General features: G+C 40.0%; 1 protein-coding gene and 1 long non-coding RNA gene across 5 annotated transcripts; one reads left to right on the top strand and one right to left on the bottom strand.

Annotated features, from left to right (window-relative positions):
- Nucleotides 1–1,652: 1,652 nt before the first annotated feature.
- On the bottom strand, nt 1,653–51,010 carry EHF (ETS homologous factor). 4 transcript variants are annotated; one of them, XM_010711229.4, is made up of 9 exons: nt 50,914–51,010; nt 16,993–17,092; nt 14,130–14,375; nt 13,755–13,814; nt 11,512–11,580; nt 11,352–11,420; nt 8,403–8,462; nt 6,159–6,354; nt 1,653–5,292 (listed from the first exon to the last, which is right to left on the bottom strand). In XM_010711229.4, exons 2-9 carry the CDS (start codon nt 17,087–17,089, stop codon nt 5,193–5,195), a joined length of 897 nt encoding a protein of 298 aa, XP_010709531.1. In that variant the 5' UTR covers nt 17,090–17,092; nt 50,914–51,010; the 3' UTR covers nt 1,653–5,192. The 4 variants fall into 4 exon arrangements, with proteins under 4 accessions (XP_010709531.1, XP_085080668.1, XP_085080669.1 ...); XM_085224542.1 differs by lacking the exon at nt 50,914–51,010 and adding an exon at nt 37,629–37,797; XM_085224543.1 differs by lacking the exon at nt 50,914–51,010 and adding an exon at nt 35,536–35,702.
- Nucleotides 36,589–47,408, top strand: LOC146544268 (uncharacterized). The gene is made up of 3 exons (XR_014883472.1): nt 36,589–40,916; nt 46,585–46,647; nt 47,018–47,408. It is a non-coding gene; the product is annotated as an uncharacterized LOC146544268 (long non-coding RNA).
- Nucleotides 51,011–53,693: the final 2,683 nt, after the last annotated feature.

The following is a 53,693-nucleotide window of genomic DNA, read 5'->3' as shown; positions in this document are numbered from 1 at the left end:
TCATGCATATAGGTATATTGTTCTCATTTCTTCTCCTTACAGTTGCAATTATACTTGTAAACACTAATTTGTATTTAATTTTTGCAACCAGCCTCTGGTGGGAAGAATATAAATAGACTGATTTGGATGTCATCAACTCTTTTTCTGCCTTTAGAATTCCACACAGAAGCACTCACTGCAGTAAGACATGGCCATGCACTAAGTCTCTTTCTCATGTTCTTGTTTTTGTTTTCCTGGCATTTTCTTGAATTTTCTCACATGTTTAAATAGTGTCTGGTGACTGAAAGAGCTAAATATCAAGGGAAAGGCAGTAAGAGTGCTCGCTGCAGGAGATTCCTGACTGGCACAGAGCTCAGCCGAGTTGTCTACATTTCAGGACTTGGGCTGCCTGTGCAAAACTCCATCAGCTTGGAAGAAAACGCTGCAAACCCCAATAGATTATCTGTCTTTTAAATTGATGTCGCTGCTTGGGAATCATTGGTATTGGTAACTTCTAACTGCTTATCTTTCTGCAGTACCAGATTTCACTTAACTGAACCAATTCTCACTCAGTCTTGTCACAGACAAGCATATGAATTTATATTGGGTTTAAATGAAGCCTGGAAGACTGTTTCCAGTACATGATTTACTTACTTTCAATTTCCATAGGATTTGCAAACAGAACATTTATTTCACATGGCCTTAGAGTGTGGCCGTAAACTGCAGTCTTGCTTTATTCTAAGTCATAAGCAGACAAGGTTACTTTTCAATATGCATTTATTTGCATGTTTCCAGACAATATTATTTGTCTTTGGCTCAAATATTGGCCTCAGCTTGCCAAAACAAAAGCCCAGCCATTTTATGGAAAACTAGCTGTATGCTTACTTAAAATTCAGCCTGAACCAGCATGATATCTGGTTTCTGTTCATCCTGAAGGCTGACGCAGGACTCATGACCCTTGAGGTCCCTTTCAACCCTGTGATTCTGTGACTCCCGAGCCCTCAGACTGCGACAGCCCTGTGGGGAAGCAGCCTGATTCTGCAGGCTGAACACAAGGGCTGTGCCTGCGTCTGAAAATCAAACTTTTTCTCTGATATAGCCACAGGGTGCAAATGCTGTGCAAGCCTATTCTGAATTTCTCTTAAGTATCAGGTTTTTCATTTTTTCCCTCAAACTGAAGACCAAATTAGGAGAAAGGTGTTCTCTTTGTTCATTGAGTGTTTTTGTAGCTATCTCTTGGGTGAAAAAATAGCACAAAGGGAAGGACTTTGCCACTTTAGCTGCTTTGATTCAGTGAAGGAAATGCTAAGTGCGAGTAATGCCAGCTGTAATCAGACAAGCCCTTGTGCGTGCTCCAAAATGCCTTGAAGTTAAATTTGCAGTGCTGAAGTAAGACTTTGTGAAGTTCAGCAGCCAAACAAGAAAGGCAGTCTGGCTCTGCTGACAGCACTGACAACAAGCCTTGTGGGACGTGCAAGACGCTTGCAAATCCAGTGGCTTCACCACAGAAGGCTATGCCACCAATCAGTTCAGCAGGCTACTAGATTATGTGGGAGTCACATCTTTTTTTTTCTCTAATATTGAAATATTCTGCAATATAAAAAAGAATTCATTGTAGCCATAATTCCAGTCTCAAGAGATAAAAAAAGCAAAGGTAAATGTTCACCAGAAAATTTCTTTCACGAGTCATTTATTTGAATTTATATAATGTCCACAAAAATAGAAACAGTCTTCAGAACCATTCTGTGATACATAGTCTCCAAGCTGAGATTTACAATGGCAATAGAGAAATATCTCATGTGGGTTTTTTTCCACATGCGTATGTTGAAGCTGTGAGAAGCAAGCAAGAATTATGCATTTTGCCATGGAAAGGAAGATAAAAATGTAACTAAACATGTTAATGTCTGTGTAGTTCACCAGCCTACATATAGTTTCTCAGGATGTTTTAAGAGTAAGTTGCTCTAACTTTGTGCAGAAAATAGACCTGGAGGGGTGCTCACGCTTACACCTCTGACATTCTGATTTGCATGTATCTATATAAATATAATATACTTTCCTATCTAGAGCTTTATACATATGAAAAATTATGGTACAGTAAAAATCTATACACATGGTGCTACCAGTTGAGCAGCTGCTAACTTAAAGGATACATCTAAAAATATGACTGCTCAGCTTCTGAAATACAAAATAAAAGAGCAATCAGAAATGCTTTTTGTTTAAATAGTAATTTACATAAACATTCACCTCTTCATTTTCTCCATTTGCTTAGGCCTTGTAAAAAGATTCCCTTTGGTTGGTTGCATCTGTCCTTGGCAAGAACTGCAGATTTAAACAGTCCTTTGTATTTGTCTTAGGCAAGGGTTAATATATTTGTGAAACAGAGTAAAAGTTGGCTGGCTTCTATTCCAGGTTTGTGCTATTGTAATGCTGAATGACAAGTACCTACTCTGAAAAGTTCTACAGAATGGGAACGTAAACTTGCACGATTTCCACTTGCTGAAAGACATGACAGTAAAAGACTGGCATTTGACCCAGCATAAATCACTATCTGGATTTATACAGTGGGCTTTAAGTGAAGCTACTTATTTTCAAAACCTTTACAAGCATGTTTAGCTGCTGCTCAGTAAAAAAGGGGTGAGACATCTATATTACAAGTTCAATCAATTTCCCAGTAAGTTGCTGAGAGATCTGGTAGAAAGCAGTTTTATGAAGGTATGATAATCAGTAAGACATGAGTTAACCTGAGATCTAGCACAACAGCATCGCTATGGCCATCAGCTATACCTTTTTGCTTCCAGAGCAAGAAAGGATGAAATTTGGGTGCCAGGGGATTTGTGATGGTGGCACTGATTTCAGGTTTTCACTCAAGGAGTGGATTGGAATGTGAAGGGGAATAAGCCTGGAGTACCGTGGTGATGGTTGGACTAGATGATCTTAGTGGTCTTTTCCAACCTTAATGATTCTATGATCCTATGAATGGACTGCAAATAACTGTGGGGTTGGGAGGAGGAAGGTGACGATCTTTGGAGCAAAGTGAAGGTTCTCTCCTCATCTGGTGGCATGGTTCTCGCTGTATGAACTACAAAATGATGGTAAATGGAGTGGAATGTAGCCAATCAGGCTGAAAAAAGAGGAAATTAGTGAGTTGCGCAAAAGCAAGCAAGGCTGGCACAGTCAGTCCACAAAAAAAAAAAAAAAAGAAAAAAAAAAGAGAGAGATACACTGAGAGAAAAAAAAAATGCTTTGAAGTACAGAGGCTTATAACTTGATTTGTAAATTAGATGAACCTCTCTCCACCCAGGTTATGAAAAGTAAAAATTGTCATGTACAAGTAATTGATGGTGACAGCTTTGGCACACACACTGTAGGAGGTGGTGCTATTGTTAGACATGCCCTACATATGTAGATAACAAGTTAAAGCTCTTATGTTTGCCTACAAATTGTTGCTAAGCACATTTGATGCCATTTATATTGATACTTCTGTTGTCTCTTGGTTTCATCTCCATTTCCTTTTAAGACAAACAAAAAATGGAATAGCTTACAACCTCCAGCTGCGCCCTGCTGAATTTCTGGCTAATTTGGATTTAAATCCAAGAGATGCCTGAGGAAATGGATATTGGATGGATTTAATATTCCTTTTTCTTTTCCCCTGGATTTTTCAGCCCTTGTAATTGCCATTGCTTTCCAAATTTCCAATCCTTGAAATAGTGAATAGGAATCGATCTTTGTTTCACCTCTGTTAACATCACCAAGAAAATCCTGTTTTTCAACTCCCACATCTCACGTACTCAGTGACCTGGTGAAGAACTGCCTCCTCTAGATTTATTTCCCCATGTTCTGCCTGTGCCTGGTGCCAGCAGGAAGCATTTGTGAGTTGGAGAAAGAAAAAGTTGCCAATGAATGTTCAGTCTCTGCATGGCACAGATAGAGACAAGCCCAAAATACAGACCCAGACCCAGATTCAAGTGTCCCCAATGTCTCAGTGTCTTTATGTTGGTGGGTTTTTCTGCAACAAAGAATTAAAAAAAAAAAAAAAGAAAAAAAGAAAGAAAAAAAGCAAACAAATACAAAGAGCTAGACTTGAGAAAAGCAAAGAGAACTGATATTTTACATGCAACTGAGTTTTACATTTCTCAGAGGTTATTTGAAAATAAATGTCCAAATGAGACTTGACCTGCCAGGAAGATCATATAACTTGAAGGAACTGGGGAGACTTCTCCCTTGTGCCATTGGATTAATAGATATTCTGCTTGCCCCTCTCCTCATTGCTTTATGTGTGGTGGATTTGAATACTTTAGTTAGGAATATAAGGTAGGGGAGAGTACTATCTCTACTGCAAAACTGGTGCCTTTTGGTAAGTTTGCCCAGTCAGAAAACAGTCATCTTCCTCTAATGGCTTTTGGTCCCTGAGATTGACTCTCTTCCTGCAGTCCACTTCAAATATAGTTAAAGTCAGTTATAAACAAATAGCCCGTTTCATGGTGTGAGCTGAATGCCCTTTCGAGGTTAGGGAGGAAACTCAGTACCAGGCAAGGTCCAGTCCTAAACTTCTGCCTACAAAAGAAGGTTCCAGTGATGGAGGTAGTATGGGTTCTCCAAGTAAATGCTCACACCCACCTTGCTGAGCTACTGCTCTTACGGCCGGGACAAGACAACTGAAGGGGAACCCACTGTCTGGATTAATAAAAGCAACTGGAAGCCAGCAAAGTGTTGAAACATTCAGAAATTGGAGGGAAGGAACAAGTGATATTGGCCAATGAAAGCTATAAACCAGCTGGTTATGGACGAAGACTACTTGGCTCAGAGATGCTTTACAGTTTCTCCATTTACAGCTGCCTTCCAAAGTGGATTATCATACTGCCTAAATGCCCTAGTATTTTGCTCCTTCCCTTTCTTTGCATGACTCGCAGCATTGTCATAAATCACATTATGCCTGTATGACTTAACAAAAAAAAAAAAAAAAGAAAAACTTCACAAGAAGGGAAAAATAATCATAATTCTATAATGTTATCTTATATCACAGAAAACTGTGTACATTTTTTCCCCATACAGGACATACTTCAAATAAAATAATTTTAACACCAACAATGATAATGTTCCTTCTTCCCGACAGAAGTAGAATTGTTTTTTCACCCCAGTTTGGTACATAAATATAAGAAAATAGTCTTTGAATATTTACATCCAGGTGTTTTAAGTGTTATTTCTTGACATCCTTAATTCTCATTTTCTCTCCAGCCACGGGCATTCTTTCCAAATTTATATACTAATCTGCGACCATCCACACGCTCCAGGATTTCTCTTTTATAATAGTATCTGTTAAAGGAAATACATAAAAAAGATTTAAACCAAATTCCTCTGCAGTCTCAGAAGACCACAGTCAAATTGGGAATCACGAAGCTATCTGAAATGTCTTTAGTTTGTTTCATTTTATGTTATTTTATTATATTTTATTACACCTAAGGTTAATCTAACTGAAAGACAAGGAAGAAAAAAAAATCATTGTGTCTCTTTTTTTTTAATTCACATTAGCCAACTTACGAATTTGAATCTCTCCATTTTTCGTATTCCAAAGTATTGCCCTATTCATTACATGCTCTGATTAAATTTCATCTTGTTTTGTTTTTTTGGTGGTGTTTTTTTTTTCCTAAATAAGCCTGCACCTGAAATCTGACCAGGAAAGAATCTAAAATTCCATTTTGAAATACAGTTTAAACTTCTATGGATTATGGGAAATTCTCAAAATGTTAAACCGAGGGACAAAGAAGGTCCTCACAGAGCCAGTTTTAAGATAAAGGCAGGGAAATGTTTATGTTCTGAACACTGGTGCAAAAAGCAAGTTCTCTGTAATCTAAAACTTCCCAGTTCAATAGCACGTGAACCTTCAGCTTGCTGTAACCATTTTTCCTTTCTACAATCAAATATTTTTATTGGTTGGCAGTGTGGACAGAAACAGAATCTATTATGCATAAAATATATTGTGTTATATAATATGCATATTATGATATACAGAAACAGGAGAAGTAAATTAAGACAAAACAGAATGCAACATTACAACCTCAAAATTAGTGGGAAAGACTTTGTTGTTGCAAAAAATAAAAAAAGGAACTGCTGCTTGCTTGCAGTTCATTTTTAAAAGTAACCAGATTCTCCGTTCAGGCAATTTCTTTATGTGCACTCACCTCATAGCCCGGCTGAGCTTCTCATAAGTCATGCTGCTGTTGTTCTTCTTCTTCCCCCAGAGCTGAGCCACAGCTTCGGATTTTAAAAATCTGAAGACACCTTCTGACCGGTCCTCCCACTTGATTAATCCTGGGTATTTCTCAGGGTTAAGAAGAATATCTCGAATAAATTCCCAGAGATGAGTTCCTCGAGGGTCTGAAAGAGAAAGGGTGCAGAAGGAAGGAGTTTAAGGAGCTCTCTGGGCTATGTTCTTTATTATGCAGTTTTCTTATGGCGTGTCATCTATAGGCAAGGACCACTCAGTGAGGATGGGCCATGCTTTGTGGACTGCAGAACCACCACCTCAGAGCTACACAGGTGAAAACATCAATGGCTTTTACACCAAGGCTAGGGCTGAGCATCAGCCTTCAGAAGGCTGAACCCTGAGGCAAAAGGATGGATAGGAGCCACAACAGCCAGGGGAGGTAAAGACTAAACCATCCCCTGCTGCCTGAACTGAACACCACTTTGGCACTGAACGTGTTTAAGTCTTCTCCTCGCCTCCCTTTTTCCTGATATTTTTCCTTATATTCTTCTACAGCATGGCAGCATGTAACCTGGTGTTGTTGTGCAACTCGTGAAACAGCCAGCAGTACTGTGCAGAGGGCACAGCGCCATGAATTTAAAACAGACAAACAGAAGGCAAATGAAATACAATGCTGTTCCACGTATGCAAGTGTTTGGTCTCAAGTGTTCTAGATAGACTTCAAGAAGAAGGTGTGTACTGGCTAGAGGGATAGTGATAAATATGGATAGCCAAAATTGTATAGGAAAATAGCAATAAAAGTTTGACTGCAATAGCAGAAAGGGCAAAAACAGATATCCAAGTTCAACATGGAGGCCCTATTTAAGCACAACTCTAATCCAGCTATTGTAGAGATGACACGAGAAAACCCAATACGGTCAAACAAGTGAGATGTAGTGGTATATGAATGAAGAATAACAGTGACAAGGTGGCCCAGAAAACAGTTTGGTCTGCTTTCAAATGCATATAAGGCTTTAGACAAAAGTAAGAAGGAAACAACCTCAACAAAGATGCAATGTTAAATAGAAACTGGTATACAGGTAACATCAGTATCTTTCAGTCAACTAATCCAGTATTTTTCTTTGCTATGATAATTGCTTTCTAGAAGCAACAAAACGTGGTGGATCTAGTCTATCTGGACATCAGCAACAGACTGTATAGATAATGGTACAACGACTACTGATGAAACTGGAAATGTAGGGGATTAGCCCAGCATGGCAAAGTAACCTTTACTTTATGCCAAGACTATGATGGGGTTCTTCTGAGGTTCGTCTTCAGACCACTCCTACTTAATCTCTTCATTAGCAATCTTGATACACACACACAACAACACAAAAAAAGTCTGTGCGCAGATAAAAGTTCTGGAGTTCTGAATGAGCAAAGTCACAGAGCAGGATAAGAAGAGAAGTCATGAAGGAAAACTAATCTGGAGACTACAGAAACAGGATTAAATTGAATACTGCAATGCACATCAGAGGACAAATATTAATATGCTCTACTATAAACACAGGATGAAAAAAAACATATGCAAGTTGTTTTCAGGTTTGAAATCCCAGTAAAATGCATTAAGAGAATGGTGTCTATGAATCACAGATATGGTAATCGGTCTTCGGACTCAGGTTGAATCAAAACCAGCAGAAAAAGAGGATGAGGGGAGCAGAAAGACTGCTGTATCAGAAGAAAAGGCAGCTGTAGGAGTAGGGGGCATGTATCTGCTCATGATGCCATGCATGAAAAGCTCTGGGAGGAGATGCAGAACTGCATCTCTGGCATTGCTGCACCTGGCAGGCATAGGCACAGAAGGGCCTGTGCACAGACCTTCCTTATTTAGTCCATCACCTCCTTTGTCATCCCTATATTCCAGATCACCAGCTCAGCTCAACGAAGGTGGAGGAAACTGAATTCTGGTCTGGTTTTCCTCTAAGCTCTCACTGATAAAAACAATTAGAAAAGTGCAAAACTACTGCATCAAAAATAATGTGAGAAACAGCACCAGAAATAGTCAGATTCTTGGAGAATTCTATCAGAATAACCATCTAACCAGTTCTGCTTTCAAAATGAACTCAGAATGCTCCCTTTTCCTTCCCAATGGGTATCTACTCTTAATATGTTTCTTTTCCTTCAATCAAACAACCATTATAAACCACGGATGTTACAATCATTATAACCACGGACTTACTGTGTTTCTTGGTGTGGGACTTTGGGGTATGATCTTGTGTTTTTTTCACATCTGAAGAATCTGTAGAGAGGAAAATGAAGCCTATTTGTAAATTTGATTAAAGGTTTTCCATTGACTAGCAGGTTGAAAGAAATAAAACCACAAAAAAGAACGAATATCTCTTTTAAAGATAATCACTTTTCAGAAGGCAATCTAAGGGAGGAGGAAGGGGGAGAGTTTTGTTTTCTGTACTGTATGGTAATCAGCACACTTCACAAAGAGACCATTGATGAATAAAGAATGAACGCAGAGGTAAACATTTGGCTTTTGAAACCTAAATTAGATTAACAAATACCTCACCCCATGCTATGTGTGAGAGAGAGAAAAATAAGAGAATCACGTCTATAAAAAGAAGACTGAATTGTCCCATTATGTCTCAGTCTTTGCAGAAGCATGTATCTTTGGGGGCTTATTTGTTTCCGAAGAGATGATCTAATGTGAAATATATGCGCTGGTACCGATGCACAGAACACCTACCTGACTAAAACATAATGAACTGGCACAGCGTGGTTGTTTGGGGGGCAGGGAGCGGGACTGCACTGGTAGGAGGTTTTGGCAGCTGGACGTGCATATATTGTTCCATGGCTCGGAGCCACAGAAACAAGCCATTTCTCATTGATGGTGCTTTATCACCTGCAGCCAGCCCCAGGAGGAATCGGATTTCTGGCACAAAAGTTTCTTCAGAAACGAAGAAAAAGAAAAGTTCTGTCTGTTCCTTGCCATCTCCCATCTGGCAGCCTGACTGCATCGCACTCTGCAGCTCCAATGTCACAAAATCTGCGGGACCGTCCCAAGAGGGAGGCCCTCCTCTTTTTGCTTTTCGGCCTGCTTCGTGCCTGAATGCCACAAAGCAAAGCTGAAGGTCCCACGCACGTTTTCCCAGCTTCTATGAATGCAAGATTATCATACTTTTCATGGAAACGGGACATTTGCATGTGCAAATGACTCACAGGAAATATTCATTTGCATAGAAACTTGTTGGATTTGCACAAGCAACTGCAATAACTGCATGTGAAAAGGTAGATGCAAAGCTATTCACACACTCACTTTATTCATACATAACTGGATATGTACCCCAAGCAGGGCAGAAAGGATAAGTCCAACCTCCCCTGCTCTGAGCTGACATAATTACTGTCCTTGACCCCCCGAGCAGCAAATGCGCTCTGAGTCATTTTGCCTTCCCACTCTCAAAGAGCAGGAACCAGCCTGAACCTTACTCAGCTTGGGGGGAAAAAGTAAAATGAGGCATATTTCACTGCCTTTCCTCAGATTACGATCCCCCGATGTTATTAAAAGCCTGTGGGAACTCCTGGTGAGGACAGCAGGACCAGGCCCTTTATTTGTCCTCTTATTTAAATCCTTTCCATTTTAAAATCCCACAATTTGCTCCCAAATGTTTGTTATGCTCTGTTTAGCTGGAGATTTATTCTTGGAGATTCAGTTCCCTTATGCCTGGCTGGTGATTTACTCTGGATTTCAGCTGTGTACACAGCCACTTGCTCTGCCTCCCTCTCATGGAGACCGGTTTCAAACACGTCGTGTTGGGAGGCTGGGGCCTGACAGATGAAAAGAGTTACAGTGCAGTTTCAACAAAGCTGTCTTGCAAAACTTGTGACAAAAGGTTGCAGGGTATTTGCATATGATTCAGGAATGAGCCATATTCTTTACGGGATATACAAATTTAGTTTTTACAGGAGGCTGTGCCCTTGGCGTGCCACCCTTGCTCTAGGCTCAAGCAGTAGGCAGGTAAACACACTGCGCCAGGAGCTTGACAGGTCCCCAGTCCCACCAGAGCGCTCTGAACTCCTGGCAGCCATCTTAGCAGAGTGGGTGGAGGCGGCGGCGAAAGCAAACATTGTTGGGGTTTTGGTGTTGGTTGGTTGTTTTTTTCTTTTTAAGGTTTGGTGGTTTTCTTTCCCAAGTTAGGTTTTCTCTCTCTTATTAAATCGATTGCCAAATGCATTCATTTAAGCCACATGTCCCCGTAGCAAGCCCAGTGGTGCTGGAAGGCAGGGGCGCAGTGGGCACAGGGGCAGTCACAGCTCTACAGCCCACAGTGCTCTGCAGAGACAGCGCCTGTGAGGCCACATCCCCCGCAGCACACCTCCCTCATTACCGCACAACTTCAACCTGTCTCCCTCAGGCCTATCTGCCTGAAAGCCTTCTAAGACGACCGTGCCTTTCCTTCCCCGTTTCTTGCTGCCTCATGACCTCAGATTCCCTTTTCCCTCCACCTTGCTCTTGCCTCCATCCCGCTGCCTGCAGCAGGACGTGCCCTGCAGAGCACCCCGACATGTGTGCCCTGCCCACAGTTTCAATGGGCGCTACATCAAATGGGTTTGCTCTTTTTCCTGCCCTTTAGGAGACAGATCATATCTCTCCTATGGCCTCGTGGAGCTCTGAGAAGGGGTGAAATGGTGTGCTGGGCTTGCCTGGGGACAGACTGGGCTGGGAGTAGGCAGGGGGCTCCGGGCCTGCCCTACAGTGCCCAGCGGCTGCCCCCAGCATGCCCCCAAACCTACTTGACATGAACGACCAGCTCAGCAGGGAACTGCAGCCACTTCTGGGGAGGAATATGACTACTACTTGCCCACACCTGGCTACCCCACAGAAAAGCAGATGCCTGAGCTGGAACATCTTGTCTCTCTGACACTAACATCTTCCCCTTTGACTAAGTCACTTTAAAAGATATGTGGAGGCAGCAGATTGTTTGATCTTCTTTGTCTTGACAGAGAGAAGAGAAAAGCTACGGTAATAATGATAGCTAAAAGAGTTGTCAGAATCAGTACTGCTTGGTATAAAATGACTGGAGGCTCAGATTCAATCCTACAACAGAAGACCACGGAGACTATTATATGTCAGTAACTTTGGGAGAAGCAACAATTAACAATATAATTACAAGTTCCTTACCAGGAGGCTGGTGACTCGGTGTCGTCATGGAGATCTGAGCACGACAGAACGTTTTGCTGTCCAATAGCTCTGGGAGTTAAAAAGAAAACATTTAAAGTAATGTCCTCTTACAACAATAGAGCTACTTCAGAAAAGCATGAAGTATGGTGAAGGTAGTTACCTACTGTGCTACCATAGCCACTGTCATACAGGTAATTGTCGTCTTTCCAGGACACCATTAACGATGGATCTGAAGGTGAAGGACAACGAGGAAAATTAGATCAACAAAAGGACATAAGGATGAGTATTGAGCACAGACAGACAAAGCAGTAAGAAATGTGCAAAAGGTACAATGAACTGAGAATTGAAGGGGCTAAGTGAAAAATTACTTTCTCTCAAATTGTGGATTAGGGTTTGCATACTCAGACAAACATACTTACACAAAGCACTGACTTACAAAATAATGTAGCTGCCTTTTCCTTTTCCTAAGACACCATTTATGCCTGCCCTTGAATGAATTTTCCTGTCAGAACAGCTCTAATTCTACCCTAATTCTCTAATTCTATGACAGTTCTTTGGTGCCTGAAAATGAATGTGCTGTCAAATATCTAGTAGAACAAGAGAATGCTTATAATTAGTATTTATTTCTATAATAGTGGAACTCGAAAGTCCCCTCCAAGACAGAACTTCATGTGTAAGCACATGGTGAGAAACATCAAAGCATAACCATTTTATTCTGGCACGTAAGTCCCCACCCTTAACCCAAAAGCTACTAGTAAGCTTAAAGAGTAATACGACTTAGTGACCTTCTGGTCAGGTGGATCAATACATACAAAAGCTGTACAGTGAGCAGGAAATTACTCTTTTTACAGTGCATTTTTGAGGTTAGAAGCTTTAAACACTTATTTTTCTTTTGAACTCAAGCTCAGAAAGGATGAGATCTGAAGTTCAAATCCATGTTTTACTTATTTTTTTTTTCATGTTCACATAAATGGGGGAAAAAAAGAGTTATAGCTAATCATTGGTTGGCTGAGTTACCACTTATGACATAGGAATTTAGCAGGCATGCTAAGTAATAGCTGCATGTTTGGGCACCCAGAGCTTGTGTTCTTACAATAGCACACACCCTTTGCTTGTTTGGACACCTGATCTGCCCAGTGTTGCCTCTGAAAACAGGCCTTAGCCAGCCGGAACGTGGGGAGACAGCTTGTCTTCACATTTCATCCTATTTCAGTGCCTACAAGGCAGGCTTTCCCCCCTAAACCACAGCCCATCCCTGCCAGCTCACAGAGTCCCAGTCTGCATCAGCCCACATCACCCTACCACCAGGCACAGTGAGTAGCCCTAGTCAGTGGTGGGCTTTGATCTCTCCAGGATGTGTGGCAGAGGTACTGTTCAGAGCCCTGTGTATCTGCACTTGAAGGAGAGACTAACATTATACCAGGATCTCATAAATCAGGACTTAAAGAATTACTGTGGTTTCTTATAAGGCAAGCATCGAGGCCACTGCATGCATGCCACCCATACCATGCGGGCACGGACAGGGAGCGGACTGCAATGCTTGCTTGCTGCAAGGAGAAGGTGAAGAGAGTCCCTGGCTGGGGAGGCTGTGCTCCTCCAGGTGCACTAAATGAATTGGCTGGCAGTATTTGTCAGAGACACCTCACACTACAAGTCTGTACTCCTGCTGTCAGGAAATACTAAAATGTGGCTAATGATACATCTACAGACAACGATGCTGGGACGAGTGTGATAGGCAGTGTTCAGATATAGACGGAGCTGTCCTGGCAAAAGGAACTGGCACAACAATTGTGCCCAGCGTGCACTGAGCAAAGCTGAAGTTCTTTCCCTGGAGAGACAAGGCCCTGGCAGGAAAAGCATCTAACTATGAATACAATGGAATAAGGGACTGCTGCAGGAAAAATGCAGACTTGGTCAATCCAAAATACTACCACGAATTTCAGTTTAATTGAAACGTGAAGAAACTGAAATGTAACATTTTTAATTTTTTACACAAATATGTTTGGTTTGGAAATTTCCTCACATTTCAAAGCACTAACAGCACTTCATCGCAAAATATTTTTTCTCTTAAGAAAAAAAACAACAACTTCAATTTCTGTGAATTGTTCTGTGAATGAAGCAAAGAATGATGTTCTCTATACAGCTGCACTCTCTGACCACTGCACACTATACTAACTCTGAACATCACTGTAGGCAGGTGGTGTTACAGTATTCTCCCAGCAAAAGTGGCCACATGAGAAGGTATTTTGGTGCTACCTGAAGCTTCAAAAAAATGATTGACTGATACCTGTGTTATCTCTTTAAATCTGCATGAAATGCCATTGCAATTAACGCTGTTGTGATCTCTCTCTCTCAGCTTCTCCTTTTCCCCATAAAAAGATCAGTTACCCAACAATTACTTACCTGTTTGCTCTGTCTTCACAATGACATTATGAGATTGGTACATGTCACTTCCACACTGACCTGCAAGAAAGCGTATGGCAGATAAGACATGCAACAAAAAGCAGAGAAGAATTAAAGATACAGTTCCAAGCACAAACCACTGCAGTTGAACCAGAGAGCTAATTTTGGAGTGGAGTACAAAGTTCTTTCCCTTGATCCTTCTGCCTTATACATGATATAAGCGATGATACAGTAATATACTCAGTAAAGTGTAAGCAATATAGCAAACAAAGCAAATGAGATATGCCAGGTAGTTTTCAGAAGGCTTCTGAAGATTCCAAAATTCAGACAATTGTACATGCATCTCTGTCGCTGTGTAGCTTACTGTCTATTTACCGTTCCATTTTAGGTGCTGAAGGTTGCTATAAAGCAACTGCCCTGCTGTCCCAGCTGCCTGAGTGAATTCCTGCAGACTCATGCTGCACAGATGTTCCCCGTTGATATCAAACTCCTGGAAGGGTATGCAGTTGGCATCCAGTTGGTTGGTATCAAGGAGATGCTGCAGCCACTCCCAGACCTGAAACTTTGTCCAGTACTGAGGATGTATTTCGTGCCACTGGGTTCCATAGAAACTGCTGGACACTGGAGAAGAAAATGAGTATTAACTGGCTCTGTTAACACCATGGGATTATGTTGAGGACAGAAAAGCTATATATATAAATTTCACGCCCTGGAAGCACAAACTTAGACTCTTTTCAGTCTTTAACACTAGCTCAGTAGCTACTGCTGGAGAAAAACACCTTTTTGTTGTTTTTTTACTCAGCTTTCCCAATTAAAAATGAAAGATATTACTTTACACCTTTCTTAAGAAGTTGAATGAGTAGAAATGAATTTAGTACTGTTGGCTAAATATACCAAAAATTCTTTGGAGCAAGATAAACTGCAGAAGTACTGTCACAAAGGAGTGTTGATCTGTGCGTGGGAAAAGTGTATTAGTGCATAAGAAAATGATGGAAAAGCCTTGCAAAATCCACATAATGAGCAGTGGAAATTTTGTTTGTATAAAGACTGAATATGAATTGTAGAATTCAGCCAACGAACACTAAAAACAAGGCACTCTTAAATTGCTCTAACATAAAAATCTATCAGTGCGGCCTACAATATCAGGGCAGAGCTGACCTAACAAATGCATGTTATCTTTGTAGTCTGGTAAGATGATTTCTGAATATAATTGTAAAACTCATTTTGAAATTAAGGGAATTACCTAATTTTCTTCTTAGGATGTCTGAATCTTTTGTTGGTCAGCCTTTCAAACCACTCTCAGTTGTATGTCACTGCATGACAATAATTTATGTGTACAAATGAAAGGAAACATATGCGGGGACAGGATAATTAAACAAGATAAGATAAGATGTAAGATATACAAAGGGAGGACTGCCTTGATCCAGCCTCTCAGAGAAGCCAGCAAAAGGAGTTCAGTGCAATTTATTCCTTGGGAAAGGAGGACAGTGGGGAAGGCCAGGCAGAGACATCGGCATGATAACATGTTCAGAAGAGCGAGAAGGTTCATCTAAGGATGAAAGAATTACAGACTGCAGAGGTGGTTAAATTATGGGAAAAGGAAAGACTGCCGTGGTCTAGCTCCAAGTTAGCTCCGCTCCAGCACATTGTTTCTCTCACTGGTACCAATCTGGTCCTTCACAGTCTTTCCCACACAGCTGTGAGAAATACAAGTAACAAGGGGTATGGCTAGAAGACTACAAGCAACAGAGCTAGCGCATTTTAGGAAATTGTTTCAGCTAGACCTCAGGTCTCTCCAGATGAGATGCAATGCACAGTGCGAGCTCATGGGTGAACACAAAATAAGCCCACAGTTACTTATGTTCCTTTATCAACGCTGGCCAGCAAAGTCTGCGTCGGTGCTTTAGGTAGATGTTGCTCATCCTGCTGTTGAAGGATTAGGAGAATGACTAAGACTTTGGTATGTTGGCAAGTGAAGGTTTAAAGGAACCAAGAAGCGCTCCCCAAAAAGGAGGCTGATATTTATTCCCATCATTTCAGAAGAGTCAAGAATTTTCAGAGACTCTCTAATATAAGCACAAGTCTTTAGTGAGAGGAAGGAGTTAGCATGGTAAATGGACGTGAGGAGGTAGGTAACTGTAGAGGCTGGTCTATGCTTTCGGTTTCCTGTAACTCCAAAAGACCTGTGAATACTTGAGGATCTCTCAGTGGGAAATCCAAATCCATATCTTTATGAGATCCTGTGCAAGATCAGTCAAGACTTTTTTTTTTCCATTATTTTGTTACAGGCAGGTTATAGGCAGCTTGGTACATTTACTCAAAGCTCACTTTTGTATTTCTTTGTATTTAGAAATTACACATTAAAAAAAAATAAGTCAAACACAAGAGTTTCACTGCATAGGAACTTTTGCTGTAAGTTTTTTGTACCACTCTGTAAATTAGAAGAACAACTGCAACACGTTTGCTTAGATTTTAAGGTTTACGCATTGATTCCAAAGCACTATTTTGGGTGAGGAAAATAAAATTAGATGAAACACTGCATGTCTATCTATGTATCTGTATCTACATTTTTATACAGAGAGAGAATGCGTATCTGTGCAGCTATATCATCAGAAGAATAGTATAATAAATTTCACCCTGTGTGACACCTTGTAAGTTAATTTAGGTGCAAAAGTCATCACTAGCTTTTAGGCATTAGAAGGCATATATGGAATTAAAGAGATGGTTCTGTGCATAACAAAGAAGTTCTCAGATCACAAGCTATCTAGTGCCCTAATGCCAGTCTAATTAGATAGCTATCTAGTAATTTGAGCTGAAAAAGCAAATACAGTGAAGGAGCAAAAAGACTACTCCCCTGCAAAGCCGGAGGGGTGATTAGTGCTGAAGAGTAATGTCGGTTCAGAGAGGGCATGAGGGGTAAATGTGACAGAGAAAGAATTCTGGACTGAGGAGAGGGGACATTTGACTCTTTTGCTATCTTGAAATTCATTTTAACAAAAAAGAGCAGTAACAAAACAAACTGGTCACTTTCAGAAATTTAAGTTTTGTGAGTCCAGCTTTTACAAAGAAAATACAAACGGAAATTTTCCAACATGAAGTGAAACTCCAGCAAACTAGTATCACTGAAAAGCAATGCTTGTGCATATGTAAGGGTTAAGTAGTCCCTTCCACCCCTGCCTATCCTCTCCCACCAAAAAAAATAAAAACACATAACTCAGAGCTGTTGAATTCCTCCTACCATTGCACGTGGAATATCCATCTGTCCAGGAAGGCTGCTGGTGGAGTAGGTTGCTGCTGGAATTGATACTCATTCTGCCAGCTCCTTCCAAAATCATGATCTGTAAGTGAATTGAACAGCTTGCTTAGTGAGCAGTGTCTAGTCCAAAAGGTAAATGGTAAAAAAAAAAATAAAAAATCCACTGAAGGTGAAGTGAGCAAGCCAATTCCATTTGTAGAAGATACAATTGAAATCAAGAACATCAAGAACATGTTGCCACAACCCCTTTTCAGCTGCCACAAAATCTCTTTATGATAAACATTACCATGCTTGATTTGCATATGCAAGAAGCAAGTTTCTACAGCTGCCCATCCATAAATGAATAATCCGTAATCAGAAATGAAGCCGAATGAAAAGACAAGGATCCTGACAGAGCAATACAGGAAAACTGCCAAGCTTTGAGAAGCGAAAAACAAAGTTGTTTGACATTTTTATTTTTTTTTTTAGATTTAAAGAGAAATGTGTTTAAAACAGGATTTTCTTTTCTTCTTCTTCTTTTTTTTTTTTTTTTTTTTTTTTAGGAGAAAGAAAAGATTTTTCAATAACTGCAAATTAAACTATACAAGAACTCATGGAAGAACTCATGTTGAGAAACTCCTTCACACAGAGGGACCCATGTGTAAATGCTACAGGGAGGTAACGTTATAGCAAATAATTTCTCAGCTTTCTCAGTTTCTTTCTGATCTGTGTCAAGAGTGTCCCTAACCTATTCTCAGCTGCAGATAGCACAGATCCTACATTTGGAACCACTGAAGAACTGGGCAGTCAAAGATCTCAAAAATGAGACAAATGACACAAATTTTCCTTTCTACTTATGTTAGCTCTAGCATCATGGGCAAAACTGCTCTTTTTTTTTTGGTTGGACATGTTTGAGCAAAATTACTTAGATGGTATTTTAGAAAAATGTCACATATTTATCACACATTAAATTATTTCAGTGAACATAGACAAAACTCCACAACTACAGGTACTCATGACTTTTTAATTATCTTTCAATGGTTTCAAGTTGCAAGCTTGTAAATACACATTATAACTGCACAGCATGAACATTCTTCAAGAGTTTAGAAAAGTAATTTTTAACTAATACAAAGGTTTCAGAACAGTGCTGTTATATAAGTACACACAGAACAAACTGTGTTGTTCAAAAACCTTCTAAATCAAAAGCCATGGAGACTGTAAGAATGAAACTTTTAGAGCTCAGGAGGGCACGTGAAAGTAGCTAGATATCACTTTGAAATTACAGAAAGGCTGAAATAAAAAAATGCACCTACGAAAGTTAAAAATGATGGTGTTGGCCTTTTCGCCACTGAGGAGGATGAGAAAACTTCCACTGAGTGCCCTGTCAGACCCCCACAAGTTCATACCAAGAACATTTTTGGTAGAAGCCATTAGGAACAGTTGCAGCCTTGAAAGAACTGCCTGAAAAAGAACTGGGCCGACACATTCCTCCATCATTTGCAATAAATGACGACATTCGTAAAAGTTACAAATGTGTGCACTTTAAGGAGAGTCTCTCTTCCTCTTTTCCCTGATTCCACATTTATGTACATTTATAAATGGAGAGAGGTTGTTGAAAATCACTTAAAAATCCAAAGCCTTAAGAAATGTGTCACAGGGAATAATCCTTTACAGTATACCCTATATATATATACTTCAGTGCCTTTTTTTTCCTGCTACATAGAATGACATAATGCTTTCCACTCTTAATTCTAACGAATCCGTGATTCAGTGACGACTGATAAATTTTTTTTCTTCACAGATATGTGACGTTACAAAGTGTCAGCAACTGAGTGATATCTATTGTCCCCCTATAGCTAAACTCCATGGCCAAATAAAAGATGACAGGGTATCAGTCAGTAAGTTTATGAAAGTTAGAAAAGAAGACGTTTTTAGCCCTGTGTTAAAGTCAAGTGACTTGGTATTCTGAGGTCAGGAAACATTTCATTTTCTTACACTGACTGTGTTCAGCATAAAACATGAATATCATTTACCTCACATACTCGAGATGGATGCTTTTCAGTGATAATGCATGTTTGAAAGTAAATACATACTCCTCTGAGCAGATACAGACTGAAAGATTTATCAAATTATTTATTTCACTGACTCGTTTTTTAATCATTTAAGACTCGGTTATGTTCTTAAGATTTTACACAAGTGAAGTATTCATGATACAAAACTTATTACATTATCAAATAAAGCTGAGGTAGAATACCAGGTATGCGGGAAAACCATAAAGCTTGAGGATTAACAGAACTCACGTAGGAACGTAGTTAGATAAGTTCTCTTCTTTTTAAAAAAGTACATTAGGCATTTAATATTGAATTTCAACTGATCTCAAGTCAAATTTTCAGAAGAGATCATCAAGGATTCACATGTGTTGTGTCATTTTAAACAGTTTCTACAGTTTATGGAAAATTCCACACAATTTTAATGCCTGATACTTGTTCAAATAAAAATGCGTCTGAAAAAGTGTATGCTTACAATCTGAAATGTTTTCTATGTTCAAGGCCCTGTGTACCTTTGCTCTGAAAACTCTACTCACGTAAATTCTTGTTTTATTTTCCTCCAAACTAATCAGATGAATTTCCAAACCAAAAGACACTATGACACTTTGGTACAGAGACTAAAACTATAGAAAGCTAAATAAACAAAAAATTAAGTCTTGCATAGTTTCCAGCATAAAGCAGAACACATCAAAGCACTAAGTAGAAGCACTCTGAAAGCCTTTTCCTTAGATTCTGATTCCTTACATGTTCCCTTGAAATCTTATTCCCCTGTCATAGTCTAGCACACAACTGTTCTTCACAGTATTCCTTACAACATTAATAGTATTTTCAGACAGTGTACGTGGAACTTACTTTGCAAATTAATCAATCAGTACATCCTCTTTCTGAAAGCTATACAAGTTATTTTAACCAAAATAACTTATCTTTCCACATCACTTGTGGGAACAGCTGTTCACGAGAAGAAGAAATCACCATACAACAGTAACCACTGGCACAGGACTAGATTCAGCTTTGACTCAAACTTTCCCAAAGTTTGGGTGCTATTCAAGGTACTGGGTTGGGTTTTTTTGTAACTTGAAAATTGCCATGTCATCTCCTGTATCTTAATGCAAGAGCATTGCTTATTTGGAAATGACTTCTAGTACTTTGTTCAGAGTGAATATAAAGTTCCACTAACATAACTTCCATGAATTTGCTTGGAAGTGTGCACACCATGCTCAAGAATATTTTCCCTAAGAAAATGAAATTGTGATTTTCTTCGTTTCATCCAGTATATGCCTTTCTTTGATACAAGTTCATGACAGATTTATGCTTAGAGCAGTGTCTCATCTCATACTTGGAAAGATTTCGAGTCAGGATATTGGAACGGGCGTGCTCTTCATTAGTTTGGGGCCAAATCCTCAAGTCTCCCTTGTGTACAGACAAATCTGGTTAAAGGGTGTGAAGCCTCAAGGGGAAGGACACATAATATGTTCAGTTTTCTTTTAATCGTATGCCATATATCAAAGTGAACGGTGGAACTAATGAAGCCTGGTTTCCTATGAATGTGTATCTTGTGGTTGGATTCTCGAGTGTCTAGTAAGATGTGAGCGCTGATTGAAGTTTTTCCCACGGTTGGGGCATTCATAATATCTCGTTGTCTTAAAGGAGTGAGCTCAAGCTTCACTCCTTCTTTCAGACAGGGTATTAATAGATTTTTCTCCTCTACTTGGCAGCCTGTTTTCATTAATCCTGAAAGAACTTCATATCTTTGAGACTTCCACCCCATATCAAATTTAATTAAAATTGGCAATGGGACTCAAAGATTGTTACAGGCCAATTGCAAAAGCCAACACACAGACAAAATAACCACAAAAGCCTCATTTCCTCAGGAAACCATGCTAAAAAGGGATTCTAACTAAGATGAGATGCTGGAAAACAAAATAAAAGTCTTAGGATATGTCTCTGTACTGAATAAAACGTGGTACATTATGAATGAAAGCACATATGAAATGTTCTGTGTGTATATACATATGTGTATACACATATTTGCACACATACACTCTTGTGTGCGTGTTGCAGATATCTGTACACACATTCCTATTTTTTCCACTAAAGATGTGACACCTTTGAATTACAATCTTAAAACAGTACCAGGAACATGGCACAGTTATAAGCAGAATCAAACAACACTCTACTCAAATAGCAAGGTTAAATATAGTTGTGCATTGGTGCTAAGCAGCATTCTTTTCAGAGAGAGTCCTACTAGAGGGCATAAGTGCACCCAGAAGAAAAAAAAAAAAAGCTCTTTCACCTACATTTGATATATCAGATGGTATTCAAAGCTCAAAGCCTGAAGGCCTCTCTTAACGAAGCTCTTGCTGGAGTCAGGAGGAGTTTGAACCAAGCCACAATCTGGCCACTTTGCAGTCAACAGAGCTCAGTTGTTCTGGTCCTTTCATCTGTCCTGGCTGCCTGACTGATCTGAGCGCATGGTGGTACCAGAAAAAACTATGGCTGGGCAAGGGAGCAAACCCAGCATTGCAGAAAAACATATTTACAAATCCTTGAACCTTGAACAGTGTATAGCACACTCTATGCAAATTATTTTATTGCACTACAGGTGTGCTCTGAAAGTAAATTACTCTGATCCCCATTTCCACATTCACCCCAATGAGCCTTAACAGCCAAATAATGGATTTCTCCTTTCTTTGAACTCAAATATTTCAAGAACACCGTGTATTAAATGACAGGAAAATGCTGAACCCAACATGAAAGGAGAATGAGCAATGCAGAGAAAATGAGTGAATCCCAAAGAACTCCAACCACAGCGATTGCACTGACATTGATTTGTACAATTGCTTACATTACAACACTGAACTGAACTAAGGGTCTCATTAATTACAAATATGAGGGGTGTGGAGCCCATAGGGGAGAGAAGCGTACAGCTTTCTGGTTTGTAATACGCACTCTATGCAAAAGACAAAAAAATATCTAAGGCAAAACTGACTGGAACTATTAAACTATGACTCCACCCGTAAGCTATGCAAAGTCTAAAAGTGACTTCTAGCTGAGACAAGCTCAGTGCAGCTCCTCCTGGCGTGTCCAAAAGGGTGGATCTTTTTTGGCACATTTATCTATGGGATCCTTCCCCATTTTTCCCCTTTTACCATTGTGGCTGAACTTCAAATATAGATTTCACCTGGGCCTATTTTCTTTGAAGTATGTTATGTACACAGTGAAGACACAATCCCTGCTTTTCAGGGCTTGGAGTTTATGGAACAAGTATCTACAGAGTATGTTAAATATTTTATACCCTTACTTTGCCTTGGACTGTAGTCAAGCAGTTAAACAGCAATCTAAAATAAATGATACCAGATAATAACTGCAGCTGCAGAGGAACAGATTCTGGATTTTAAGCTTTTTCTTGAAATCTCCAAAGATGGCAATGGGCTGAGCTTTCAAGACATCAGAAACAAAGAAGATGCACAACAAAGCAGGTGGACCTGCTTTACACATACGGTTATTTCAGAAACACAACTGCATTGTACTTGAAATGTCTATGATCAATTAGCTGCTTTGCATTCCAACCACCTATTTTACATCTCCAGCAGCAGGCATAAACTGAATACATGAATGTTGACAGCCTGTTTGCATGTTACCATGAGCTTTCAGTCTTCTGTTGTTTTCTCTCATTTAACGCATTGCTACCAGGGTACCAGAGTTTAATTCTGAGTCACCACACGTACAAATACAGTTAGGGATGACCATAAGAGTGCTTTACAGTCTCTATCCATCCATTTTCCAAAGTTTCACATTCATCCTCAGCATCTATGCCAAAATCCCAGGTAAGATACAAGTCTGTCAGAATTCACCGTGATCCCTTCCTGTTATCTCTCCTGACTATGCAGATCCACATGCAGCAATCACACACCTCCTTGCTTCAATCCCACTGTTTTAGTGTCCAAAAAACCAGACAGAAGCCTCCAACAAAAAACATTTTGCAAGCTGATTCCCAGCCGGGATCCACATCACAACTCAAAGCTCAGCTGAGCGCTACCTCGCTGTGACCTGTAAGTTACTGTTCCAACGACAGCCCATGCAGCTTGGCCTGTCTGATATAATCACCACTTACGTCAGTGCAAAAATACTCCATGAAAAAAAAAAAAAAAGTTTCCCAATTATTTGAAAGCTCTGAAGAAAGTTGCCATGAAGCAGCAGTAGGATCAGTTTTTGTTACATAACATACAGTGTTTGATGCATTTCATTTTTTAGTCCATCATATGTACCCTTAGGCCACAGCAACAAAACGTGTTTACTGAACCACGCTGCAAGTGTAAAGTTCAACTACTCATTTTTATAAGAAAATTTTCTAAATAATCCTCCAAACTCTTTGTCTTCCACATTCTGGTTTGGAGCTTTGGGGCCTATGTTTTTCTTTCCTCTGAACTGCACATTCCTATGCTTCTACATTTCTGGTGTATACAGCTGTGGTTCATATGCATAAAACCACCTTTGCATGTGCAAAACTGGCTCTTGGTAAGCTTTCAGAGAGTATATTGAGACCTTGATCATTTACCGTTGTGGGCTTTTGGAAAGGAAGAGTTGGGTTTATTCTTTTGTTTTCTTTGAACCTTGTTATTAAGCGTATACATGAAGGCAAACTGAAAGACTAGAAAAAGGAAGATGAATAGAAAAGGAGCTTTTAGCATTTACCTGTGTTGCAGATAGGATCACAATAAACAAAGTCAAATAAAGCTTGGTTGGAATCTTTTATTACTGAAGATCTGATTTTCATGATGCACTACAAGGCAACTTTTGTAAGAGATATGTGGTGGTTGTTTTAACATGTTCGTATGGATGCTTCAAAATCTTGCATATATATTTTAACCAAAGAGAAGCCTGAGTAGAAAAGCTAGGATCTAGATCTGTATCTGAGCTACCCCTCCGCTCCAGGGTTTGGTTCTTATCTCTCTTTTAACGATGTAATTTAAAGACAAAACCATAGTTCAGTTTCCTTTTTGAGTGAGAACAAAGTTCACTTTATGAATGCAAAAAAACAAAAATTTACTTGATTATATGCAAAGTCTCAGAGTATTTTTCCTCCGTTCCCCCCCCTTTTTTTTTTTCTTCTCCATAATCCACAATCTTCATATGAACTGGTTTCAATATTCAAGGTACTACTTAGTATAATGAAAATAAAAGAGAATTTCAACAGAGGTTTTGTTTGTTTGTTTTTCTAGATCAGAAGCAAACAGAAAGCCAACTACAAGAACATGGTCCCCAAGGCACAGATGTGCCTGACACTACAAACTGCCAAATGTCGGCACTTTGGAAAATTTTACCCACACTCAGCAGAGGAAACAGCGAACCTGCCCCTCAACAAGGATCCAGTGTTGGGATCCATGCTTCCTCCTCACATCACAGCCTAGATATACATCTTCTTGCCATGCCTCCAGTTTTTGAGTAAGAAAGAAAATAGCATAACCAATTTTGCTGTCAAAAAGCTCATTCTCCTCATGCAGAAGGTCCATTCACAGATTTGTATCTAAGTGGTAGTCACACAGCTAAATTAAAAGCAAGCCAAGAAAAGGTTCTATTTCTTGTGATAAATGCTCATGTCATTTTTGCATGATCATACGCTTAGAATCTTTTGAATACATAGACATGTTTGCAAATAACTGACAAAAAAAGTAAGATTTTTGTGTTGTTTTTTGGAGGTGATCCTGCAAGACGTGGCTGTGAGTGGCATGTAGCACTCCTTTTATTGCTGCCTGCATCACCTCAGCAAGTTCATGATAATTTGGGCCAGCCATTTTTTCCTGAGTATTTAGAAGTCATTTGCAATAGATTCATCAGTCTTGCCTCAGGGGTACAGAGTCTTGGAAAACACAATAATGGGAAAAACTGCCTTTGCTCTTTATTCTTCTTTCAGCACTTAATACCACACCTCATGGAACAACTCCACACCTTCTTTCATGTCCTTCCTATCTCTCTGGTACATCCTTCCTCTAACCAGGAGCCAGCTCATCTTCCTAATCTCCTTTTACTAAACACCTTTCTTTTGCTTACAATACACTAAATATACAAATGGCCAAAAAGCACTCTAGATACCCCTGTAGCTTGACAAACTACCTACCTATAATTAGGCAAGAACCTCATCAGCTAACAAAATACTACCATCATGTTCTAACACCTTCTCCTTTCCCCTTGGCTCTAGTTCCCCAACCACTTCCCTCCACCTTTCATGACAGCTTCTCTTTGCATTGCCTTGAAGACTGAGTCTGTGTTGGGGGATCCGCTTTCTATGCTGCTAACATAGACTGTGCAACTGATCAGTTATTAGCAAATAATGACAAAAATTGTGGCTTCGTTCATGTTTGTTGTTTGTTTCTTTAGAAGCTGAAACACTTATGACATAACAGCCACTCTGACTAATAGAGTCTGACATACACTGCTGCAGCAGCCTGTATTTCATGTATATTTTTTCAAGTATATTTTAACCACTGCCACCACCAGAACTTCTCCTTTTTTTAAATGGGACTAGTCTGGTTTCAGTAGTAACAACTACTAATTTGCCTACTTCCAAAATAAAAAGATCCTTTTTCTCTCCTTCTTGTTTTTTTTTTTTTTTTTTTTTTTTTGTTTTTGTTTTTGTTTTTAACTGTTACAGATATTGTGTTTTTTACAAAGAGCATCTGCTTGGAAGTTACAGGCTTCTTCTTTGGGGTTGGTTTCTTTGTGAGGACCACACAGAATAAGGAATGTGATTTGGGCACCAAAAAAGGGAAGGTGTTCTGGAGGTCCATGGGAGCAGCCTCTGGTGTCTGGGCAGGAGGACGAAGGCAGAGACCTCCCCGGTGGGGATGGCAGCCCTACAGACATGGGCACAGAGAGCCCTAGGCATGATAAGGCTGAGAGCAGACGAGCCTTCACATCCCTGTGCTGCCAGTACCCTACTCAGGACATGCAGCTAACACAGCCTAGAGATCGTTCCGCATTAACATTCTTCCAGGGTGGTGCCTGTTGGTTCTATGGACATTAAGCCTGAAATATCTTCTCACTTAGAGTTACTGGTCTTTTTGGTGTTGTCCAGAACCTGACTCAGGGTGCAGAAAGACATTTTCTTTTTCATTTCCCATACTACCAACTGTTAGCAAGCTGGATTTCACTTTGGAAAATTTCCTGCTTTTGAGAGCAGAGATAAAATCTTGAATATAAATGTCGTCCACTTAAAATTTCATACTTAAAAGCCTTACTTATGATTAACAGACAAATTTTCTCAGTGAGACGATTTTTTTTACATGAATTAATTCAGTTAACAAACTGATAGCATTTGCTCACTAAATACATGAAAGGCATAAATGGGAGTTAGCTAGGATAGAGGAGCTGGGACTTGAAAGCAAAGTGTCCTATCCTAAATAAGGTCCAAGCACAGGCTGCTGGAGGTCTAAGTCAGCCAGCAGCAGCATTTGTACCTTTATTTCAACCCACTGGCTGCCCAGCCTGATGTCATCGCACTCTTCTGCTGTCATGAATGCAGAAGGGTGTTTCAAGGAAGAGACATAACAGGGGTAGCAGAGGACTTGGGATGGGAAGGATCATGAGTTGCAGTTGATAAGAGAGGGTTTGTACGGCTGACCATGAACTCCTCTGCTTGAGTCAGACACATTCCCTAGTGCCAGGCTGGGGAATATTGATTCCACCAGAATGACAGTAGCTCCAGCCAATACACCTGCTCCTCCAGCACTGCTCTCTAGACTATGAAATATCCCAGCGTGGGCAGGTGTTTGTGAAGGAAAGCATGCCCAAACAGCAACTATCAGTGAAACAGTTCATTGGTGCTCACTGACCATTACTTTGACTGCCACATAGTCTTGCGTGTTTGTGCATTCAGCTAGCACTTTTATTTGGAACTCTGTTATCTCTTTGATATTTCTTCATCCTGTATTTACTGTGTTAAGAATAAGAGGTTGTGAGACCACTGCTCTGGCATTCTACTCAGCCACATGTCCCTGGCCCCACGCAGCCAGAACTTCAGGGGAAGCCCAATGTCTCCCAGAGCCACACAGTGCTGGAACACAAGTGAGGGCTCATTCAGGCTTCCTGCCTTCATTAAAAGCAGACAGAAAATGTAGGGAGCAAAGTTTTCATGCTCCGCAGCCACCTTCTACAGGCAAAGCAAGGAGGAGCTGTGGAAAACATCTTCCTGCTTTTGTAAAAGCCCAGAGCAGCTTCCTCTCTCTCCTGGCCACAATTAGGGGAGCAACATTTCACAGCGCCTCTCCTCAGCTGGCACAGCGAGAGCTGCCCATCCTGTTTCCATTGATTTCTCCAATGACTGCATTAAACAATACAAAGGAGTATTTATGTGCCTGTGTTGCGAGCAGGTTGTTAAGTAAAACCCACCGTAAATAGAGCCGTTAATTCAGTTGCTGGCATGGCCCTCTGTTATCTTCTCAATACCTCCCAGAGGGTATTAGCCTTACCCTTTCGTTTGAGTTGGCAGCAGAGTTATTTTTTTGCACCTGCTGCTCTACTCCGATAACAACACAGGTCAGCTTTGATTTGTTGGAATATAAACAAAAGAGCAAAGCCAGGCATCTGCCTCAACAGCCTAGGCCGGTTTGACGATACAGCTTTTCCCATTGGGTTCTGCACAAATGTACTCTTTCGATTCTTACGTGAACTCTCTCCTGCTTCATAAATAGTCCTTTGCTACAGAACAGACTGGTGTCAGGAGGACGGCTCAACCCCGTACTTTTCCACTGACTGAAATCCCAACAGGGCAAAGTAACACCCTCTTCTAAGACTGACATCAGAAGAGGCGTTCACAAAATATGTAAAGCAAAATCAGCTGAAAAAACAGTGGTTTGAAAGTGAGCAGGAGAAACCAGCAAATTGAGCGTAAGGGGCAGAGGATCCTTGCTGAGAGAGAAAGAAAACCTGAAGCATTGGGAAGGTTCACCTACACATACTCCACCACTCCAGCTGCTATTTACCAAAATCAATTAATAAATGAAAGAAGCAGGCACTCAGTTAGGAACGGACTAGTTTTAAGGTCTTCTGAAAACTAAGCCTGCAGGGTTCATCTTCTGTAAAAGCATCCATCTATAGAAATAGCAGAAGCACACTAAAAAAAGTGTCCTTAGACAGGGCAGTAAATAGCACAAAGCACAGAAGCGATGGAAGGAACTGGTATTGCCTCCTCATGACAAGTATGAAAATTGAGACACAGAGCTGAAATGATTTGCTAAAGTCATATAAGAAGTCAATGGACGAGTCAGCCCCACTCACATCCTCCAGTGCAAGCTCCATTGCATCATGTTTCCAGCAAAAAATTTCAACATGCAGATGAGTTAAGGATGATCACAGGTTTTTTTTTAGTTTTTTTTTTTTTTTTTTTTTTTTTTTTTTGTTAGGGCAAAGAGAAGACATAAAATAAGGGAAATAATTTTCTGTTCAGAAGGAAGCAAGTCTCCTCTATGCATCATAGTTATTATGCGCCTAGAAGAGATTTGAATGTTAACTTAGTCAAACAATTAAATCTACACTTGAAATATTAAATCAAAAAAGCCGCCCTTGACCTACGCATGATCCTGAAAAAGAGCTAGAAATTCCTGAGTAAAGCTGGCTGAAATTCAAAATTTCTGTTATGTGGAACAGTGGCTATTTCAAGGCTTTTTTTTTTTTTCCTTTTAAATCACAGTGAACTTTAAAAAGCAAGTTTCCTTGCAGCAAAGAGAGAGGATTCCCGTCCCTATGAGCTGGCACGTAAAAACCTATATTCAACCTGTTCAAGTAACAAAAGCGCAACTCAGCCTGTTATGCAAAACTATTTGTAGAAGACAGAAAACGTCCAAAGCCACACTACGATATCACTGCAGCAGGCAGTAATGTCACTGCGGAGCGGCTGCATTGGAAGCCCTTGCTAGTGTGGCACGTGGAGACCCTTTCAGAGTTTTGCCACCAAAAACAGAGTTTGTGATTCTGGAGCAAATTCTCTGCGGGTACCAGATCTGACATCCCAAACACAAGCTGTGGTGTGGAGCTTGCCATCCTGATCCCGCTCTTCCACCAAGTGCTGGAATATCTCTTCCTCCTTATTTCTTTTCTTTCCATTTCCTTTCTTTTTACTCTTTTATGTTGTATTCTATTTGATCAGACTGGCTGACCTGGCTAAGGAAGCTTCTTCTTGGAGACCACCAAAGGCCTGGAGCTAGTGAGACAGACAAAAACAGCATCTCTATCCATGGCAAAAAAATGCCAGGTCCTCTAGCGTCTGTGTGCTGATCTGTAGGACGGAGACTGGAGGAGTCAGAAGCAGGGAGAAAAGTTCTTTTCCCTCAGTTCTTTTTGCTCCTCTCTATGAGTATTTATCTCACTTAGTCCTTGAGCTAGCTGGAACAGACTCCATCAACAAAACTAATGAAAATATTTCTAGGTTCTTTCAAACAACTATTTTCTTCTAAAGGATCTGAACTATGCCAACTTAAACACTTTTTAAATATCATCGAAGCTATACCAACTTGAATATTTTAGGGAGAGGGAGTTAGCAGAGATCCTTACATATCCTTCTTCAGATCCTTGTAAAAGCCATTTCCAGGATTTTCAATATTGAAGACGCATTGTATCTTAAGGAAGGCTAACACTTTGATGCTAAATTCGCCCAAACCTCATTAGCTTTTCACATTATATTAGCATTGATTGTGAACATCTTTGAGTCTCACATCCATCAACACAGTGATGCTGAACACAGCAGCACCCAATGCTGCAGGACCTGCCGACTTCTGCTGGGGGCTTAGGGAATGGCAGCCCTGGGCACACAGCTCATGTTCCTGCAGGAAAGCCAAGCAAAGCACTGGGCAAAAGCAGAGGGAGGAAACTCATCACAGAATCACAGAACTCATAGGCAGCTCAGGCTTAGGATGTTGGCACGAGCAACCCCTCACTCACTGCAGGACAGCACAAGTCACCCATTTCTGTCTGCTGACAAAATACACTGAACACAAGTCACTTTACATTTTAAAGGATTAAATGCGGGAATTATTCAGACTATCAGACAAAACTGGCTGAATTTCAGGCAAATATTTGAATATCTACTTTAAAAAGTTAGGCAAGAAAGCCCATGCAGGAGATAAGGGATGTGCGTGTGCATGTACTTTGTGCAGCGTGTCTGAGTGTATGCCTATCGGGAGTGGCTGCAGACAGACTGAGAAAGATTTGCTGGATTGACTACAATTTGACTATCATCCAAAAACATTTAATCATTTGAGATTTTAAAGGAAGAAGATAAGTTTCTACCTGTTCTCGCACAGTATTAGAGCTCCATCAAAAGTCTTAGGGAGGGTAAAGATATCTACCAGTCCCTAAATGAAGGAAAATCTGTATCTATTTCACTTTGTACATCACGCTTTTGATAAGTCTGTAAGGATATCTCCTTGTCTGATCACCTATTAATTCAGTCTTCTAAAATGTTTTTCATCTTTCTCTGTCAGGGCAGTTGCCTGGGAACATTACAAGTGAAGTTTGCTTTACATGAGTGGCATGGCAGATCCCACTGCAAAAGAGATGAGAACAGCACCTTCAGTGTGTCAGAATTTGACTCCCTGATAAAGCCCCTTCATGGCCATGCCAATCTATGAGACAATTGCTTAACCAAGCATACTTTGAAAGTGCATCATCAAGATGCAAGCTTCTATACTGTTGTGCAATAGTAATTATAAGCTTCAGTAAAAACCATTAAGAAAGTTTGGGGGTAATCATTATATTGTTCATTTAGTCTCTTTCCTGACCATAGCATCTCGGGCAGTTTTACACAGGATCATTAATAATAGAGCAATATAAATTAGTTACTGCTCACTGCTAGGTGAAAGAGAGAACGCAGAACAGTTTTGAAAAATATATATATTTTTTATGATGGTGGCACCATCTGGACAACAGAGTATATTTTTACACATAGAAGTTCAATCCTTACGGACCCACAAGGGCTCAGGAAGCTTTTCTGGCTACAAACGATTGCGGTCTGAGGAAATATCTTAAGAGGTTACATTACTGCATTTCATCTCTAATGGGCAGGATTTTTTATTTTATTCTTCGTATTTGCAGATCCTCCAAATAGAATGGCTTTCTTTTCACCACTGCAAAGCAATTCTTCTTCATTGCCCAATCTCTTTGGTCTATGACCAGCCATTATCCAGTCCCAGCTAGCTGTTTTTTCTGCTAGCTCTCATACTCTTTCCCGTGAAGCACATTTTACAAGATCAGCAAAGGAATAGGTAATGATAACCACGTGCAAAGTCAGCTTTTGGAAAGGGAGCCTTTGAGGGATCATCCTCATAGAGAGACACGCAAAGTGCCAACTGTCAGTTGGCTGCTCCACTGGCTACATGACTCCATGTTTACTCATTCTCACCCATCTATAGGCCAACGACCAACAAATGACCCAAGCATTTTAGGCATTCAGTGAGGGATTTGTTTCAAGTTGCACCCCTAATACAGCTCAAAACATCTATCATACTAAGGAAACTTCCCCAGAAACCAAATTAATCCTTACTTTCTTGTATGCCAGCTATACAAACAAATCCTTGTTAGCTTATGCTTTCTATCAGTAGATTTACTCATGAATTTTGCCTTCACCAACTCTGCAATGTCCCTGGTTAATCAGGGGCTGAAATAAACACGAACTGCAGTATGGGCTGAAGGTTGGCAAAGGGAGAAAGAAAAAGCAGCAGACACCTGAGGCACCTCTGAGATTGGGTAGGTGACCAAAGCCAGTGGGTTTGCTGAAAATAGTGCTGGATGTTTTTAGTGCTCATGATGCACTCATCATTAGGAAGAGAACTCCACGAGTTTATCCCTAAAAGCTTAGCAATCGCTAAGCTGCCAGACAGGACAAAAGATTCAATGAAACATCACAAACTGTGCAAGGTAAAGAAATTGTTAGCATTTCTGTTCATTTCCTCATGTGCAGCAATGCCTTTATATTTGATTCTACCACATGCTGACATCATGTGTCATTAGCAATGACAACAATTAAGCTTGTGACCCTTTTCTTTTTATGTGCTGTTTACTGCAGGAGCACCTAGTCCTCAGCAAGAATTTCTCCTTCACAACTGAAGGAAGACTTACGAGAAGGAGAGCACTGTAAGACCATAGAAAATCCCATAAAGGGTGGTCAAACTACCATCGAAACAAGAAGGGGTCAATCATCTATTTGTAGTTTAGTCTCAGCACACTGACTAATTTCTAAGCCAGTTAGCTCCATCTCACTGTCCCGGTACCATGGGCTATTGCTCCAGTCCATGGAGGTGCTGTTGGTTGTATCGCAGACGGAGCTGAGACAATTCTGTGCGAACTGAAGCACATCGACAGCAATAGAAAACATGTAATTGTAGACTCCACAGAACAAACCCAGGTAAGGCTGCAAACAGTGGAAAATTCGCTGGAAGAAGGTTGAATGATTTGGTCCCAACATTAAGCTAGACAGAGTAAGTAAGGGGTGAGCAAAGGAGAGACGGTAAGTATTGATTCTGGAAAGGTGTCACGGACAGCTCTCCGAGCTCACAGAGGAAAAGTCATTTACCCTCTTCTTTAAGAACTGATCATACATACTTCTTCAGCAAGTATAGAAATTAATCCTCCTAGAATTTATTTGTTTGATTTGCTGTAGGAGAGGCAATAGACTAACACAACAGTCCTGTCTGGACAGAGACACCTACAGAAATACTTCATTTTCCTCTCTAATCTCTCTTCATCTGCGTCCTGGATGAATTTTCCTTTTTAGTTTGATCTCCCTCCATCACAATTTGTTACCTCGCACCTCCCAGACAGAACAAGTACTGATTTTAACAGTAAAACTCGTTGGTAATGAAAAGAAGTGAAGTAAGTTCAGTTGGAGCCAAATTATTTGTCTTAGTCCACCGCTCCAACAGCTTGTTTTCACCACGTCTGAAAACTCGTAACAACTTGAGAATATCTGAAGTAATATAACATCGCTGTGGCAATACCACAAGCAAATAATGACAACCAAATATTTCTCATGTTAAAAAGACCACATTGTATTAACTGAGCTCACCCTGACTGGGATAATAAGAATTGTTGTCACCTTACAAACTGCTATGAAGCATTACCTAATTTCTGCTGGGGTAGAAACATCCTTCTGCTCTGATACAGGTTTATTTATTACTGTGACTTGGGAAGAATATACTCTTATTTTTTTGTGGGATTTATAAAAACCACTAGGACTAGAAAAAATAAAAAAAAAAATGCAAGCAAACAACATCAACGCTATTAATGGTAACACTGTCTCCGCATGTAGGACCAACACAAAGAGGTGAGAAGGGGGTCTGGAAGACAACAACTCCACAAAGCCTCAACCATGCTAAATAAACTTCTGATCCAGAGCTTTCAGAATGGGGCAGGCATCACCTCTTAGGGGAAAAAAAAATTACTTCTGGGGGCAGAAACACAAATATATTGACTCATAGTTTTTATGTGCATGGCTTTGCTGCTCCTACTGCGTGTGAGCACTGCTGACATCCAAATTTTACAGAGGATATTGAAAAATTAGAGACAATCATCAAAGAGATTAAAGGACAGAAAAATCTACAGTGGAACTAATAAAGATTTTTCCGTGAGATGGAAGAGCCTATAGAACTCAACACATTTGTATAAGATAAGACTGATGGTGAACTTGTTCACAGCTACAAACAGCTACCACAGTAAGGAACAGAAATTTGTGACCCAGGGGAATTTTGTGTTGGCTATCAAAAGGTAACAGAACCCAGTGGCTGAATGCTGAAGTTAGACCACGTCAGACTGAAAATGAGACAAAATATTTTTAGAGGAACGGTGCTTAAAAAGTTAATTTAAAAGTTCTGGTGAATTTCCCATTGTTGGACTTATGGGCTTTTATTTTTTTTTCTTCAAGCTTGGAAGTTTTCTAAAAGATAAGCTCTACTTCAAACCCTCTGATTCTGAAAAATTCTGGGAAATCCTGCTGTTATCACAACAATCACTTCTGGTTTTAAAGCCTGTAATGGCCAGGAATTAAACTGTCATTAATTGTGATATTTGTAGGTAAAGTACCTTAATCCTACTGTTTTTCTAGTTTTAATTGCAGCTGTTCTCTCTGGTTTCTATATTTGCATTAAATATAAACCTACTCTGTTTTTCAGCTGTGGTACTTTCTACAGTGCAAAACAGATGTCAGAAAAGTGGCTTAAATTGCTAGCCACAAATTTGCTATCAAAACAGTACTTAAAGGAGTGCTTTTTATTATTATTATCCCTCTCAAATTTTCACAAATTAGAGGAAATGTTGGTACAAGATAGCTATGCTGGATGCAGTGACAAGAGTACAAGTAAAATCACTCAATGAAACTTTAAGCTCAAGGTCCATTTCTATCTTAACAAAGCAGTTTCATTTCAAAAATGAACATGAAAACTTAGAAGAAAAGATGATATATGTTTAGATGCAATAATCTAAAAGTTCACTACTGATAAAATTAAATAACTCTAAAACTATATATACACAAGAGCACCCGCTTAAAATGTCTCATGGGATGAAATACAAATATTTAATCACAATGCCCATCCCATATATTTTACAGAATCAATGTAGATTTTGAGTAACTCTTTCCTTACATGCACTTCTACCATTCCTTAAACCAAATTTTTACAGTCTCTTTCTTACTGTGCCTATACCTTAAGGGGCCAATTCTGGTTCTATTCAAATAAAATTACCATTGGAAGAGAAACAAATTAAACAAGAAGAGACACTGCAGGCCTCTGTTCATGCTGTATTTACCAATTCAGTACTTGAGATCCATCCTCTGGGGTGCTTTAACTTAGAAGGGACTGAGAGCGACGATTCCCCTCACCACTGGAGCTGCCAAGAGACTGCCTTGAGGACAGAGCTGGGCCAAATTATAAACTGCTTTAGTATTTTTTGGCCGTCAGTACAATCACCATCAATACCTCTTCCCTAAACACAGCAGAAATGCCATCCTAGTGAAGGGTCTCTCTGTCACATGTCGCTAGTGCTAATGAGAAGGTCTACTTTCTCGTCCCTTGCCTTACTGAACAGATGACCTCTCTGGGAACAACAGCAGCAGACTGTTGACCCACAAAATTATTATTCTTAGATATATCATAATAACAAGGGTCCTCAGAACCTTTGAGTAATTCTGAGGAAGCCAGTGGCTCCGTGTGAGGTCAGTGACATTCTGCTTGAGTAAAGATAGTAGATCTGGCCCCAGTCAAACAAACACCAACAAGATTATTTAAACATAAGTAAGGTTCAAGTTCAAAATAGGTACATAGAAGTATATACTGTAATGTTTAAAAAAAAAAAAAAAAAGCCTTTTGATCTAATGAGCTTAGCTCCTGTTCCAAACTGGGAAGGGAGGGGCTCGGTAGGGTGGGCATGAGTCCAGCAGACAGTTCCTTTTTTTTTTTTTTTTCATTGGTGTTAATTTAAAGGAAGCATATAAAAAATAATAACCCAAACACCTTACCTCATTTAGCTGCAGATTCTGGAGTGGAAATCCTTAACTGAGGCAATGGAAAGACAGTCTGAAGAACGGTAGGTTGGCTAAACACAGGTACTAGGTTATCTCTTCTAAAGACTCCCAGGAGTGAAGATAAATGGATGTGATATTAATTTTAAAACATTTTGCTGAACACTCAGGCAACCAATGGGGGAATTCCTTAGGTCACTTCCTGTTCATTTGATTGGGTCTGCAACGACAACAACCTAGACGAGGTTGGGAGCATTTGCATAAGGCCAGCTCAGTCCTCAGTATTCAAAGAGAACAGGTCTAACCAGGTTACACGTGTGGCTCCAGAACAAAAGAGAAACCTGGTAATGGATGAGGGATTGATTTCTTTGTAGTTGTTTTTTTAAGACCATCCCTTTTTTTTTTTTTTTTTTTTTTTTAATGGAGGTTATTTCAGGTAGATAGGGAGATTATAATTAGAATGAGGAGAAGTGAAAAGCAGGAATGTCCTAACTTCAAATTAGGCTGGAAATAACATTAGAAGATGCACAGTAGAAAAAAGCCTTGCGCTGCCTGTTAGGTGGATTGGACAAGCCAATATAATGGACTTGATTCTTTTTTTTCATACTTTGAGCTTCCTGTGAAATGAATGAGTCTCCATAAGGGGGAGTCTCTTGTTCTTCCAGCTTCTCTGGGTATGTGAGAGGGGAAAGAAAAAAGGAAAAGTTACAAACAAAATCTTTAGTTTATGTGTAAATACGGACGAGTATAAAAAGAGAGCTAAACAAAGATCAGCAAGGGAAAAAAATCTGCAGGTAAGCATCTGGTTTTACACTTATCTGCTTTAAGCTTCCTGATTTTTAGGATTCTGACCAGCAAGGGAGAGCTAAAACTTTCCTTAAGGCACTCCACAGACCATAGGAGTCAGGCAAAATCTTTTTCTTTGCTCCTCCAAGCCACAGGGAGGGCATTAGATTAGAGCCTTTCACTAATCCAGTCCTGAGTTCAACTCTTGGCTGAGATGAAAAGCACAGAAAGGCTGTTTCCTCATGGAAAACTTGGTCTCAACAGACAGTTCAGAGCATCTGGCCTTGATCATGTGCAAGTTACTTCTCCAGCTTGCAATGAGCAACCTGAGCGAGAAATGAGGTACCTAAAGTATGAATCCTCACCTATCATAATTTACTGACTTAGGAAAGTTTCAAGGTTTTGTTAATTTGTATACATAAGACAATAATAGCTGAATATTTTTATTCCATGATTTTTCAGTGGTCTATATGAAATGAATTTTCCAGCCACCTTTCACTTTTGGTTCCAGAGCCCTGGAATCTCCCTCTGAACAGACACCAACAAGCACTCTCGATGCTAGATCTAGCAGGGGATGAATCGTCCTTCAACATTCAGAGACACTATTAATTATTTATTAGGACCATTGTCAGTGTAGAGGAAACATTTCAGACACATTACTTATTCTGAACCTGATTTCAAGATTAATCTCACTCTTGAGGAATGTCACCTTTGTTCCTATCATCCACACCAAAGATATTAAAACCTAAGTTGGATTTATTCACACTGATAAGGTGTGCCTGAATATGAGTGATGTGTGAGAAGATCCCATTGCTTTTCACCCAAGGTAAAGTCAAGTTTCAAGGCTGCTCATCTTGATTCTCACTTATCAAGGAAAGTTGACCCTGAGGAAAAAGGCAGCTGTAAACTTCCATCTTGGAGAGCACTACCATCTTGAAATTACAACACCAAGGGATAAGGATATCAATGAAAACAGCTAGGCAACTGTTCAGAGACTTCACAAGTAAGTCAAGTATCTGTGAGGTTTCTCTAAGAATTCATGTCACCAAGTCTAAGTATTTGCATACCAGTTCATCTCCTGGGTGAGCGTTCATACTAAAGCTTTCATCATTAAAATAATGTCTTATCATCCTATCAGCATGAGTGATCAATCCAGAGCAGGAAAACAGGAAAAAGTTAAGAAGTAAGCAAAGAATAAGAAAGCAATAAAGAACATTTCCCTTCCCTGGAAAGACATCTTTAACAAGGAACCCACCACATCTTACACCGCCCCATTGAGTAAATGCGGAAGATGAATGTCTCACCATGTGCTGCAGCAGCATCACAGGAAGATATGACCACAGGATCTCAACATAACTACAGACTTTTCCCTCTCTCAGTAAGGGCTCAAGCAAAAATGGCAGAACTTTGATTCAAATACGGTACTTAGACTGGTATGTCACTTTCTGTTTGTGTGGCTGCAAGCCTTTTCTGTCTCAGCTCCCAAGGGCAGAGACAGCTCTGGTTGCTAAGGCCCAGAATACTTCCAGACAGACAAAAAAAAGCACATTGTACCAACAGGTCTGGGCAAGGTGAGGCTAACTTGGCCGGCATACCAGCATGCATTATTTAAGTAGTGTTCTATTTTCAAAGGCAGGGTGCCACATAGGGTGGTGGCTTCTTAAATTTACTGCCCTACCAGGCCAGCTATGCTGCCCCCATGCTCCTGATTATGCTTATTGACACTTACATGTGGTTCAGCACAGAGAGTATTACAGGTGGCTTTTGGAGACAGGCAGACTTTTCCCTCTTCATATTCTTCTGCAGCAGTAGAACCACAAAATTAGCATGATTTTGGTCCCCACACAATTCTAGGTGGCAGAGGAAACATGAAAACCTCTCTAATTAGGAGCTACGAGGCCACGTTCACAGGATGGTTGTAGTGTCAGTACAGATTCTCAGAATTAATTTAATTGCAACCATCAAGCATGGAGGAAATTATCTAAATCAGTCTAGATTCTTAAATAGGTGTCTGACACCTGATGAAAACAGAGAACAAATGTGTGATAATTTCTACTTTTCCAATGATATTATTCTATGCTTCATTTGTTAAATTTCAGTAGAATATCAAAAGGAAAGCATAAGAAGCTGATAGGTAGGTTAGTCATGCCCAGCAATCAGAATTGAGTGTACAATGTGTCTTCAGTCTTCTACAGCAAAATCAGAAGTGATTCATAAAATTTGCTGTAAAATAATACAATTTCTGTAAGAACTTCAGAAAAACCACAAGGAGAAGAACAGAAGCTATTTCCAAACAGATTTGATGTTATAGGCAAGCACCATCTATTAGTATAGTTGCTCACTACTTAGGCTTGCAAGACAATTTTTTCTTTACAGGTTTCTGAATTCTCTCCCTTAGCTGTTTAGATAAATTGAAATTTCCCATCACGTGAGCTATATTTGGATACTTTTCATCCTTAATAGTGTATATATATCTCCAGGAAATTAAAAAAAAAGAGATAATACTTTTCTTTATATTAATAGTTAAAACTACTCCTGCCTTTTTCTTTGGAAAGCTCAGGAACCTGAAGCAAACGGATCACAACTGACCACTGAGTTAAAGACATGCTATTTACCACTTTCAGTAAGATCCATCCACATTTGGAGAGTTTAAAGCTTGTCATCAAATCAGAACCCACGTAATGGACTCCACATTGAGGAGCTACATACCCTGCAGCTTCCTTGCGCGCTAAGTGTGCTCCATTTCCCATGTTCACAGCTAACAGAGGCTATTCCTGTTCACATCCACCCTTCTGAAAAGACAAATTTTCCAGTGAGTCCCCTGTTTGGCCCAACAGCAACACTCAGTTCATCAGGCAGAGGTCTGAGTTGGGCTGTAGATCCTGGATTTAACTCACAGTGATGAAACAACAGCCCTTTCACTTCACATTTAAAATAAATAATGCAGAATGCATACCGAAGAAACAGAAGCAGAAGGACTTATTAACATTGTGACAAGTTGTATTTGTGTGGCAGTACTGTACTTAATGCAGAGACAAAATGGTACTCATTTGAAGCCAAGCTAACCAACATTATGTATTCAGGGAGTGGCCCTCAGCTGTATTTGCTGCACATGAATCAAAGTTGCTCTGAAAACTTGTATTCATTTCCTCATGAGTTTTCTTATAGTGTTAATCCTCATGGTATTTGAGGTATTATAGTAATACATTTATTCGTAATATAAATAAACATTTAATGCATGTACAGCAGTGTATTACATTATGTTAATGCATTAGCACTAATACTACAGTATTAGCACCAAAACACTTATTTATCTTTATGCTGCCCTAGTGAAGTAAGAACATAATAATTTTTATCCTTATTTAATGGGGAATTCTAAAAAGATCAAGGTAAAGGTGTTTAATAATTCAAGGTATCCATTCTGACATGCCTAAGAATGTGTATTTAGAGTGCTTTCTCCCATTCGCTTCTGTATCAGATTTTGGTGCTCAGCAGTTTTATAGATCAGATCGTCTTTCTCCCAGGAAAGGAGAACTTTTTCTGCATATGAACAAACAGTGACATCAGTCTAGAAAACAGCTTAAGCATTTTGTCTGAATTTTTGCAAATATATTCAATCTAAAGCAAAACTCCTTACAGCTCTGTTGGTCACCATTTGGATAAATTATAAGTTAAGGTAGTAACAGCGAGGAGCTAAGCAATGGCCTCAGAGTATCAGCTTTGCATGATTCTAGGAAGGTTCAGTCTCTAAACCTACACAGCTACATGCAATAATATTTCTTCAGCTTCCTCACAATCCCCCATCTGTCAGACCAACAACATTCTGTAAACTGGAACTGATGAACTAGAAATAGCTGAGTAACAAAGCTCTTTGGTTTTCCCACTCATGATGGGAAGTTCTCCAAAACCAAGTATGCCTTGGAAGGGGTGCTGTATGCTCCAATGAAAAAAGTGATAAAGTGAACCCCCTCAAGTTCCTCCCAGCAAAGCCAACTGCCAGCCAGAGGTACCACCTAAGCACTGTTTTTCCTCCTGCTGGTACAGAGCCTGTCTCGATTCCTTAGTCTCCTTTTCACAGAGGAGAACTGAGGGAGAGACATTTTCTCAGAAAAATCCACAGTGGTTTCTCTTATTGTGCTAGTCCAAAGGTGAAAACAAGTCTGAGTCCAACATCTGTCACTGTTATCTGTTACTTAAACACTTTACAGGAAAAACATGCAAGAATCTTTGCAAGAATCACTGCAATTCTGCCCATGGTCTGCGAGAAATATGCAGGAATAAAAACCATAGAAACCTGAGCTGAGGATAGAGTAGAAACCAAATAAAACTACAAATAACATGTTAAGCTTTCCATGGAAAAGATAAGAGTAGCAAAGGGCTAAAATAAACCAGCAGGGCAAACAGAATACCTTAATCAAACACTGAAAGAAAAATGTTAATCCTAGAAAGAATATGAGCTTATTATTAATTATCTATTTGTTTCATTCTCCCCATGTACAGGTCAGACCAACTCAGTGTAACAGCACAGTGGCATCCAGCCACTCCTTTGTGCAACAGCTTCCATTGTTGCTCACGCTGGTGGGAATAAACAGGTATGAGAAATGGGGAAAGAGAGATTTGAAATAATAAATAATGACAGTGGCAAATAAAAATGTGTTCTACTGAGAAGATTGTTCAATTCAGTGCAGCATCTGATTTGTTTTATTTTTCACTTGGGGAAAAAAAAAAAAAAATTGTAAGCAGCCACTAGGATTAACTGCCAAGAAACCATTTACAAGACCTAAAAGCTGTGTTTTTCATCCACGTGAACCCATGCAGTCCCATAAACTTCTGTGAGATTTTAACAATATATATCCAACAGCATTTGTGAACATAGCTTTGTGCACTGCCTGTTCAGGAGCCAAAAATCATCTCTTTAACTTTCTGTTACATGAAGTCTCCTTTTCAGTGGTGCTTCTTTCTGTTGGAAATGATGGATGTATATAATCATTTATGTATATCAGAGGGCTATATGCATCAAAGGGGATGAGAAATTGTTGATTGAGTGTTTTGTCATTAAGAATTTCTAAGCCCAAATGGGGATTATTATGAGCCTAGACTATGGAATGCTTTCTCAGAGAAAAGGCATCACAACTTTGTGCAATAGCAGACATTAAGAAACAGGCACTGCAAAATGACCTAATTGGTCTTTTCTACCTGTTGCGGTTTCAATCTCTTAGCAAATACTTTGATGCTGCTGGGACCAAAACAAATCATGCTTTTGATTTTAATAACATAAAACTATCTTTCCATGATTGCAAGCACAAAGATAAAGAAAAGAGTACAAATATAGCAAGATAAACTTTTAGCTGGGCACAGATACTTTTCCTTGTCCATTCACAGCCTGCAACCTGGTAAAACCAGGGGCCAGAAGAGGCAAAGCCATTTGTATGTACCTCACTCCCCAAATCTGGTGAATATGGAAGTATGTTTGCACTAGGACCCACTGGTAACTCTGTAGTCAGAGCCATTGATTTCTCAGACATTGGATCTGAAGCACAATTAGAGAGCTCAGAAAGAGATCTTGCATCACAGACACCTTGTTTTTGAAGTACAGAGAAGAAAAAGTAGGGATAAGCAGTGTAGGATGGCTGGACAGAGTTCAAATTCATTCCTGTGCATAGGCCCTCATCAATGACTCTACATCACAGTATTTGAGGTTGGCATTTCGTATACAGTACATAATGTCAAGCCTCTTAGGAAATCTACTTATGATAAGTGAATCACACCTGTATCATTTCAATTCTAATTCAATTCTTTTTTGAGTGAAACTTTTCCTAATTTAAAGAAGCTGGATTTCATAAGGAGCGCTCTTTGTAAACCCTCAAAGGGTACATAGGGTTTGAATATTCCCAACATGAAAAGCTGTTCAGAAGAGAGAATTTGATCTGAAATAATCTCCAGCAGAGACCTAAAAGTAGCACATGCCATTTCTTTATGCTCTGAAAAAGCAGATTAAAAAGTAAGCACAACAGGCCACTAAAGGAGCAGTTATATATCATAAGGACAGACAAAGGAGTCTACAAAATAGGAATGAAAAGTGATAGCAGCAACACCTACTTGAACGTTTAAGTTGTTCATACCATAATCAGCTATTTTTCAAGGTGGCCAACCTTATAAGCTGCATGTAGTGATAAAATGAAAAAGAGACGAAGAATCAAGGACATCCCTAGACACAAAACCCATGCACACAGAGCAAAAACAGTTCAAGGACTGACAGCAAAACACAGGCCCCAGCAGAATAGAGAGCAGACTGTCTGGGATGCCAGGTGTCTGACTGTGAGACTATGGATTTGATTAGTTATGAGGAATTTATGGCACTAGTGCTGCTCCCTTGGGTTGCTCAACTAGGAATACGCCCAACAGAGACCCATGGCAGCATGAATATGTGGGTGACCAAGCTTCTCACACTTCATGACATTGAAGAGTAATAATATTCTGTATAAGTGCATTTTCATGAATGCTTGCATGCATGTGGGTGAGCATTACATGACTGAATGACTGAGGAGGGGATAAAGTAACAAACTCATTATGTATATGTCTGTCCTGGTGCATAAATGTGAGCTGAATGCATACAGATTGGTACATTCATCTATTTGAGAAGAGGTATTAGAGGCCTCCAAGATTTCAGCCTTCACAGACAGGGAGTGAATACGTTTGCCATAAGGCAAGGCTGGAATAGCTGAACAGTAGCGAATGAAGGGATTTAAGACCTGCATAGTTACAAAGGACATTAAAAGTCCAAGTCATTGTTGTTCAGGTTGGCCTTAAGAATTGTACCTGGACAGATCTTTTGGGGACATCTCAAACCAGGCAGCTACCTGCAAGACAGCATGACATGTGCACAGTTCATAGGCTATCCTCCAGTCGTGCAGTCATGACAAGATTTCCTTTGCCAGCATCGATGGGGGAAGTGAGGGTTAACCCTTGGACACAGCTACAGCAGGCAAACCTTTCCAAACCAGTTTATCCCAACTCCAGTATCTACACAATGCTCAGTGCCCGTGAGATGCAAATATCTGGTTTATGATTAACTGTGTTAAAATTCCATGGAACTGCAAGTACTTTTATTTGTTTGTATAATGAAATTAAAACAGTGCACCCTTTCCTTACTAAACTTCAACTTTGCTAGCAGTTAAAAAGAAATATGAAACTTTCCATAGATATACGTGCTATTTCCCGGTGTGCCCCAAGTTCAGCCTTTGTCCTTAGAGTTCTGCTGCATTAATCTTTGAAATGGGCTGCCCATGTCTGAAAGCTATAGTATAACCCAGACACTTTTCGCTCTATGACTATCTCACTTTTCTAATGTGCCAGATCTTTTTGCTTAGATCTGGCAAATCATTTTGACATATAGCATGATGTCAGCTAAAAGTACACATACATTCTTTTTAGCTGAAGAAAGGCCCATTTTATTCAGGTATGTAGCTGTTTGGCCAGCAAGCACTGAAGAGCTGCATTGCCTTTTACCAACGAGGCTGATGGATCCTGGAAAATGACCATGTGAACAGAATCACAGGTAGTGCAGTGAGGCACACTGGCATGAAGCTGGCACTTCATCATCCCTGTACACGGTTACCGCATTACATTGCATTACTCAGAATTAATTACTAGATTTATTTAAAAAGAAAAACCTTCTCCCAAGTTTCTCCCATGCCCTTTCTGAAATGGCTTTTAGCAGCTGGCATGGTGCATCTGTGGGAGGAAAGAATGAGAAAAATTGGAGTGACTTTAGTAGGACTCATTCTCATTCTGTGGCTTGCAAACTAGACTCAGTGACCCACAGCAACACTGCCCTGAATTTCAAAGGAGTGAGTCCCTCCTTGAGCTGCTCCCTTTTCTTCTAGTAAGCTAGCAAAAGCCTTGGAGCTGGAGTTGTGTTCTTCAGGAATCTCCACCACTGGTCTCATGGCCTGTGGCCAATCCTTCTACTGACATGCAGTTTCAACAGGAAAACTCTACAGTCAATTTTGTACGAAAATAAATCTATGTAAGTGCGAGGACATATTAATAGGCAGATGGAATCACACTAGTACTGGGAGCAGATCCTCCAAAAAGAGCGAACTGGTTGATTTAGAGGCAGGTGGCCTCACCATACATTTACACATGTACACACATCACAGAAATGCCTCAAGAACGTACCTGAGAGAAACACCTATGAAGCAGTCATATCCAGAAGAAAAAAATTGACCTGGTCTTTATGGGGATTCCTGTATTAGGAGATTACACTGTTGCAACTAAAATGAATTGGCTGTTCATTAGTACCAACTACATCGCTTAGCTATTGGTCTTGATCTATTCAGAATGGTCACTGGCACAATGTGCTTACTTCTGAACACTTTTGAATATGGACAAAAAGTGCACAACAAGCCTGTTCTTGGATCATAACACAGCTAGCATGGGAAATTTTGTTAACATGCTCCAAATTTACAAAAAGAGGAAAAAGAAAGAAGATGAGGAGAGAGGAGAGAAAAATGGGAAAATACTGGATTTTTCAACTTACAGACTGTATAAGAAGTGGTCATTTTCTGTATTTCTTTTCTACCATTGTACATTTGGGTGTATTTATTTCATACAATAATTCAAGCTGGAAGGGACCTGAGGAAGTCCTGCTCCAACCTCCTGCTGAAAACAGTGTCAGCTAAGAGATCAGACCACACTGATACAGGTTCTAGGGTTCTGTTTAACCATCTAAATCAGTTCCTTGATCAATCAGGTATATTTCATGAATTGAAACCACTATGCAAGTTGTAGTGTCAAACATTCATAAAGGTAGTTCTTGTACCACTTCCTTTGTGAGAGTATTCAGTCATTTATTATAATCTGGAAATAAGTTTATTTCAGTCATTTAACTCAGTTTTGCCCTATTCATGTTCATCCAAGTGCTCCAGATATAACCTGCCATATTCTTTTTGCAACACTACTTGGAGTTACTTTCATCTTCAAACTATATATCACATCCATTCCCACATCTCTAATAATGCTAAACTGAGACATCTTGAAATGCAGTGTCTAGAAGAGTGCAAGTTCAAAGAAAGCAGCAACCTATTCCTATGCAATTGTGAATAGGAAAAAATAACAGAAGTGCATCCTCCTGAAAACAACAGTTAATGAACTGCTAAATATCACCTTTACCATTTTTTTCCATATAACAGATTTGCATAGAACCAGCTCTGTTCCCAGCATCAGCATTCATCACTGAAAGATGCAAAAAAAAAAAAAAAAAAAAAGCAGTACCGGAACTTTCAGGCACCTCAGCAGAATTGCCATCCCAAGCATTCGTCATCTTAAGACAAAAACATGACCGTAACGTGAGTTTCTAACTGTACTTCCAGGACTATTTTGGAACATAATTCTTCAAGAAATGTATTTTGTTTACAAAAACAAAAGCTGTGGGATGTATGCCTTAGTGTCATAACATAACATTTTTGGTCTGCAAGTTCCAAGTCAGGAATTTAATTCTCCTAGTTGATACTGAATTATTATTATTACAAATAGAATGAAAAAGATGAAGAAAAGGAGGGAGAAAGAGAGGATAAGAGTCTAGCAGTCATCTGTTAGGCCTCCTTTGATGACAATCTTGTTTTGAGATGCAAGGTAAAAAACCACAGTGTACATATAAAACAAAATACACTTTAAAAACATAATCCAGAATGGATTTAGTTTAGATATGCAAATGAATATAAATACGTATGTATTATATACATATTATTTTGACTAAAATAATCTAAATAGAAGTGACTATTTGCAGCATTTAGAAATGAACCAAAACTACACCACATTCTTTTGTTGAGATACTACAGCCAATAGGAAGCTTCCAACTGATGCAAAGTTTTGCAAAAGGAAATTATTTGCTGTGTGCTTCTGAGAGATCTCTAACACCTATGCTGTCAGACCTCAGAGTTCAACTTCACTGCTTTTTCAGATGTCCTCTTAACACAGAATCTTATCTTATTCACACATGGGTTTCACATCCTGACTGCATGGCAGCAGAGGAAGAAGAACACTGTGCAGTACTACTCTCACGATATACAGGTCAGCTGTATGATTGGCTGAACCTTAAGATCTGTCCTTTCCTATTTGAAATCAGCTCCTGCTAACTTCAGTGGTGTCTCTGTAAATAGCTGCATCACTTCATATTTTCAAATTGTTTCAACTGAAAATTTTATAAAGCAGATGAGTCCCTCGGACGGAGCTGTGCAAATAACAAATCTCTTACAGGGACGGACAATAAATCATGACTCTGGTGACTCACTGCCTGTATAGAGGATGGAAAATGAAAGGGTAAGTCCTTGAATAAGAACTGACTGAGATCTGAGTGAGACCAGTTACTGAGATAATTAGCCGATGGATGCGAGATGAAAGCCAAGGTCTTTTCATTTATACATTAATTAACCAGAAGATCAAAGACCTTGGCTAGGCCTATAACCACGACTGCAACGTTGGCTTGCTATGCAATAATGAACTCATTATTACCTGCTTTCATAAATTACCTGTGGTAGACTATTTTATTTTTAATACTGTACATAAAGCATAAAAACAACTACAATGTTATTTTTGAATATTTTAATTGCTAAGCATGCACTTTTGTGTAATGAGAGCATTCATCCCTTCACCTGATCACTGTTACCAGCTCAGTTCTCCCTTCTGTCAGGAAATTTCCTAACAGGTGACAAGTCTCTCTATTTCATGGAAAAAAGGAGTGACCAGAACACCAATGTGGACTTGAAGTGGGATGCATCAGTCAAAAAAAAAAAGAAAAAAAAAATTCTGAATATCTGTTTCAGAGGGAGGAAAACAGATCAGTGTGCTACAATTTCACAGGACCGAGAAAAATAAATATTCTAATACTTCATGCTATCATTTTATGCCAGTATACTTCTGTCATCATATCAGGGAAAAGTATGCATGGACCCATGATTGCAGAGCTGATGTTTAGCTTGCATGATTGTATGTGGTTGATTTTAGGGAAAATTTCTCTTTCCAACAGTCTTTCTGACAGAGTGTAGGTAGGTTGTATGACAGCTATGTTTCAGGTCCAGACCTGTAAAACACTGTCATTTCTGAGAGTCTACAAACGTCTACAGTCTGTATTTGAGAAAAGCTTATAAATACGCATCCGATAGAAACTTTCAGATAAAACCCCAGTGAATTAAGAAGAAAGTTGTGAATCAACATGAAGACACGATGTGAAGAAAAGCTTTGTTGCAAATGGGCAAGTTGTGATGAGGGCATGTTAGTATATGCCTTCTTTTAAAGGGCATAGAAAAGAAAGGTATTTTATCTGTAGGCAAAGTTTCTGATGCAAGGAAGATATAATCACATTAATTTATGATCTGCTTAGAAGACCTCACACTACTGGTGAGAAGTTTAAGTAGAAGAGATTGAGCCATCTGTTGCTACAGCAACATAAAGCAATTACTCATTGCTCTGGGACATAGGGTAAACCTGACATCGATTTTTGTTCTCTCCTCTAAATTCTTTACTTAATAATTTACCTTCAAGAGGGTGACATACTGATTCAGAGCTCAGATGGAAATAAGGGTTGGTGAGGTCCCCACATTGAACCATTTATAAATAAATTCTTTTCACTTGGACATTACCCACAAGCTAACATTTTTCCCACTGCTTCATTATTTTGAACTGGTCTACAAACTTTAGTCAACCCCCACATTTCTCACCAAGTATTCACCAAAGCTTTTGATTCCAGCACAACTATTCATAATGCCTTATTCATCCTGTGACCTCAGTAACATGTTATGGTTGTTTTTCTCCGTAACTGGATGACTTGAAAACCCACAAAGATCTCTCAAGATGGCTGCAGGAACACTTCCACTGAAAGTACTTGTGCATGTCAGAGCTTGTCATTGCAGAGGTGCAGTTGGATGGATGTTTATGGCTTGTCCCTATTTCACAAACACTATAGTAAACAAAATGTCAAGCCAAACACAAAGACTAGCAAGCACAATCCAGGGGTGTTATTAAAAAATACATTCCCAAAGCCCTTTGAATCACTCTTCCAGGTTCCCTTGAGAAAGGCACAGAGAGAAACTCATCACTGTTTCACTAATATTCAGGACCTGTACGGTACAGTTTTATTGGCTCTTCTTATGCCCTAGAGAGAAAAAGGGATGTGGCCGAAAGACCTTCAGTTAGATGCACTTCCCCAGGAAACATTCACAGCCTCTGAGAAGGGTGCATCATCCACAGCAGTCTCAGCAGGTGCCGAGGGGCAGTGTCACTGCCAGCACCAAGTTCTCCTCTGCCCTTGAAAACCTTTCCTTGGGAATTCACTGGTGGATGAAACCTTGCATTATTTTGGGGAATTAAACTGAGTGTTTACTGTAGTGTTCAGGGTGGAGAAAAGGGAGAAAAAAAGTGAAGGGGAAAAGGGGGGGGGGAGGGAAGACTCCTCTAATACCCAGTATCCAGATCTGAATGCAGAGGGCATGTGCCAACAACTTCGAGACCGGCAGACAGCAATACCCCAGTGACCAATACTGCTCTGATAGAACTGTGCTGGGAGCAGTGCCCATCTAAGCCATGCAACCGGCGGCTGTCTGGAAGCTTTGTTCTTGTTTTGTCACTTTGGCTCTGATAAAGTGAGTCACAGCAGTCCCTGGGTAACCTCTGGGAGACAGTTTGCTCCTTGCTCCAAGGGCCCTGCCTCACCTCACCTGCGCTCTAGCTTTTGTAGCTGAGATGGAAGTAAGACATCAGATCAACCTGCCACTCCCTTTGCCACTGCAAAGCTATCTTCATTGTATTAAGTGAGCAGTAACTTTTGGCCCATTAACTATCACTGGGCTATTGCTGAAACTCAGAAGTCCAAAACAAGTGCAGAAGGCCTAGCCAGGTCTCTACCCCTCCCCTGCCCCAGTTAGCTGGTGCAGGGAGTAGGCAGGTTCTCTGTATCCCTCCCAAAACTTAATGTTATCTTTGCTGTTAGCTGACCACGCCTGAGATCAATAACAAGAAAGCTATTCCTTTCTTAGGTCTCAAAAGAAACTGTCATAGCAGCTTGCTGTTATTTTGTGTGCTAGCCTATCTGGATCCACCTGCAGTTAAGATGTCTAAGGAAAGCAGAGAATCACAGAATCATAGGGATTTGGAAGGGACCACTGGACACCACCAAGTCCAACTCCCAGCTAAAGCAGGTTCCCTACAGTAGGTCACAGAGGAAAGTGTCCAGGCAGGTTTTGAATATCTCCAGGGAAGGAGACTCTACAGCCTTTCAGGGCAACCTGTTCCAGTGCTCTGCCAGCCGCACAGTAAAAAGGTTTCTCACATTCAGATGGAACTTTCTGTGTTCTAGTTTGTGCCTATTACCCTAGGCTCATCACCGGGCAGCACAGTTTCAAACTGTTAGCCTCTCTTGACAAAAGAAATCTTTGCTGGATTAATTCTCCTGCACTCATAATTTATTGGCAATCTGCATTTCTGCATCATGAGTAAGCATTTCCCACAGCCCCACTGTCTCATCCTCATCAGAATTCTGTTTCCAAATCAATTTTCACACTCCTGAGTACTGTTGGGTCACCTCCCAGAAATCATTCCCAGTGTGGGTTGAGCCAAGCAGCTCTGAATGGGAGAGAATGAAGCAATTTAGCCACAAGTACTCTGAAGTCTTTCCTCTTAGCTAGTGGATCAAATGAATGCTTAAATCCTTCCAATAATTTTCCTTCATTTATAAAGGCATGCTATTTGCAAGGTAGCTGGAGAGAAGCTAATGAGAAGTCCATTCCAACAGCTTAGTTCTAATAGAAAGACAAACTTTCTATTAGAGAATACCTACCTCTATTAGAGGTAGGAGAATACCAAACTGAAATTGTCTTTTCAATCCATACTAACAGGCCGATCTTGAGCCACTTAAATTTCTGTCATTAATCCTTCAAGAATCCTCGATACAAAGATGCAATGGCTCTACTGGTATAATAAGAGCTATGGGAATACATATTTTTTTTTTTTTTTTTTTTTTCCCTAAAGAGTAGATTTGTAATTAAAATTATAGCACCCAGGCATTTGAATAGTAGTATCTCAGAACATATAACATGAACTGATACATCTCTAAAGCTTCACGGGATATTAAGAACAGGATAGCTTTCAAGATCCATGCAACTGTCTGCCATTCCTGCACAATCTGTGGAGAAGCTGCTTATAGAACTTAATGGCTTATCAAGGAAGAAAAGAAACAGAAAAAAAAACCCTGTAACTAAACCAAATTTCCACAGTGTTGTATAAATAATAAAAATGAGAAAATATAGGATTTGGTTACATATCTTACAGTTGTTATAGTCATTTAGTCTCATGTTTTTCTTTCCCCTTCTGATTTTTAGTGTTGTTACAGAATGCCAAAGTTGCACTATAAAGTTGCACTCTAAATCCCAGGCATACCTATTGAACATTGCCACTGACTCACTGCCTGCCTTGGGCAAGTGCTTGTTTTGCTTCATGAAGAGGTGAACAGAGGAATGACAATTCTCAGCCTCATGAAGTACTTTAAGAACTTCCAACAAAAAAAAACCTAACTCTACTGCTACAATCTCTTACCTGCTTCCCTCCCAGCTTGGTCGTGCTAGCAAAGCAAAGCACGTGAGTCCTTTAGGAAAGAGGCTCTCCCTGCCCACCATCTATTTAAATAAAATGTTTGAGCCCACACCCATCTCTTCCTGACACTGAGTTAATCATTGAGCCACTTAGCAGGTGCATCTCCTTAACACCCCCAATAATACACTTTTGCAGGTGGCTGCAGGTAGGCTGAAGTCTGATAGCAGTTAAATACATACATGGAGAGGGAGAAAAAGAGGAAAAACCTCAGAGGAAAATATATTCTTTGTTATTTCGTAAGTTTTCTTAACACAAACTTGATGAAGAAGAAAGAGGCTGAGGACTATGGAGAGCAGTAGGGGATCTGTGGCTGGCTCTGTGGCCACACATTCTGGTGCCCTTGAGGCTTGTCAGGTGCCAGGGTCAGTCAGCTTCCTTGCAGATCTGACACTTTACTCTCAGATCAGTGTGACTCCATACATCTACTGTGATAGCACGTGTCATGCGATGCCGTTAACTTTTTATAGTTTTTATAGCTTTTTAGAGAGAGCAATATCTTTACAACTTCCTTTGCTGGCTGTTTTCCTGGTACTAGATGGAAACAGGAGCTGATAGAGCTCCCTGTCAGCTGCTCTGGGAAGCACAGGGCCAAGGCTGCGGGCAGCATGAGGTCAGTGCTTGCTCTCAGCAGATGGTGGAGCAGCCAGTGCCCACAGCACTGCTAAGTCCAGGGCAGCAAGTGCTTTGGAGATCACAGGAAGGCAGACACTGTAAAAATCAGATGGGTTTCCTGTGTGACTCAACCTTTGAGTTTAATTTGGTATGTCATCCACTTGTTTACAGCGATCTAGACCTAGTCTGGAGAAACCAATAAGTGATTTCCAAAGAGCTAACGCATTCCATCACAGGTCACAATCCCATGCTTGATTCATACATCGTGACCTCTAACAGTCGTGCAGGTGTGTGGAAACACACCTCATTTCTCAGTTTGCCTGTCTCAGGCAGTGCTGTAAAGGTGAACGCATACAGCAGTAAGAAAGGATTGGGAGATATTGACGCAACGTGATCAAACTCGGTTGCAATATCGCAGTTTCGCAATGAAGAATAAGGTTTTGAAGAAATTCCAGCCTCCAAATTTCCTGTAAGGCAGTCATGCACAGCTGCAGGTCGGACTGCAAAAGCAGAGCTAAAGTCACCAAGCACAGTGCATACAGGGAGACAGCAGTGGAGGAGAGACGGGCAAAGAAATGGAGAGGGGCAACCCGCCGAGGTATTAATTGATGGAGGTTGAACGAAAATCACCTCAGGACAAGGGGAAGAGCACCATCTGGTGGAGAACAAGCCCAAACTGAAAGCAGTGGTTCTGATCTTTACAGTAATCACTTAATTGCAAAGGATGAGGGAATACTGTAGTCTCCAAATCCAACTTTACACTCCCAAGTTATTCTTTACAGAATCGTATCTGTCTCACTTGGCATACACTATCCGTGCAACCCATCACATAAGGATCATGCTGATAAAAATGAGTCTGGGAAGCTCAGAACATAAGGACGATAATTTAGATTTAAATTCCCAGTCAGAATCAGGTCCATATGTGGCATGCCTCAAAAATAAATAGTTTTACTTTAATTTTAAAAAGTCCAAATTACCTGTTGCTGGTCTGTACCAGCCTGTACACATGCACTGTTTTCTTTCAGAAATGCATCTCTGAGGCTGCCTTCGTAAGTCTCAGTTTTAGCAGTCCTACCTTCCCTAGTCAGAGAATTCCTGTCTTCATTTGTTAAAGCAATGAATTTCTAGAAAAAGTCAGGAGTGTCTTTATTAGGAAAAAGACCAAGAGATCCATGCCTGACCATATCCATAGAACCTGTGGTGTTCTTAAAACAGCTGGTTTTGCCTCAAATTCATTTAAAGTTAGCTGATAGTTTCAAAATAGGAGAGGCATACATGCATTTTACACATGCACATGCATATTTCTTAGGAAGCAAGGCTGTGCATTAATCCATATGATTGCTTCTCCATGAATGAATCTCAGTCCAGCATTTGCAGAGTGCTTTTGCAGCAACATAACAGCAGAAATGGGGCAAGCATCTGAGCTTGTGTGTTATGCAGTTAATTCTTAATTCTAATGAATTACGTGCAACATTCAGTAGAATGAACCTTATGAATTACAGTTCAAGTCCAGGGTCAATTCCAATAATTGTCATTTGGAATTGAGAAATCTTTTATAATTTAAGAATACAGTACTGGGTCAACAGGCATCATTTAATGATTCTGTAGTAGGCAAGTTTCAGGGGACACCTGGAAAGAAACTCTCAAATCAGCAGCTGTGGGAATTACACAGGAAGTAGTCCATGCTGAGCCTTTTTTTTTTTTCCTCCTCTAAAATGGGGTTCCAGGTTCTTTTCCTCCATCTGATCTGAACAGTATCTCACTGCCTTGCACTAAGGGAGCATATAGGAGCATATAAGAAATCAAGCATAGAATCGTGTAATTTAGAGGGAAATTTAAGTTCGTGTAAAGTCATTTCTTCAATGCAATTTTATTTTTGCTTGCCTTGCTAATGAAATAAGATACAAGATTCAAGAGAGACCAGGAAATAGCTATGGATCCTGTAACCCTTGCAAACCAATTGGAAGGGGAGGATTAATACTGTTTTGGGAATAATCAGATGTCACTTCAAAAATGTATGGGCAAATACAGAGCTTATGATGTTTGTCTTTGATGAGATGACTGCTGCTGCTGCTACCCCCTGTTGAATGTGATAATAAATGTTAAGGATA

This window comes from Meleagris gallopavo, chromosome 5 (assembly GCF_905368555.1).
Source record: "Meleagris gallopavo chromosome 5, MGAL_WU_HG_1.1, whole genome shotgun sequence".
Classification (NCBI taxonomy): Eukaryota; Metazoa; Chordata; class Aves; order Galliformes; family Phasianidae; genus Meleagris; species Meleagris gallopavo.
Note: the sequence above shows the minus strand (reverse complement) of the source record. Positions and strands in the feature narration are given on the sequence as shown.

Bases quoted from the DNA above. Each gene is read 5' to 3' on its own strand.
- EHF (XM_085224542.1), bottom strand. The intron at 11,581-13,754 runs GTAAGTAATTGT...CTTCACCTTCAG, and splicing joins TGTGAAGACAGAGCAAACAG to ATCCATCGTTAATGGTGTCC. The intron at 5,293-6,158 runs GTGAGTGCACAT...TTCCTTTAACAG, and splicing joins AAGCTCAGCCGGGCTATGAG to ATACTATTATAAAAGAGAAA.